Raw genomic sequence first — 72,089 nt, forward strand, 5'->3', positions numbered from 1 at the left:
GGGGATAAAGTTTAAAACGATGTACGTTGATGATTAAAATAATTTAATTAATTTAAAGAATGCTATTTTACACCTTTAAGTATGTGAAATACACCGCCAGCTCAGTCATTTCCAGCCGAGGACTGCAGTTTCGTGCTTATTAGCACTCATCAGCCCGGCATAGGAAAGTGACTGAGCTGGAGATGGAAAACCTCTTAAGGAAGCCAAGAGTGCGAAACAAACTGGTAGCTAATATAGAATTAGCAGCCCAGACGAGTGACCGAAGCTATGGTTCGGTTCAACTCGAAGATTGAACGCAAGGCAAGGTATATTCAGTAAATTACCGCCCATTAGCCAGGGCTAAAGCAGAAATACGTGAAATACACCGCCAGCTCAGTCATTTCCAGCCGAGGACTGCATAAGCACGAAACTGCAGTCCTCGGCTGGAAATGACTGAGCTGACGGTGTATTTCACGTATTTCTGCTTTAGCCCTGGCTAATGGGCGGTAATTCACTGAATATACCTTTAAGTATGCTTAATTTTGTACTACAAATTGAATTTGTGGAATGTTGATATGAAATTTTTAAATAATTTAAGTCTATTTGAGAAATGGATGGGGACACGCCAAAAGTGTGACTTTCTGGTTAGTTATAAACTTTTTTGTAGAAAAAGCTAAATGAGTTATTGTTTTAACAATAGTAGAATAACATCATATAAGTAATTTCTAACTATTAAAAAAATGAAAACACATTCTGAGGTTAAAAAATTTTGTGCTACTGGGACATAATGTTGATAGGGTTTTGGAGTCTCACCCAACTTTTTAATTGAGTCTTTAAATAAAATAACTTTCGTGCTCTGGGCCCGTGTCCCATGTGTCCATGCCAGTATCTGGGCTTGGCAGTGTCAGGGACGTAGCTAAGGGGGGGTTTTGGGGACAAAACCCCCCCGAAAAGTTAGTCTCAAAAAAAAAAGAGAAAAAGAAGAGAGAAGAGAAAGAAAAAAAAAAAAGAAGAAAAGGGAAAAATTCCAAGCGATTATATATATATATATATATATATTATATGTATATATATATATTATATATGTATATATATATATTATATATGTGTATATATATATATATACACATATACACATATACACATATATATATATATACACATATATTATATATGTGTATATATATACAGTGGCTCCCAAAAGTGTTCGTACACCTACGACATTCAATGAAATAGGCCCTTATTCATTGGTTAGAATTAATATTTCGGAACAGGTATTTGATTATAAGATCTATGATCCATTTTTAACAAAACTACATGAAAATTTTTAATAAAACATTAAAATTTAATTTTTTAAAAATCAAAAACTAAAAAGTGCCGTAAATTTTATCTCACAAAAGTCTTCGTACACTTTGGAAAAATGTCAACAAATTAGTAAATAATCTAACTTTTTACTAAATTATTATTTAGTAGAATATCATGCAGTAACAACAACACCTTTTAAACGTCTGGGAATAGATTTCATTGTTTTTTCTTTCTTTTTTTGAGCAATTTCTGAGTAAGTGTTCAGCCGCACTACGAGTCTTACTATTTCTAGTTCGCTTTTCGTTTCAATGGTGTATTTTTGTAATCTATCCACCAGATATCTCCTAATATGTTCCATTAAGTTTAAATCTAGCGATCGAGGAGATATTTCTAAGCTTAAGGACAAATTTTGAGGCATCAAACGCGAACATGTGCTTCTTATCGTTACCTTGATAAAAAACAAAGTTGTTTCCGATTACCAACTTTTGGCTAATAGTTTAAAATTGTTTTTTAAAATATTTAAATGAACAGCATAATTCATTATTTCACCAAAAAATTCTAAATTTCAAAGTCCTGATGCTGAGATGCACCCTCACACAAAAAGACCTTCACCGTCCTGATTAACTGATCCAACTAAGTTCTTAAGATTAAATTCCTCATTTTTTTCTTCAATTTACAATTATACAACAATTTAACCCAAAATGTTGAATTTATTGTCATCTATTATTTAGACGTTGTTCCAAAACGTTTTGAGCTTATTTATCATTAATTTTACGACGGAAAGCGTAAGCTTACTGTTTTTCGCACGAACAAGAAAATTTCTGCGGGAAGAGGTCCCATTTAATCCAGCTAATCAGAAACCTTGGCGAACAATTTTAGGTAAAAATTAAACGTAAAATGTTTTATTCAATTCTGCAGAAACTTTTTCAGTTCTGAAATGTGTATTTTTCATGATTTTTTTAACTGTAAGCCTCCGATCATGCTTTGTTAACTTTGCCAGTTGACCTTTTCTTACCTTGTTTTCGATCCGATTCTTGTCTTAAAAACATTTTCTCAAGCACTCCACTATAGAATGGTATAAATTAACCAATTTAGAGACATTTCAAACCAATTTACGACTACTATGAGGTAAAAAAATCAAATTTCGTATCGCTTTTGTTGTTTTCTACGCATACCTACCGTTTTAAAATAATAAGCAGAATATTAGGGAATAAATACACAAAAATTGAAGGCAAATGACTTTATAATATCATTACAATGCAAAAATAATAAAAAAAAACCACATATGATAATTTTAATTATGAGTTTATTCCAAAATATTTCAGTGTACGATGACTTTTGTGGCGTATCTTTTCTCTGTCTCTTCGTTTTTTGACAAATTTCAAAAATAAAATCTGGCAATATTTTGAAAAAAACTACTGGGTTTTATTCAAAATGGCATAGGAATGGTGTGAAAAAAAATTGGACTTCATATTCGAATTCAGTTTTGTGTTATTTTGGTTTTACTACAAAATCTCAAGGTGTACGAACACTTTTGGGAGCCACTGTATATCGTGTGCCTATATTAGAAATATATCTTTTCTGTGACATCACGGTTTGAGAAAATCTGCGTTCAAAAGCAAGCCTTTCCATATTTTTCTGTAATTTTGTACAAGTTTTTTTGTAAAATTTTCAATACTCATATTGAAATATAACAATGCAAAGTGTATTTTGTGCATAAAAACTGTGTTATAACAAAATATGTTATTGTTTTTATAACCAATTAAATAAATTGTAACTTCAGGATAAAACTTTTAGCACTGAATTATAACGAAAGTTGAGGAGGGGGGAGGGAATGACAATGACTGTGAAAAAAGGAGAGAGGGTTTATATAAAAAGTTTGGAAACCATTGCCCTCATTAGAGTAACGATAATTAGTTCTGACTCGTTCATCATTTTGCCCCGACTTCAAACTTTACTTTTGAAAAAAAAGTTTTTTTGCTGTGAGAACAATTTAATTTTTTAACCATTATTAATGATTTTAAAATTACATGGATTTCAGTTTAAGTTTTTAACCTCAATTCTGTTTTGGAATAGGTTCTATTTTTTCAAAAGTATTTTATTGGAAAATATAATCTTTACTAATAATAAAGCAGAAAGTCTCTCTGTCCGGAGGATGTCTGTAGGATGTCTGTAGGATGTCCGTAGGATGTCTGTGACGAGCATAGCGCCTAAACCGTTCGGCCGATTTTCATGAAATTTGGCACAAAGTTAGTATGTAGCATGGGGGTGTGCACCTCGAAGCGATTTTTCGAAAATTCGATGTGGTTCTTTTTTTATTCAAATTTTAAGAAAAAAAAAACTATCATAAATTACGAAATTATCACAACGTGGAATCGTAACATGGGCACAAGCCAATTGGCGAGATACGAAATTATCATAACGTGGAACTGTAACGTCGGTACAAGCCAATTGGCGAGAAAATTCACCATATTATTTGTAAATATACAAGCGAACCAAAAGACCTTTAATTTTTCTATTACGGGCGAAGCCGTGCGGGTGCCACTAGTTATGAATAAAAAAATACTGTTTAATTTCATAATTTCACACCTCATCAAAACTAAAGCATGAAATCGAGAGACAGTCTTTCGATCTCTCTGTCCGTCTTTCTTAAGCTGAGGGGTGTGGGGGGGGAGCAGAGTGTATTGGAGGGGCAAGAAGGAGTTTTTCAGGGGCAACCAAGAATCAATGCATTTATTTTTTCGTCAAAAATAATTTTTAAAAATAGTTTTTTTTGAGCAATCACGATTGCTTATTGTTCTCATTTGACTGTTTTGAATTCCTATTCATTTTATTTTCCCACCAGCACCTTCTGCCAGCACCACCGCTGCGTCGACCGGCCTCACGATGCTGCTCCTCTTGCGAAAACCGTCTCCAGGTTGTGTCCATATCCTACGCACACACGCATACACACGCCTACACGCACATACACAATGCCTGCGTACAGACACAAACACACACTCCTACACACACACACTCATGCCTCCGCACAGACACAAACACACACACACACACACGAACGCCTACACACACGCGCGCGTACACACACAGCACTGCATACACAACATGCACACACATGCATATATACACGCAAACGCACCCACACACATGCGCCTACACAAACACACACGCGCATTCATACACACACACGCTCGTGATTGCGAAAAATATAATTTGAATTCAAGATAACAAAAATTCAAATCATTATTATTAATTTTTTAATTTTCAATTTAAAGAGATTGGAATTCGAAAATATAAAGGACTTGACATCGCTGCTTCATTTTTTACGTAAAAGTGTTTCTTCAAAAACGAAAGGCCATTAAACCAGCACAGACATCAAAATCACTCCAGCTTGGCTTGCCGCAACACAACTGTAACTACTCCGCGCTCATGACCGTAACCTTCAAGTTTATTTAGTAAACAAACACAAAGCTGGAAGCGGGTTCTCTTGTTTGACAAATATCTATGGTTTGACATAGTTTATTAAATATGATTAAATCGAAGCCTTTTGTGAAGAAACCCAAAAGAGGAGCACCTAACAGAATTGTTGGAGAGCACTATCTTAGAGATGATATTTTGTGTGGTAGCGTTGCTTGTTCTGAATGTCCCGAATTGAGCACGTGTTTGGAACCTCAGCCGGAAAGTTTATGTGAGTTGTACCAGAATGACCACTACATTATTCCCGACACTAATGTCCTCATTCATCAAGTAAGTTTATGTTCAGTTTGAATAGTAAATTTATTGTCGTTTGCTCTTTCGAATCACGCAAAATAGTATTAATGTTTTGAAAGGCATACGGATAAGCGGTTCATTTTAAAGTTTTATCTTGGGGTGTATTTAACAAGTCTATTAATCTTTTATTTCTTATACATATTTATTTATTTATACATATAAATAAACTAGGAAAAATTAGGTTTTGATTTTGAAGTTGTCCTCTAATTTTATCGCAAATGATCAAGCACAATCTCCTATGGGAAAGTAAAGGACAGAATGAAGATCTGCAGAAATGAGTTTCTGAGATATTTGAAGAGATGCTTTTTGGACTCCATACTAATCATAACCTGGAATATGACATTTCTTTCATGCTTTGTTCTCAGTGTAAACAAAATAAGCGAGCTTGTACAACAAGACTAAAGTACAATCGATGAGGGTAGTTCTCAAAAGGTGGGAGCAAACACAGACTTCAACTTTGAAGCTTCAACACCAAATAACTTTCATTTTAATTAACTCTAAAATTTTTGAGGTAAATTATAATGCTGAATAGAGACAAGAATTGACATAAATTATGGAAAAAAAGCTCTTTAAATGTCCTTAAAAAATATTTTCTTTGCTAAATGGCACAATTTTGGACATACCAAAACGTTAACTGAGCAAATGTACCATTAAAATTTTTTTTTTTTTAAATTATTTCCATACGTTTCAAAAAAAAATTAAAGGCATGAATCTTACACTGAATAATTTTTTGTTAATATTTTACACAAATAACAAAAGTAAAGACAGATTATTTATTTTGTAAACGATTTTAGAAAAAAGTAAGTTTGAAATTTGATGCATGTCCAAAAGTTACGATCTTTACAATGCTATTATTTGAGAACTAAGTAAGGCTCGACCCGATGGCATTTTTTGGCCGATGGGCCGATGCCGATTGTTGGCCGAATGTTCAAAGGTGGCCGATGGCCAATTGTTTTCCTCCAAATGGCCGATTGCCGATGGCCGATGCCGTTGGCCGATGGCAAAAAAAAAAACAGAAATAAATTGATAAAATTGTCAGGGATTTAAAGGATCATTGATTCATTTCACTTTACTTCCTTTCTACAAATAAGAAATTGTAATAAAAAAATTAAAAAAAAAAAACAGATTTCGACCTAAATTATTATTTTACGATCCCCAATTTACTTCACAACTTTTTTCGGCGCATCCGTACATGCATATGTACCTAAGAACATATAGATGACTTAAATATTCATTTTGAACACCTCCTTAGTTAATTATCGCAAATTCTCTTGTGATGTCTTCAGGCGCGTAAACATGCGTCACTCAAAAAACGTTATGAAATAGTACGTTGAAAACTCTTACGTACGTAGTATGATCTAAAAGTTCGAGGACACGTTGTATAAAACCTTACCCTGGATAGTACACATTACCGAAGTACATCTATCTACAAAATAGTCACCTTGAACCACTATGCACTTCTGCCAACGTTCGTATAGCTTTTTGAAGGATTCCTGGAAGACATTTATCGCAACCTCCTGTGAGGTCTCTTGCGCTGCTGCTTTAATTTCATCGTGGGGAAGAAGGCGACTTTCATGTTGAGGATAAACGGTTCGATTGGTCAATACTCTGATATGATAAATAAATAACAGAACGTTTCGTCGGACTTAGCTCCATGTGACTTCAGGGGTCGATCCAGGTTTTATTTTTTGGGTCCCCATTTTGTGAAAAAGCAAAATATTTTTGTGAATTTTCTTTATTTTTGTGAAAAAGCAAAATATTTTTGTGAATTTTTTTTATTTTTGTAAAAAAGAACTTCTTGTGATTTTTTTCTTGGAAAAGATTATATAAAAGCATTTTTAGCTGTCGTATCGTTATAGAAAAGCCCTAGACAGGTTTCAGGGGTGATTGCAAGTTCTTGAAGAATACCTGAAAGCTGCCTAGAGAAAATGCGCTGGGGGAGGGGGGGAGTAAGACCCTTAACATTTTATTCGTAATTTGACACACATTACATTTATTGTTTTTTACAAATATACATATGCAAGGCACACTTTCTTAAGGTGAAAGTCTCACAACAGATTTATTGTTTGCCCCTCTCAAATACTTTTAGATCAATGAAAATTGCACATGCTGCTGAACGTAATGTTAACTCCCAATAAATACAATATGAACAGACTCAAAGATATCACATATTTCTTAACACAGAAGAATGTATGTGTTTGAAAAACTTAAAAGTAATTAAAACCCAAAATAATACTGCACCAGCATTCAGCATTTAATTTTTTGACATTTGACGTTCTTACAGAGTAGGTATTTCGTTTAAAACTTTGCAATTTAATGATGTTAATAAATATATAAAGAAATTTTATTTGTTTGCCACTTAACAAGGTACAGTCAACATCAAAAATGCGAAAAATTCATTTACCATGGCGCATGTAAGGAAATCAAGATCTTCGAAATAAATAAAAATATAAAAACAGCATATAAAAGAATTTTATTTTTAGTAAAGTTATTTTAGAATTGGATTTCGAAACTCAACACAAACTAATAATAAATATATATTGCGTAATCAAAGTAAAATTTAGGATTTTCCTGAAAACAACGGAATTTTGGTATTTTCAAAGATAAATGTTTTGAACTGAAATGTGGGATAAATACGTGGCATTCTTACCACAAGTTAACAAATGTTTTTTCATTTCATTGTCATCTAAATTTACCCCCAAAAATCTAACTAGAGATTCAAAATTCTCAAAAATGGCCCATTGCTTCATGATTATAAGTACAAAATTTGAATAAACTTACCAATCAATTTTCTGTTATTATTATTTTTTATTTTTTTTTTTTGCTTTATATCCAGTCTCTTCACTTTCAGATTTTTTTGAGAATTCCTTCTTTTGCACCAGATTTTTGTATATTGACAGCCGCTCTGTGATTTTTGCTGCACTCATGTTTTTTTAAAACTCTATAGGGTGACAGCTTTTCTTGATATCAACTCCAATATTTACTCAAGGTTTGTTCAAATCACTAACATTCATGAAAGATGAACATATTTTGCACAAAAAACCCTTAGTTAAATAACTATAGTAAAGCCAGCTATACACCTTTTCATAATTTGCAATGTACTTTTTATTTATTGCATGCTTCTTATTTCCATTTGTACTCTCAAATACAATGCTTGAATCATTATTTGATGGCTCAATCTCAATATCATCATCAGTTGAAGTTGCTCCAGATTCACTTCCAGTATTTTCTGCTCAAAAATCGTTATACTTTCGCGAACTGCCTCACTGTCATTTGATGTACTATCTTTTACCGCATTTCCCGAGCCCTCCAAAACGGGAACATTTGCGTTACTGTTACTGCATGATGAAGTGGTGGTAGCGATTTTATCGGGGTTGTTAATTGCTGACTTGAAGAAATTCACAATATTTTGGGACCGAACGTTCGAAGAGCGAAATTTTTTAACATAATACGCACAATTTCGGGAGGTACCTCCCGTTGCAGGACGTCCTCGTTTCATATTTTAATTTCTTGAAGAATAATTTTCAACGAACAAGCAATCTCTCCAAACTGAGATTATTGCGACTGCTATTTCCAGCGCTCCATTATCCGCTAAAATTATCCATTATCCGCTCCCCACACATTATAATCGAATAGAATATCAATTTATTCTTTGATGCGCCTAAAAAATGTCCTCTTAAACACGCGAAGGCGCGAACAAGCTAACTACGAAAAATATCGTCTGCGCTCCTGGATCGCAGATGATCTGTTACAAAAGAAAAATTAATACTGAGAAAGAAAACGAACTGGAATAATATACAATTACCACATTTTTTTAATTTATCGTCTGCAGATTACGCGATTCCCGCCACTTTTTAATAAAATCCCACTCAATAAAACTTCCTTTGCGCGCTGTTCCCGTTGCTCACCATTAGCGGACATGCGTTAAAAAATTCCGAAATTGCTCATCTGGAAGTTTCATATTTATTTTAAGAAGACAGCAAGATTAAATAGAATGACCGACGATATTTTTCAGCTGGCATTGTATTTTATCAATAAAAGAAGGAATCTAGGAATTCAACTACAAAAAAAAAAAAAAAAAAACGTTATTCTTTTGGTTTACTGTATGCTGTACGCTCAAACTAGCGTGACTTTGGAAGATGCATTTTAAACCAGCAATTCTCCGTAGACACCGGTCCGCGAGAAAATTTGACCGGTCATCGAAGAATTATACCCGTTTCCAATAAAATAAAATTTCCTTATTTTAATTTTATTCCTAATTTTATACAATATTTTATGCATTAATATATCCATTACTTTGCATACGTTTTGTGGTTTCTTTATATGATTTATTCGCTTATGAAAATTTACACAAATTAGCTGCGCTTATTTTTACATTTAAAGTGTGTAAGTTATTAAAAAAAATCTTACAATTAACTTTTGTAAGTTTATTTTAAGTAGAAAGGTTTTCTTTCTGGCATTTGTTTAAAAAAAAAAAGACAAAACAGATTAGTTTATTTTAGTGAAAAAAATAAAATAAAAATTTCTACCGGTCCGTGAAATTTTTTGACGAAGTTCTACCGGTTCTTATTCAAAAAAAGATCAAGAAACGCTGCTTTAAACTAAAGAATATGAGAAAAAGTGGGTACCCCTGGCCTAATCACACCTTTTTTTTTTTCATTAAATGCAATCGTGTCAAGTGAGCTTTCGAGAACGGACAGTATCAACTACAAACTACAGGGAATTTCGCCAATCGGTTGTTCGGCATTTCCCGCGTAGTCACTCATACTCTAACAGGATTTAATTGCCATACAATACGATTTGCATCAGCATGCGCCAGTATTCAATGCGAATTTCTATGCAATTGATTAAAAAAGGAAAATATATGATTTTCGAGTGTTCTTTTTAACCTTCGTTCGGGAATAATTTTTAGAAATTTTGCTCGTCCGTTCTGTAAGATAACCCCCCAACTATGAACCTTAAACTTTTTCAAAATAAACTGAAGGAAATAGGAACAAATTGAAAAAACAGGAGAATATTTTCAAAAAAATTAAAAAAAAAAAAGAAAGGAAAAAAACTAGAAGATCTGCAACTGGTAAGGTTTCAATTTGCAACTACTTTTGAGAATTAAAAGTGCATAATTTAGCAAAATAATATGGATAAAGGAAGGATGCGTGCAACTAAGACACAATTGAAAGTTACAATGATTCAAAGGAATATTTAATTCAGAAGTATTTGGTCATTGAAGCAAATCAAACCAACAGAATATAGGCGATTAATTTGCCGTGGCGTGAAATGAGTCAGTCTTCATTTCGCACTCGTGGAAAAGCAGAAAATCATCGAATCAATTCTTTATCACGTGCTCATTATTTTTCTTGGATTTTCGCTAGCCACCAATCATAAGCGTCCCTCTCTCGCCCCCCCCCCCCCCTCTGACGCTCTCAAGCAAAAACACCTCACGCAGCAGGCAAGAAGATAAGATGGGGGAAGGTGGAAAAGGGGTAGGCTTCCGCGTAGATGCGTACACATTTGCGGTTAAAAAATATTGTGAAAAGGCTGCCTTTTTATAAATTTTTGTGAAGGGGCTGCTTTTACGACGCGGAATTTTGTGAATGGGGCCGCTTTTGCGATGGGGAATTTTGTGAATGGGGCCGCTTTTGCGACGCAGAATTTTGTGAAAGGGGTCGCTTTTGCCATGCGGAATTTTGTGAAGGGGCCGCAAAGCGGCCCCAATTTCGCGCTGGATCGACCCCTGGACTTTTACCTGTTCCCAGCAAAAGAACATTTGCATGGACGCCGCTTTCATGCTGTATGATGGAAGACAAAGAATAACAGCCAAAAAAAAAAAAAAAGAAAGAAAGAAAGGAAGAAAAACAAGGAGGCTGTTTAATAACCAATTGATTTGTTTTTTTTAAATTGAACATATAACTAAGATTTCAGTAATACTGTAATAATGTATGGATTTAGGTACACTAAACATAGTTAAAAAACATCAAATTATGTTGTTTAGTCATTAAAAAAAAATTAAGAACAAAACTATGAAACCGTCAACAAATTACGCAATTAAAGTGGAAAGATTGCACGTAGACATTTTTAGTCATCAAATTAAACAAACAAAAAAAGAATAGATAAATTACAATATTAAATCATAATAGGTATATTTTTATACTTATTTAAAACTTGTGAATAGAAAAGTTTGCATTTTTCATAAAAGCCATAACAGTGACGTAAGTTTTGCGGAAAAAAGAAATAGCCATGAAAAGAGCGAGGTTCTTAAAACGCAGCTACAATAAACAAACTCAATATTTACTTAATACCAAGATAATAACTGAATACATATACTACTTGATCTGATGTTTGCACACGTAATATTGAACAATTTGATTGTTTAATCTTTTATGAAGCATTACAAACAAGTTCAAATTAAATTTTTCAATTTAACAATAATTTTCTGAAATTAAAAAAATTGCATAATAGAAAATCCTTGAAACTTATCTATAACATATTATTAAAAATATGATGAAAACAAAACTTACTCATTGATTTTATATAAATACATCAAAATAGTTACTTACAACAGAAAAAAAAATCGATCGCTATTAATGATGCAAAAAAAATGGCGCATTACGAAATATAGGTGAAACAAGTATAAGAAATACGCAAAATGTCATTTTTTGACCAAAATAAATATTCGCTAAATATTTAAGAAATGCTTGAAACGACGGGGGTGGTTTAGGGGGGTCACCCTCTGATTTTGGAGTAACTCACAACATTATACTTCGCTCAAAATTTTGGCCTCATTTTTTTGGTACAGAACCGCTACCATCAACGCCTCGGAAGAGTTGCTGAATATGCTTCAGCACTTCCGAAGAAAAAATTCAAAAGTCCCTTTGAGTTCCGAATTATGTCACCATTCAAAACGTCTTTAATCAATTTCTTACATTAATGTTCTAAATTCTTCCCAAATAATAGAAAAAGCTTGAAAAAAAAAAATCTCTAATTTTATGAATGGTGTTAGTTTTAAACAACTCAGAAATACAACTAGAGTTTAATTTCAGAAATTGAGGGAGTGGGAGGAGGGGCACGCAAGTTCTCGAAATGCAAAAAATAGTCATAAAAAATAGAGTTCAAAATAATCATAAATGTTAAGCAGAAAAACTCTTTTTGAAACTTGCATCCGAGTTTTTTTTTTGACGTGCAGTGGGGGATTTAAAATATAGCACATTTTGCAATTGCGCGAGAGGCCCCGTAACCATAGGGGCACCGTAGGAGTTGCAAAAATGCTTATGATAAATGTTTTACAACTTCCGTGATAGAGAAATAGGGCCCCAAAATGTATTTCGACGGGCTTCAAACTTGTAGCTCCGCCGAAGCGATACAGAAAAGACTGCATTACTGTGATTCATATTACAAATATCGAAAAATTAAAAAAATTACCGTCGGTTCAACGGGAATCTAATAAAATGAAAAAAAAAAAGCGATTTCACCATCTCATATTTGTTTCCATAGTCTCCAATTTGGCAATATATCACTAAATGATTGTCAGTCTGAGACGCTATATTAATTTTGCATTGAAATAAGTAATTAATAGCCACAAAAAATAAGTAAATAGGCTTTTTAGAACACCCGATCGAAAACAAAAAGGGAAGTGCACAACTGAAACCTACACACACCCCATCCCACATGCGAAAATTTAGCCTTCTACAGCTTACCATTTTTGAGTTATGACTTACGAGAGATACATAAGTACATCCAGCCGCAAGAAACAACGAAATAATTAACTTGTTTGGTACTGAGTGCTGTAATTAAAAACTCTTTCAGGGGTGACTAAAATAGAAATTCATACTGAAATTTATGTAAACAATTTTATATGAAAACAATAACTCCCTTTACTTTATATTAAAAATTAAAACAACATAGGTCCTTTTTTTTTCAAAAACATCGGCCAATTCCATCGGCTTTTCGATGTTTTTTAAGGCCGATGGGCCGATGTTTCCTGCAAGTTAGCATCGGCCGCCGATGCCGATGGCTAAATTATTGAACCATCGGCACCGATGCATCGGCCTGGCCGATGCATCGGTCGAGTCCTAGAACTAAGTATATGATGTTTTTGTTTTAAAGGTATTTATCAATCCTCAGAATCAGTTTTTAATTGTTTAAAAGTGTTTTCATAAACTTTTATGCAGTATCTTAGAAGAAAAATAATTTTTCTTAAACATACATGTGAGATGTCCAAATGGCGTTCACGATCTTGACGCCGATAATTCTGTCCGTTTATTTATAATTTTTTTATAATCCACTGTCTTCTAACATCAATAAAAAAGATTATTATGATGTTATCTTCTTTAATCCATAGGTATTTTGCATAATTAATACGTTACACATTGAACAATACATAAATTACAGTAGAAACATGGCTATTTATGATCGAACGAAATCCATTTTGCGCGAAAATCGCCAAGTAAACCTCCGTTGGCGACAACACAGTATACGATAAGTTAAAGGTTACCAGAGGGGGATTCCAGTTTGACAAATGTAGTTAATCGTCAGCTGCACCAGTTTTGGCGACTTTATCACCTGCACTAGCAAAATTTTTTTTTCCCGCCGCTTTTATTATTTTAGAATTTTTTTGAGCAATCACAATTGCTTATTGTTCTCATTTGACCGTTTTTGATGTTCCGTGCCTTTTTCAACTTGGATCAGAAGCCTTTGCAACACCACCGCCCACCATCCTCTGCAGGCGTCGTGTCGCGGCTGCTCCGGTCCTGAGCTATCCGCTTCTCCTGGTCGGAGGCGTCCATGTCCTACACACACGCACGTTCTCACACTCACACACATACACGCCTACGTGCATACACACAGGTCTACGCACACACACAAGCCTACACACTTACCACACACAACTATGCACACGTAACCGCCCAGGAGGAGAGGCAAGCTTGGGGAGGGGGAGGGACAGGAGCTGTTTCTAGAAAAAATAACTCCAACGAGTAGGTTCCTGTCTCAGTTCGTGATTGCGAAAAACATAATTTGAATTCAAAATTTCAGAATTCAAATTATTATTATTATTTTTTCTCTTCTTTCTTTTGGAAACATAATTTAACAATCTCAAAATGGAAGTACGAATTTCTTTTTTCAATAATTTTTTTTTAGACATCGTTTTAATTCTTATGACATTAGAAAATATATTCATTATTAAAACTGATGTCACTTTTTACATTCTTTCTTAAAGCATATTTTGTTTATTTTTCCTTTAAAAATATGTATGTCGTATTTATTTGTCTCTATTTTTATTCCTTATTTGTCCCAAAAAATCAAACTACAAGTTTGTATAATTATTTCCACGAAGCTTTTTTCTACCTTTCATCAACTTCTTAAAAAATCATTCCAAAACTTTATTATATGTAAAGAGCAGTATGTATAGCCATTCAAGTACTTTATTACTATCCTCTTTATCATTAAATTGCAAAATTCAAAAAGTAGTAAATAAAATTTTCATTGGAAAAGTTTAAAATCAGATTAACAGTTGTCAAAAATGGTGAAACTTACATTATGATGATGTCCAAAATCTGTTACCTACAGGACAACAATGTCCAAAATCTGTTACCTACAGACTGCTAATTTAATTTGCTAATTAGCAATTTTTACAAATACCTGCTGTCTTTTCATGTTCATATATTGTGTTCTAGGTATGCATACTATAGAATAAAAGCAAAATTGATATCAAATTCGAAAATTTTTGAAATTGCTCAAAGTTAACTTTTTTGTTCCCACCTTTTGAGAACTGCCCATGACAAGAATGCAGAAAAATGAAAAATTTGCTGATACTGCCCTGTACCTTCCCACAAAAGAATTGCTGATCAATTATTTTTGTAATAGGAAGAGGTAACTGATTAGCATACTAAAGCATATTGTCATTTTTCTTTCAGATTGATGTTCTCACTGAACCTGTTTTTAAAAATGTAATTATATTACAAACTGTCATGGAAGAAATGCTTCATAGGAATTCTCCTGCATATAATCGCCTTAGAGAAGTACTTTCGAATTCTGATCGTCATTTTTATGCATTCATAAACGAGCATCACAGGTGAAATTTCTTTCTTCTTAAAAATGTGTTGACTTTAAATGTCAGCTAGCGCTAATACACATGCCTTGGCGACTTGTTTACTTTCGTTATAGAAAATAACTTTTAAATGATGCTGTCATGTTTGCTCCCTTTTACTGATTCTATATTTTAATAGAACTTTTACTGTTTGTTAATGAATCAGTATATACTTATTGACTTGGTTATTTAACCTTTTAATGTTTTAGTTAGTTTATAGATTATTTTTATTAAAACTTCCACATTATTTAATAACAATTTTTTTTTTTTTTTTTTTTTTTGCCGCCTATTATTTTGCTTTTCAATGGCTTGATTTGCTTGTTTGATGTTTTTTTTTTCATCTTAACATTGTTTGCTTTCTTATTTTGTTTAAAAATGCATTTAAAAGACAAAATATGTATCGTATCTCCAAACAATCAGTTTTTTTTTTTTTGGACTTGGTGGCAACGAATAAAATGAAAAATAATTAAAAATGCCTAAGAGACGTACCTATAAATTGATAATGGAAAAGTACCTATAATTCTACATAATTTGAAGAAAAATTTACAAAATGTGCTTTCTTTTGAAACTTTACATGCTCATGTGCACAAACAGTAGCTAGGCGATGCCGTTCCTAATGCAATTTGTTGCATTGTAAGATTGTAGGTGCCTACATCTGATGATAAACTGAGCTCAAAACTTTCAAGTGGTTATGGGTATTCGCTGATAGTGGTGTGCCACATATAAGAATGGATTCAAAATGCTCTAAGGTAGTTTATTGTTTGTATTTTGTTATTGCTCAATAAATTAGCAAAACAAGCCAAAAACCATGCAACATTCAGTAATAATACAATGTAAGAACTAGATTTAATCACTTGTACGAGAGTGGTTCGGAAAGTAAGTTGCTTTGGTATATAAAAACATTAGTAACATTTACAGCCTTTTTGTTATATACATTTGAAAGAGAAACTATTTTTCAACATAGTTGCCATTTACATTTAGGCATTTGTCATACACAAGTACAAGCTTTTCAATTCCCATTGTATAGAACTCTGCTGCCTGCGTATGTGGTATTGCAGTTTCTCAGTCACGATTTCCCACACAAACGGTTCTTGATACCCTCGGAAAATGCTGTGAAAGGTTAATGATTGTGAACATTCAATTTATCCATTACCTGATTGTTGATTTGTTCAATGAGGTCAACCTTAGCAACAGATGGTCGGTCACTTCACTTTTCATTGTGAGCATTAGTTCGCCCTTCATGGAACAATTATTGCAATTTTTTAACTGCGGTGTAACTCATAATGTTTTCTCCATATACAAAACACAGTTCGCAATGAATTTCTATTGGTTTCATTTCCTTAATCAGAAAAAATCGAATGAACTACACATTTCGCAGTCAGCGGAAGAGCTGATGACAAGGGCCATCTTGTCACTATTCTAACACTATTGAAATGGTGGCATGACCTTTACCTGGGCACTGTCAGATGCCAACTGTACATAGCTGCACAGTGCCCCCTAAATTGCGTCTCTATCTCAAACCTACTCGGCAGCTAGATTCCTCTGCAACTTACTTTCCGAACCGCCCTGGTAGTATTTTAAAAAAATAGCTTTGTTGTTTCCCTTCAATAATATTTCATACAACAATTCCACTGTAGCGTGCATGACGTCTAATAGTATCTTTTCTTTTTAATGTCTTTTTCATTAGCTCACATCAAAAAATCAGCAGTGACATAGCTAAAAAGGGGTGGTCCCCCCCCCTGAGCAGCACTTTTTGGGGGGCGGCAATTTCACTTTTAATGCGAAAAAATTCAACTCATTTTTCCAATAAAGAAATAGTGCTTTTGACCTATTACTGGAGGCAAAGAAAAAAAAAAGTCTTTGAATTGCAAGGTTTAGGTATGACTGTGATAATAAAATTACTCTAATTCAAAACATATGTTTTTCTTGTGGATGTCTCAGCACTATTGTTTGTTTTTTCTCTTCCTTCGTCTGAAGCTACAGACTGAGGGAGGTGGTAGTGTAAAACAGTCAAGGGAGAATTTTTTTTTTTTACTGTTAAAGTTTACAATTGCAGAAAGAACTATAAATTTCATAACCTTTCATTGTATGATACAACTACCACTTTATTTTAAGAAAGTTCCTCAGAAACCACCTTATTATAAAAAATAATAAATAAATTTTTAAAAAACACTATATTTTTAAAGGAAAGTGCCAACAACAGTAAGAAGAGAGAGGTTTCAAATGGTGGAAGATTTGCTAATTTTCAGGATAGCATTATCTGTTTCAACAATTGCTTTGACATAATGAATTTTATGTTCATTTCATAAAAGCACGCTTTCAAAACTCAGATAAGAATTGCTTGTATTACTGTTTTATTTCAACAAATTCCTTTAAACAATGAGTTTCACATTTAGTCATTTATTTTAAGGTTTTTAATCAGTAAAATGGTGTCTAGGCAGAGCCTTTCACATATACTTCAAAGGTAATGATTTTTGTTGCACAACTTTTTCTTCTCATGAATCACAGTATGGTTCATCGAATGTAAAGGGCCTCTTATCTTATGGTCCTCTCTCAGTGAAAAAGAGAATCACCCAAGCTTAGTAATATATCAGTATTGGATCTGGGAAAGGGGAGGGGGTAAGTCTTGCTTGTACCATGGGCGGCAACTTCCGAGATTGTCAAAATTAAGTTATTTGTTCAAGCACGGATCCAAAAGGGAGTTAAGTTACAACTCCCTTTGAGAAACCAAAGAGACCCTAAATTTGCATTTCTAAAACTAAAAACTAGGAAAATTTCCCTGACCTTTACGCCTCTTTCTACTGTCACAAAGCTTAAAATGCATTTTCAGGACTTCGAAAAATTTTGATTTTGAAAAATGTCGGAGGAGAGCCACTTACCCATCCCTTTCTCCCTTAACTTTTCCAAAGACGGCATAAAAGTTGATATATCGTATTGAGAGCAACGTTTTCAAACACCCTCCCCCTTTGCTGTCCAACGTTGCCAAATATAGCTTTGAAATGTGTTTTTAAGCAGGAGAATTCTGACAGCTTAAGATTGCGTTGTTAAACAAACAATGTCACATTTTTCGGGAATAGCAGCCGAGCCTTCCTATTCCTGCAAGGTCACCAAACAGCCCAGAAGTGCAGTTTTAGGCCTACATTCTCAAAATATTTCCAAGGAATAACGGCCACCCCATTCCTTCTTATCTCATCTTTTAGCCTAATATTCAGTTTTTAAAACTTCAATACCAACAAATTCCTGAGGACAGTCGAACCCTGACTCTTCATATAATGTGATTAAAGAAAGTCTAAAATATGATTTTATGACATCAACTTCGAACTTCAAAATCCCCGTATCATCCAATATCTCCAAAAATAACTTAAAGTTGAGTTTTTGAAACTTCAATTTGAGAAAAACTCTAAGGAAGAGATCCCAAATGTCCACCAAATCACCTAACGTCATCACAGTTGGCTTCAAATTTCATTTATAGAAATTTCGGAGGGAAGCCCGCAAAGCCTTTTTTTTTCAGTGATGAAGAACTTAATTAAAATAACAACAGTTTGGAAAAAAAATTTGGGAGTATTAAATTGTTTTTAGTTGTTTAATGCTGTAATTTTGTGTTAGTTATGATAATATTTTTGTCGCAGAGATACATTCACAAAACGTCAACCTGGAGAAACACCAAATGATCGAAATGACAGAGCCATACGAAATGCCACTAAATGGTATCAGAAGCATTTAAAACTATCAGCTGCAGCTAAACATATTGAAGTACTGTTACTTACAAATGACAGAGAAAATCTGAGAAAAGCCGAAGAAGAAGGAATTAGTGCATTCACTTGTAAGTACAAAATGTTCATAAACAATTCGTAACATTTTTGAAACTTATAAAAATTTTTGGAAAAGAAAATTGATTTTAGTATAGAAAGAAGTGAAGAAACTAATGTATTTTTTAAACTAGACTTTTTAGAAAGATTAAATTACTTTCATTAAAAAGAAATGAAATGAAATCTAATTTCTTTTTTAAAAGAAAAAGAAAGGAGAATGAGAAAATCTCATAAAAAATTGATTATAGTAATTGGTTGAAAAAAGATGCCTTTAAAATCAATGGTATTTCGAAAATCATCCTTGAAAATATTTTAAAAAAATAAGTTACTTGCAGTATTGCAAAATGATAAAATAAAAATTAAAATGTTTTAAGTCATGTTTTGTAAAACTGCATTGATATGATAAGCTTTTTCTTTTGCATTTAATTTTTATTAACTGAAAGTAAGCTGAAAATTATGGGTGTTTCTAAGAATTGTTTTTGTGGTTTAATAGTTGCACAAGAATGAGAAAAAAAAAAGGGTGGAAAATTAATTAATGCTTGTTTTACTTTTTAAAGTATAAGATTTCAAACGTTTGATAATACTGCTGAAAGCTTATGGTCTCAATCTCAAGTGATTCTATAAAAAAATTTGTGTTACTGTGCAACAAAGTAATGTTATGTGTGTGTGATTTTCCAAAATTTTAAAAGTATATTTTTCTAAAAGAGCCTGCTTGAAAACATAATATCTGATCATTTAAAAAATTATTTGACTAAGTTTAATATTTTTAAAAAATTACTTTAAATGGTGCGCTTTCATTGTTTGCGCTTCTACCGATGACATCACAGATGATGAAATGCCATTCAATGTTGCCATTCACAGAGCATAATATTTAATTCGCATCTTTACTCCCGTGTACTGGCAACGATAGGGTTGATAGCAAACGAAGAGCGCAATAGTTGATTCGCTTGTTGATTATCATAACGTGGAAATGCAGTAACATATGCCTCAAAGTGCATCATTTGTGACGTCATAAAGCCCATGCCTTGTTTAAAGAATCGGACAGTTTAAAAAATTAATTCAAAAATAACTGTTGGGGAAATTGAAAGTATTATTTGGGTCCATGTTCTTTATTTTGCTCATTCTATCTATCTATTTCAATGACTAAAAGTAGTACTTTTGACTGAAGGAAACCACCCCATTGTTATAACCTTCCTATATTATTTTTTTTACAGTAGCTCATTATTATAGTACGCTTCTCCAAACAGAGGAGAAAAAAAATGATTTGTCCGAAAATGTCATAAAATTGAGGTCTTTAAAAATAATGATTCATAAAGCAAATGATATAAGCACCTATATATATATATATATATATATATATATATATATATATATGAAAAAAATTTCTCGGAATTCAGCAAGTGACGCCCCCTAGTTTTGTGACACTTTAATAAAAATTAAAGTGTGCAAAATTTGAACTCGATCGGTCAATAATAACACGTGCCCCTAGGATGTTGAACTTGAACACTTTTGGTAATTTTCCCATAAATCTTCGTATCCCATAAATCGAGTTTTTACTTCAGATCCAGTTCATCGTTTCTCCTAAGTTAGCAAAATATTTTTACAGTGAGTGGACGATGCTTGTCCGTTCAATTTAGGTAACGTTTAAACTGATACAGAGAACATCTTATTTAAAATAATTCTTCTTTTATTTACATTATGTACAAATGCCGCTTCTTGGCTAGCAAACAACTGAAGAGAATATAATGGAATCATTGAGTGAATATAATGCTTTAAATTAAGGTTGTTCATACAAAATCATAGTCCTTGTACGTTATAAAGAGTAAATGAAACTGTTACTTTCTGGTGGTTCCAGTCCGTGGTATGAAGAATACTGTTGAGGTTGACTTTTCCTGAACTAAAGTAGAAGGGCCGGTTATGCTCCAGCGACCTATGGATTATGCGCAAACAGCGGCTTGTAGGAAATACCTCGAAACAGTCCACTCGAATACTGCTTGATCTATGAACGAACTGAAGACGACCACACATAGCGCAACTCGCGCTTTTATCCAGTTCACAGCGCATGACGTTGAATCTCCTAATTTGCATTTCAGGGCGGAGACTCTCCATGCTCCCCCGCGTTGGATGACAATCCAAAATTAAATTCTTCATATGGCAAGGCCACTATTTTCGTAATTGATCGTTTGTAGACAGCAGATGAGGTTTTCACATCGACGACTCTCACTAAACCATCATCTCCAGGGTAGACTTTAGTTATCCGGGTGAGGCACCAATGCAGAGGCGGCCGGTTGTCTTCTTTCAGCAGCACCAGTTGACCACTTTGACGTTTGAAGTCGCCTTACGCCACTTGCATCTCTCTTGCATCTCTGTTAGGAACTCTTGAGACCATCTGTTCCAGAACCTGTTTCGAATACATTGCACTACTTTCTATCTACAAGAAAAAGCAGAATTAGTTTCAGCAGAATATTGTTTAGGAAAAGACAGAAGGGGTGCACCTATTAAAAAGTGCCCTGGTGTAAGAGGCTGTAAGTTCATCGGGTCAGCAGACAAGGGGGTTAAAGGCCTGCTATTCAAACATGCTTCTATTTGAATCAATAAGGTTGAAAGTTCTTCGAAATTAAGAATAGCAGAATTAGATGCCTTGATTAAATGCTTTTTCATAGTCTTAATGTTAGATTCCCATAATCCCCCAAAGTGAGGAGTAATAGGAGGGATGAAATGCCAGTTTATGTTTTCTTCTGTGGCATAGTTTTGAACATCTTCTGAAGAACAAATAAGAGCTTGATCCTGTAAATAATTTCTTGCGCCTTTGAAATTAGTCGGGTTGTCACTAAAAATATCAGAAGGCTTTCCTCTTCGGCCAATGAATCTGCGAAGGCAAGCCAAAAAAGCTCCCGTGCTTAAATCCGATACAACTTCTAGATGTATTGCTTTAGTTGTAAAACACACAAATAATGCAATATAGCTTTTCAAAGTTACTTTTGACCGCTTAAAATTTGGTTTTGTAATTACTGGACCAGCAAAATCTAATCCACATTTTGAGAAGGCTTAAGCAGGAATTACCCTTTCTTTGGGTAAGTTTCCCATTAGCTGCTTTGAGTTTAAAGAATTAGCTTTTAAGCATACGATACACTTTCGAATAATATTTCGAACAGCATTCCGACCTGATATAATCCAAAAATTTTCTCGAATCAAGAATAGAGTTGTTTGAACACCTGCATGCATAGCTTTTTGATGAAAGTACTCGATTAAAAGTTTTGAAAAATGATGATTTCTTGGAAGCAAAATTTGATGTTTTTGATCTTCACGCAAATTTGAATGTTTCAGTCTGCCCCCAACTCTTAGAATTAAATTTTCATCAAGAAAAGGACTGAGTGGTATAAATTTGTGTGTTGAAAGTAGTGATTGGTTGTTTTTCAATTTACGTATTTCTAATTTGAATTCTTCATCTTGTACAATTTTAATCACCTGAGAAATAGCATCCAATTTTTCTTCAGATGTTAAAAACCCAAACTTGCGCTTTTCTGCAATAGTTTTAGAGTTCTTTATGAACCTCAAACACCAAGCCGTAATTCGAATTAGTTTAACATAACTTGAATAATTTTGAATGAATGGACTTGACTCTACTTTCAAAGAACCTAGTATGCTATCCGATTCTTCTTGTTCTTGATCCGATTCTTTAACGGGGTGAAACAACGCGCTTGAATTAATGCTAAAATTTGGGTCAGAAAGCCAAACTGGACCTTTCCACCAAAGTTTATGTTCTTTTAACTTAGATGGCAGAATCCCTCTGCTGGCGCAATCCCCTGGGTTATCTTCACTTCTTACGTGAAACCAATTTTCAACCAGGGTTAGTTTTTGAATTTCTGATACTCGATTTGCGACAAATACTTTCCATCTACGCAATTCCGATTTTATCCAGTCTAAAACGATTTGCGAGTCTATATAAAAGTAATCGAAATCTGTTACAATCAAAAGTCGATTCTTAATGCTTTTGTACAAACGACTCAATAATACTGCAGAACAAAGTTCTAATCTTGGTAAAGTAATTTTCTTTAAAGGAGCAACTCTAGTTTTCGCTACTAGAAAACTGACTTTAATTTCACCGTTTTCCAAACAGAAGCGTAAATAAATTACTGCCGAGTAAGCTTTTTGAGACGCATCACAAAATGCATGAATTTCAACGGATTTTGAAATTGAACATTTATCTTTCAAACTTTGCGGGATTTGAATTTCTTTCAAATGTATAAGTTCCGATGCGAATTTTTGAATCCGATTCATTGCAACAGTCTATCATTTCATGCAGAAATTTTGAAGACATTTTACCCAACTTAATGTTGAATATCTTTGTGCATAAGGAATATGCGAGTTCTCGCTTATTATCATAGCGGTTTGAAAGTGTTTCCCATGCATGAGCGTAATTTGCTTCAACAACAGGAAAACCTTTAATTAATCTATGTGCATTTCCCGATACAGCAGCATTTAAATATTGCAATTTTTGACAATTGTTTAATGCTTTGTTTAAACCTATAGCTGAGGTAAAAACTTGCTTAAAACTTATCCAGTTTTGAATATCCCCGTCAAATGTGGGCAAATTGAATTTCGGCAGTTTTAAATTAGGTTTGGGTTCTACCGTTTGACTAACTGTTCGATTAGCACTTTCTTCCGTTGGTTTAAGATCTGAAAGTATTCTTTGAATTTGACTTTTAATGCTATGAATTGATTTCTTAGCTTTACTAAAATTCTCGTAATCATCGGTCTCTTCATCGGTTTCAACTACCATTACTTCTAATATTACATTGTTTAAAATATCGTCCATGTCTTCTAATTCCGACAATAAATTTTTGTATAGAAAGATATCTGTATTTGGTTTAGCAATAAATTCATTTAGCATTGATTCGAATCTATACACATCTTTTAAATGTAACTTAAACTTAGCTTGAGCTACTTGCAGTTTTTTGGCCATATTAAAAGATTAAAGCAGTTTTAATACTTGAATTTTCAAAAAATCAGTTTGCTACTAACCAAGAAGGGCCTCCGGCTCGACGGACCATATGATAGACGATGCTTGTCCGTTCAATTTAGGTAACGTTTAAACTGATACAGAGAACATCTTATTTAAAATAATTCTTCTTTTATTTACATTATGTACAAATGCCGCTTCTTGGCTAGCAAACAACTGAAGAGAATACAATGGAATCATTGAGTGAATATAATGCTTTAAATTAAGGTTGTTCATACAAAATCATAGTCCTTGGACGTTATAAAGAGTAAATGAAAGTGTTACTTTCCGGTGGTTCCAGTCTGTGGTATGAAGAATACTGTTGAGGTTGACTTTTCCCGAACTAAAGTAGAAGGGCCGGTTATGCTCCAGCGACCTATGGATTATGCGCAAACAGCAGCTTGTAGGAAATACCTCGAAACAGTCCACTCGAATACTGCTTGATCTATGAACGAACTGAAGACGACCACACATAGCGCAACTCGCGCTTTTATCCAGTTCACAGCGTATGACGTTGAATCTCCTAATTTGCATTTCAGGGCGGAGACTCTCCAGTGAGGTAGCATTAAAATTGTTCTTTTTAATGACTTTATATCATATAAGCATTTTACATTGAATAAGAATGTAATAATGCTTTAGAAACTTTACCTTAATCGTACGCTTTTCTCAATGTGTCTCGATCGTGTGTATTTTTTTCTGTAGTTTTTGTAAAATTAATTGCTTTTTTAACACATATTTGGTAAATTGTTTGTGAAATTCTTCGACTAATTGCTCCATATTCAGTTGTATGATTCACAACTTTCAGCATTTTAACAATCTCTCTTCCCTTTAAATAGCTTCCTTCATTTTGCCATAAATCAGGATCAAGTAGGAAAACATTTTTTTGGTATTTGTAACTTATCAAACAGTTTTATTGACTTGTAATTGAATCTATAAAGATTAAAATCTTTATTAAGAAAGTATTTCAAATCATCTACTGTTATATGAAATTTTTTATACAATCATCAGACATGTCTTCCTTATCAGCAAGCATTTTTTGGAGTAGTCTTTTCGTATCTTCAAAGTAAATTCCTTCTTCCAATACATTAAAAAGCAACTAGTTCATCCCCTAAATACCACAAGTGATTTATGAATTTTTCCCATCACTGCTTCTGCTGCATGTTTGTTATCATTTCGTACGCTGCTAGTTTTTTTGGCGCATTATATTATTTAAAGGAGCTTTGATTGAGTTGCTGCGAAAAACTATATCTTCATACAGCATTTAACTGTAAAAACAGCAATTAAGGGCTTTCTCCTCATGTAAAGTCAATTTAAATTGTTTCCTAAATGTATAAATTTTCAAACAATAAATTCCTTTTGCCACCCATCTGACTCAGGGATAAGCTCCAGGTTGCCAAAAACATATCCCTCTAGGAGGGTCTTGATCAGGAAATATTATTACAAGTTATGCAAAGTCTCTGTAATCTTAAAGGGAAAGTTCTTTCTCAATATTCACTTTTTACAAACAACAATATATCCTCGACTTCGTCTTTAAGAATGTAAGTGGTGTGTGTACCTGATTGAAATTTTATAAGTTTTGAATAATGGAGATATTTCCACAAAATACTTAATAATGGAATATCAGGTCTAGAACTAAGAAAGGCAAGAACTTTTTTAAAGACACACTCTGCAGTACGATTTCAAGTGCATCATGAGGGCAATCCAAGTGTAATGTTTCACCGTTCAGTGTTTGCTCTAAAAAATGCATGCACAATTTATGCGGCCGGTATTGCAAGCCGTTGTATCAAACACTACAGCTTGAACAGTTAGAAATAAAGAGCAATCATCTAAAATATAATATACAACTCAAGAAATATATCAAGAATTTCGAGTAACTGTTCAACATTGGGACCTGAAGCTATCACGGTAAGCCTATCAACGTTCTTTTTGCAGTTACATCTACGGATGTAGCTTTGTATCCCAGTGAATAAGTACAAAATCTGAATTTAAATTCATGAAATTTGATTTTTCCTCTAGAAAATTTCTCTTGCTCTCTTAAGGGATGTATGATTGATCACAAGGTCATTTGGATTTAAATTCACTACATCTACATAGGCTATTAATAAATGAACAGCATCTTTATCCCTATATGGTATTTGTCTAACAGTGATGAAAGGCGAGAAGATATCAATTGTCAAGCTTTTTTACGTTGTAGTAGACCAGATGTAGAAAAAAGGTTACAGGTTGGGATTTACATATAACGGCCTACGTTTTGAAATAGAAGAAAATTAATTTAAAGTATAGATTTTTACGTTCCGATCTGGAATGGTTTAAAATTTATATTTTAGACATGGAAAATATAGTATCGAGGGTTTTTCGAAAGTTATATTTAAAAAATTAAAAATTGCATAAATATTTAAGTATATTTATAACTAAAGAACAGAAAATTAAAATGTAATTGTCATTTCTTATATTTATAGCATTGAAACCTAGTGATCCTATTTGACACACCTATTACATAAGCAGAAAATTTTGTAAATCTACACCGCCAAAGCCTGGAGAAGGCAATCTGTTATTGTCAAAGATTATTCATTAACAGCCTAGGCCATTCATTAATCCATCTTGTGTCCATCTTGGTGGAAAGAAATGTTCCCCTGCCGCTTGGTTTAGAACGAGCTCAGAAGTGATAGACATAGTATGTCAATCTAAGTGAAGGTTTATTATCATTTTGTATGTTAGATAACATTTTACATATTTGCAGTTTTCATATCATTGTTCCTTAACGAACGCTAGAATCCGTGACGTAACTAGTCTTGGAATAGAGAACGGCACGTGTAGTGGGCGTTGCCCATGACGTGACTAATTTAACGTCGATTCTTCTTGAACATGTGACGTCACGTACACACGCTTCGGGCTTGGCCACTGAAGATCACGATCAGGTAGCATTGAAGTGAAGATATGCTAATGAGAGTCTGAATATAAGCAAAGCTGTTATCAGTTGATCTCTCTCTCACTTCTTGCACAGCCTAGACGTGTTGGCTCATGTCAGGCAAGCCAACTTGCTGTCTGTTCAGCAAGCTTAGGCTGTTAGCCTTTTTTTTGTTTAATTGAAGTAGTATGACGTTTGCCCATTGAAGACTTCGTTCCTCATGAACGATAGTCGGGTCAATTGATAATACTTATTAGTCTAGGTCAACGGGGTGTTTGCAATAATGATATACTTATCCTTATTTACTTTTTGTCAAAGCCATATACTTTGTTTTTTTATCTTTTAATAAATTAATTGATGTTTAATGAGCTATTAGTCTTCAATTATACTGTTTCACGAACTCCAATTTCACTCTGCTAAATATATTACGTTGTTTGGGCAAGAGTTAGTTTCAATCATACCTTCCCATCCAACAGAAGAGCGGTTTAGCTGACCCAAGGTCATTGGTGCGCATGTACCCTCTGTAACATGTAAAGTTTTACGGAATGAAAGTGAGAGAAGGTCAGTCTGGAAGTAGCAGCGTATACTGAGGTTCCAAATTACTGTAAATATGAAACATAAGAATATTGTAGGTAAAAATGAGAAAATGCGCAATTTTTTCTTTGAAACTCAAAAAAGATGGCCCTAGGGGCCCGTGTTAATGTTCATCGATTGACTTAAAATTTTGCAAGGATCATTTATTTGTATAATAGAACAAATTGAGGGGGCGTCGCGTAAAATATCAACAACAAGAATTTAAATGAATAGACTTTGTCTTTGTTTTTTGCTCAGGGACTGAAAAAAAAAGAGGGAAAGATATTTCATGAATAATACTGCTTCAGTCTTTTAATGTGAAGTAAAGATTAATTCTTAAATTTAAAGTTATAAATTCGAACTAGCAATATAATGAGGGTATTACATGTTATTTTTATGTGTAACAAAAGTTACCTAATTTATGCTTTTCATTGTACTCATACATCAAACTTATAATTTCTGATACAATTGAAAAACACCTGTATGCTATAAATTTTCTGCTACTGGAACAGAATAAAGGAAAAAAACAAGCTTATTGCTAACTTTTTTTACTCTAAAGCTAGTAACTGAAGTTAAATTTATTTTAAATCACAATCAGGGATCATTTTCATTGCTTTAATGCATTTCAAAGTTTTAATTTTTTTTCTTCAAATATTTCATGTTTGATTTACTTTTAGTTGCAGATTATGTGAAAAGTATGAAAAAATATCCCACACTTATAGATAAACTATCTCAAATTAATGTGCATTCAAAAAATGATGGGGTAAGTTTTTCTTTTTATAATTTAGAATTTCGTGATTTCTTTATCATGTTTAAATTGTTAGCTTTAAGACAGTAAAAAACCTACTGATATAAATGTTGTTATTAGCTATTATATTTTTATCGAAAAACAGCTGTTTGTTAGCTGCAATTGGTTGACTTATTGTTTTACCTTTCACAAACTGTTACGTAGCTTTGATTTTGTATTTTTCCTCTTACTGGTGCAATATTTTACTTCATAGAATTTCAGAAAGGAAAAATTTGCTGGGGCTGGTCTCTATAACCACAACCATGACTGTATAGGTTGTAGTTGCCTCTGAAGAATCATGACTGTGTAAAGTACTAAATACAAAGGAAAACAACTGTTAAAAGTTTTTGGGTAATGAAGAAGATTTTGGCTTACAAAAAGAACCCCACTGCTTGAAAGAACTTAATCATCATATTTATTTTATTGAGTCATTGATTACCATTCGAGGAGAGCTACAAAAATAACAAATGGTTGGCAGAATAACGGTTTGAATGTTATTTCTCGGTTTGAAATGCAAGGCATACTCTCAAGTAGTATAGTAATGAAAAACTTTTATCCCTGAAACTTTTCATAACCCCCTCGGTATAAATGTAATGTATGACCGGAAAGTTTTAATCTTTGATCATTTGTTTTATTCTTTTGGTTATTTGCTTTATTTACTTGAGTTTAACACTGCTTATATTTACCTATCAATTTTTGGTACTTTTTTTCTTTTTCAAATTTACATTTATGGCTTAAATAGCACATTAAGTAAATTTTAAAACTTTTAACAAAAGGACTATATTAAAAAAAACAAATAACCAACATTTTGTAGCTGGTAAGAGCTTTTACCGGATGTCTTTGCATCCGAAAGCTCTTTATTTTGGATTGGAAAAGGTGTTGCTCGAAACCCCATAACACGTGCCTGCAGTAATCTAATTTTGTGCTACAAAACATTGTTTTTTTTTTTTTTTACTTCTCTGCACAAAGGTATTTATTTATTTATTAGACCATATTAGTAAAATTGTTAAATAAAACTGAAAAGCCATAGAATGGCATGATTTGAGAAACCTTCACTTATATCTGAATCTATGATGTTTTTTTTTTCTTTTTTTTTGTGCATGTGTGTGCTTATTATTCGATAAAATGAGCAAAAATTTCACCACCCCTTATTATTTGCTTACTCTATGCCCTCCTTATTATTTGATTTTTTCATTTGCAGTATTTTGTGTTTCTCTTGCTGTTACCAACTAGTTTACATCACAGAAAAATCCATATTTCATTTTAAATTTAATATTCATGGCATTTAAAAGTATAATGTAATCATTCTGATGTGAGATATTTTGCCAGCAAATCATCTGTATACCTCTAATAGAATCTCCTGTTGCTGTTTTTTCTTCAAAGGTTGACAAGCTATTTAATTCAAAATTATTTTGAGCAATAAAAGTTGTATAATGTGTGACAATAAAATATGCATAAGATAAGTCATGAATGTTTCTTTTATGCTTTTTAATTTAGGAAGAATTCCTTAATTCCAAAGAAGGCTACATTTATCCAGAACATTTAAAACTTTCTGTAATTCAAGAAGGCTTAAAAACAGGAAAAATTACTCAAGGAAAATTTCAAGCTAGCAGAGAAAATTATTTGGAAGGATTTGTTTTTGTTGGAGGGGAAGACGAATCTGACCCAAAAACTGTAAGTGCTTGTTTCCTTTATGAATAATTCTTCTTTGAAACATACATCTTAACAATATATTATTGAAAAGCTACGATGGAACTTTATTCTTCCTCTCTCCCTCCTCCTTCTACTGGTAGATGAATGCCAACAATGTTTTTTAAGATATTTATTTATGTACATGCAATTTTATATCTAGACATTTTAAATTATGCTAAAGTTTGCTTTACACAACTGCTAGCAGTCAAATAATGATTGTGCTTATTTTTTAATACAGTGTTGTCAGTTTGGTCGCCAGACCTCTTCCCGTCAATGAAACTTACAAAACTTATCCTACTCCAGTATTGAACCGGGACTCTTGATTTTGACTCGGCTGACAGGGCATCTCGCTAGCTCTGGTAAAACTTCTCCCTAGCAACCACTTGCTGTTCCAAGAAAAATCGGTTTTTAAGAGGGAAGGTTGCTGATAGGGTTTCCAATACTGAATCCCACAGGATTTTGCTCTGAATCCTGCGGTATTCCCAATTCTGCAAATTTTTTTCCATTGAAGCGTTTTCCAGCTTTTTTCGCTGATAAAACAGTTATTTTCACAAGTTTCATCTGAGGTTTGAATCTTCTTCTTTGTATATCTGCAAGAAGAGTAAGAAAAACTTTGTGTCGCATATGACAAACGATGGATTTACCATTTAAGAGCACAATAAGAATTGAGTATATTTTTCTGAGATGAATAGGTATTCTCATTTGAGGTTTAAGTTTTAATACATTCAGCAATTGAAAAAATAGGGAAAACTTGATAAGCATTTTCAAAAACCATTGCTAAAATTTAAAATTCAGTAAATTACGCTTAAGAAAAATTAGAGGAAGTGTATTACATGTACCAAAACCCGCTGGAGTAGCCTGAATGCAATGTTGGAGCACTTCTGTAAGCTCCAGTAATGCACTCAAAACCTTTAAGTTACAAAAAGTGCCCTCCAAAGAAGAAAGCAATCAAAAATCTTACATTATTTATGTATTCGGCACGACTTTGAAAGAAATGACAGAAACTTGTATGACGCACAGGATGACTCACATGACAGTGCAGTAAGTTAACCCATTTTCGGCCAAAGGTGCGTACACGCACCATTTCAGTAAAGAATTTTTAATTAACGCTGTTTCGTATATTTTTTACAAATTTAATTTTTGTGCTATTTTAAAAGGTTTTGAAGACATCCATAAAATAATAGTAATTCATTTGGAGCAAGCACTTTCTTTAGAGAGAATTTCAAAATATGCTTGTTTTTTACCTTGAAACGTCAACTGTCAAATTCGACTTTTTGAAATTGTATAATTAATCCACTTGAGATTAATCACACGTTTTTATAATGGGTTAAAGTTGTAAATTCTATAGATAAAATAAAAATAAAAATAATGTCATAAAAAATCTCATAAATCGTTATTCAAATTTAATGGTGCATAAACACACCATTGGCCAAATGATTGAACAATAAGCAAAAAATTGGAAACCTAGTTTTTATGCAATTAATCATACGGTTTTTTTTTTCTTTTTTTTTTTTCTTTCTTTCTTTTTTTTCTTTTTTTTTCGCAAATTGTTGTTATTTCATTTAAATTTGTCTAATAGATATGTCCTAATGAATTTCACGATTTCCAATTTTCCGCAACCGACTTGAAAATATTTTTAGGCATATTAATTCTTTCTGGATACCATTCTCTTCCCCAAGTAGATATGTACTGGTCTTTAGATGAGGATAAAGGACTGCCAATAATTCCGAAAAGCACAAGTCGAATCAGATTTAAAAACATAAAACAAAATATCCATTTATCTTATAACTCTTGTCTTGATAAAACAGACAAGTTTACTAAATTCAGCCCATTTTTCCTGCATATATAAAAAAAAAGTATCTACAATTTGGAATCTTTTCTCAAAATTTGTCAATTGACGAAGAGATGGTGCCTTATTTTGGAAGGCATTCATCAAAAATGTTCATAAAAGGGAAAGCCAATAAGGTTTGGATTCAAACTTTGGTGTTTGTGCTCATCAGACGGATACCTTTTCCACTTTCATTCCGTATGGAGGTGCTGAGACTAGCAGTAATCAACAAAAAAATGCCATTAGGAACCAGTGTTGTTATGAAATTACTTAACGTTGTTCCAAAACCTGAAATGCACAAAATATATTTTGATAACTTTTTTTCTCCCTGCAGTTTATTCGAAATTTTGAAAGAAAAGGTTTTTTTTTTTTTTTTTGCATCTGGAACAGCTCACGAAAATCGCATTGCTGAATGGGTATTGGATGACTCCAAAAATGTGAAGAAAAAAAACCCTCGGGGTTCCTATGATTTTGTATTCAACAAGGACCAATAATGGGACCGTTTTGCCAATTGTAAATGCCAAACCTATAGCCGCAGTGAACCAAAGGAAATTTCTATTTTACAACCGAACTTTATTTTGGATTACAATAAGTATATGGGAGGTGTTGACCTGCATGACAATGCTATAGCAAATTACCAGATCAGAATTCAAAGCAAAAAATGGTGGTGGCCATTATTTACAAATATTATTGATAGTGTGATAATGAATTCATGCAAGCTACATAAAATTGCTAAAAACACAAAAAAATGCCACTTACAGACTTTAGGTCATATGTAGCGATTGTCTTATTAAAATCTGAATTCAAGGACAATCTATTTGGTGAAAATATGGTACAAATAACACATTCAAACAAGGGTCGTCCATCATCCACAGCTCTATCAAAAGAAATACGGACTGATAGAATCGCATATACCATAAATGAACACGAAAAAAAGCCCACAGACCATGTAAAGTGCGCAAAAACCACACAATTTATTTGTGACATCCAAATTGCTTCGGAAATTTTCATTAAAAATGTAAAAATTCGACTAAGAATAATATTGTTCCACTGAAATATTTGTTCATTGATTTGGACAATGGTGCGTTTATGCACCATTTTAATTTTTAAATTAAATATTATTTTTTATGCAGGAAACTTTTTTTGTGTCTTAATGGATGCATTTTAAACCCAATTTTAAGAAAATATTACCACACTTTATAACATTTCTATGCTCGGCCTGAAATGGGTTAAGCAGCTCATGTTATTGAATTCCTCTTTAAAGTGAAAGGTAAAATTAGTTTTTCCAACACTTTTACTGTGACCGCGACTTTTGGAGGTGGTGAAATCATGTAGTATACACCCCTTGTTGTTATGAATCAAATTTAGGTATATTGACCAATGTTGGGGAGCAACAAGGGTATCATCAATGCAAGTTAAATTGGATACAGCAAAACACATATCCAACAGACATCAGTTTTGTTTGAAATTTGCTACTCTTGAGCAAAACCCCAGCGTAAGAAAAGAAAAATCTATTTCAGAAGGTAATGAAGTTAATGCGGATCTTTTTCTAAATGTCCACAATTATTTGATTTTAGTAAAACCAACTGCAGTGGAGCCAGAGCAAGTGTTTTCATCAAGAGCATTATTTTTAAAGCAAAAATCCTTTATTATCCCGTATGAGGGGCACACTTTTTGCTTACCAAACGATATTTGCTAATTATGATCTGACTGTGTAGTGCTTTACAATTGTTGCACGCAATTCAAGAAGACTATTAATTCAAGTAATAAAAGCAGCCTTTCCTAAAAAGCACAACTTTTTCTATTTGACATAAAAATTTAATTTTTTAGAAGAATAAAAGTCAATCTCGCTGGATCCCGGGGTCACTCGGGATTGGCTCTTTACAATCCTGAAATTCCGCAGGGCTGAATTCGGCGAGGGATTAGAAACTCTAGTTGCTGAGTGATGGCTCAATGTGAAATTGCCTGCACATTTTAATCCGAATTTAATAAACTATTATCGGTATTAAATGTTCAGAACACTTGTTTATGCTTTTATTTACTGACTGTTTTTACTTATAATAATGAAAACATATTTTGTAAAGCAATGTTTATATGTTCAGGAACTTTATTTCTGAGAAGCTTTTTTGTTCTTTTGAAATCTTTTATGCCATATAAAGTAAAAAGACCCCCTCTTTCTTTTTCTCTCAAATTTGACATACATTTTTGGGTTTTTGGACTTTTTACACCGGTGTTTGCGGATATTTGTAGTACTTTAGGTTTTAGTTTTGCTATTTTTGTTTTGTGATTCCTTGCTTATTTCATTGCTCTAAAAAGTGGTTCCCTTCAACGTGAACAACATGGTTTCTTGTGCAGTTTTCTTTTTAGATGTGCTGTACTATCTTCTATTTTCTTACTTAATGTTCTTCTTGTATTTCTTATATATTATTTGCTTCATTATTCCTTTACTTATTTATTAATTTTATGTTTTGATAGATTTTTATTCAGGGTCGGAAAAATTTAAATCGAGCAGTTCATGGAGATGTTGTTGCCATCAAAATACTTCCTGAAGAAGAATGGACTTGTCCATCATCGCTTGTTCTTGAAGATAAGACAACAAATCCAGAAGAAGTAGAAGATCCTGAAAACGTAAAAATTTGTGTAACTTTGTCCTATTATCTTATATGTTTTTTAAAAAACTTTTCATCTGGTCTACCTAGCAGACATTAAAAATAGTAAAAAATGTTAAAATACATGAGTTGATTATACTTTTATGATTATTCAAAAAAAAAAAAGCATTAAAAGTGCTGAAATGTTTCAAAAGTTGAGTTTTGTTTTACTGATTTTCTTTCCTGAATTAGGATTTTTTAAAATTATTATTATAATTATTTATTATTTTTTTTAATGGTGTGATGAACACTTTTTTCATAATTCTTTCTTACTTCCTGTCTAAGCTTAGGTGCCATGTACTAGCATTGGATGGAATTTGGGGTTTATCCAGGAGGGGAGGGGGAGGTATATGGAGATATTCCTTCTAGTGATGCAGAAATTTTTCTTTTTAGACCATAGAAAAAGACCAAAGTTTAACTTACTTCCTTCTGGAATTATTTTCTGGCTATGACACTGATAGAATTTAACCTGTTGCTGTAGACTTAGTCTGTTTTTTTTACCTCTCCTCTTAAAGATTTTTTATCTTTTGGTAATGTTAACTTGAAGTTTAGGAGCATATTCACCAACCCCTATATTTTGAACTGACGTAAAGTAACCGAAAATGTTTGGATACATGCCAGGAAGATTTTCAAGAGAATTGTATTTCATGCACATGCAAAAGAATTTAAGCTTTAAATATGTTTCTTAAAATTACATAGGCCTATGTACCTTCATAAATTTCAAATAAAATAATTACAAAATTGAAATCATTACAAATTTATGGCACTAAAAAGTTTTTAAACTAAAAGTTATTTATTATTAATGTTTTCTTATTTAATTTTATTATTATAGTTTCTTTTTAAAATGTATTTATCTATACATGTTTTTTTATCGCTTAAGGAACATGTATTGAAGAAGAAAAAACACAAAACAGTCATATCTGGGGCAGTAGTTGGAATCATTAAAAGAAATTGGAGGTCATACTGTGGCATCTTGCAACCTCCAAGTATTAAGGGAGTATGTATCCAGTACTTGTTTAGTTGTTTTCAATGTGCTCTAAAAATGCAGTATTTTTACAAATCATTCCTGAATTTATCCTTCACACAAAGAACAAACTAAGCAAACGATGTTCAGCATTTTTTTTTTTTTTTTAATATGCAAACTTTCTATATTTTACCTCATGAAAAAAAAACTTGATAACACCAATGTATATTTCATGTGTATTTTATAATTATCTTTGTATTATATAAAGCCTCAAGAAGGATAAGAAATAATGAAATACCTTTGTGATGTAAAGTAAAGATTATATTGCAATGTATAAAAGCACCAATTAACAGGGAACTATTGACATATGTTTCAGGGTTAAAAGGACAATCCAAGAAAGCTTTTATCATATGTTTTTTTTTTATTTATAAGCTTACTTCTTTTAAATTGAAAGAGGCTTTCCTTGTAACCCAGAAACACGTGTCCGAAGTTCCCTGCAGATTTGTGCATCAAAAGGTTATAATATTATCTTTTACCTCAAGAAGGATATTTTCTCTCTTTACTTGTTGTTTTCAATAATTAAATAAGTTTATATTTGTGGTATTTTTAAAGTTGAAATGTTGCTTTACTTTTCAGCAATCAATAATCAATTTTCTATTTGTGCCCTCTGAGCGCAGAATTCCAAAAATTCGAATTCAAACAAGACAAGCCGAAAAACTGCTCTCACAGCGTATTATTGTATGGATTGATAACTGGAGAAGAGATTCAAAATATCCTGAAGTTAGTAGATTTTTTTAAACTTTTAAGTAACTATTAACATTAGTTAACCGTACACTATACAGAGTGATCCAAAAGTTGCACTACTGTTGACCCCTTCCCAACTGCCATAATATAAGCTGGATTGTAAAGAACGCCATCTAAGACTCTTTAGCGGTGCATTGTTGTGTTGACTTCTTTGACAGTGTCAAATATAAGAACACATTAAGAATGATTACTTCATTTTTGATAGTGTATTCTTTCATATCACTATCAAATTCAAACGGATTTTTTTCCCCTTGCACCAAAGGTTTAAGAAAACAGTAAGTACGAAAACAAATGTTCTTTACTGGCAACATTGGGAATTTCTTCCTGTATAGAAATCATAATAGTATACTGCTGATATTTGTCAGAAAGTTATTCCATTAATTTACTTCAGAGTTTGTATCATTTTTTTTTTCTAAATTTGGATTGTGTGGTTTTTAAATCACCCTGTATGATCTAAGCTAACTACAACTAGTACAACTAAAATGTGCTGTTTGTATATTTAAATATTTTTACCATTTAACTTTAATCAGTTTCTTTTTTCTTTTTTTTTTTATTAGGGGCATTATGTCAAAAGTCTTGGAGAGATTGGAGAAAAGGATACTGAAAATCAAGTTCTTCTTGTAGAGCATGATATCCCCCATCAGCCATTTTCAAAAGCAGTCCTAGAGTGTCTTCCAAAAGTGCCATGGATTATAACAGAACAGGTGAATTAATCTTTTTCGGGTGACCTTGAAATGAATTTTATATTTGAAAATTAAGAAGGTGTAAGCCTTTTATTTATTTATTTATTTTTTCTTTTAGCACTATAATTACAATTTGGCAAGGTTTTATCAAATTTCAAAATCCTTATTCTTTTGGCAATATAGGAAAGGTGTTTTTCAAAATTTTGTTACATAATCCCCCCCCCTCCCACACATACACACATAAAAGTATTTACATAACATCCTTTTAAAGAATTGGATTTCCTCGTGCAGCTAAAGTTTTAATATTACAAGTTTGCTGTTAGTACAGCTGTAACAATAATCTTTAAAAAGCTTGGCACATGGTGCCCCAGCAACCACAACACCTACCAATTTTAATTGGTTTTATCAGGTTAAATGAGACAGCAAGATGTTGCAAAAGGGTCATTGAGAATTCCACAATTTCAGCGTCATACTGAAGGGGAGGAATCGGCAATACCCTGCACCCAAGGTAAATGTTAGTGACCAACCCCAGAACTCATGGATTCAGATTTTGCAAGCATGTACTTGATGAGTATTTGGTGGTGTCAGGCTTTGAACTCAAAACCCTCCAATTCAGAGTCTAGAGTATTTTATTTGCAGCAACATTTTATTTGTGAATAATTAAATTTGTCATGTTACAAAAATGTCATGTTTCTAAATGCTACATCATTCATGTTTGCCCTTTAAATGCTTTCCAAATGCTATCAATTTATCTCTATTATTTTACTTGACTTTTATGATTTGTAAAAGTTTTTAATGTACCTCTCCATTAAATGGTTGACAGGATGTCGCTGTGAGGAAAGATTTACGTCATATTGCAATTTGCAGTGTAGATCCACCTGGCTGTACTGATATCGACGATGCTCTTCATTGCAGAAAGTTGGAAAATGGCAATTTGGAAGTAAGTTAAAATCTTGTAAAAAACAAACTGGTGGAAATGCATTACAACAAAATTTCTCCCTGTATATAATTTTAAAATTGTATAGTTAGAAAAATATGTACCATTAGATTTTTCTATGCAACACAAAATTCACACCCACCCACACAAAATTCACAAAAACACATACTTTTATTTAAAAATTAATTTCCAATAAAGGTTGTATGAAGTAAATCAGGTTTGTATTGAACAATTGAGACAGTGATAAGCAAAGTGGCAAAATTAAAAGCCGGTCGCACACACAGACAGACATTTTTCAAAAATGGTATAAATGGATTCTGCACACCTCAAAACGTTCAAATCTGTTGAAATTCGAAAATTTCATAAAACCAATACTTTCTTCTATATCGTTCCTTCAGAGCAACAGAAGGATATCTTAGTTTTTTTTCCAGAGTTAGATGTCTTACTGTTATTCTGAGACGACGATATATTAGATATAAAAGAAAGTAAAAATTGGAGATAATCAGTACAAATGGTAGGAGAACCTCTTCTCTGTTTTAGGGCAAGAAATGGTACTAGTACTTCTGGTGGATGCTGCTGTACAGCATGATTTAGAAAAGAAATTCAGTGAAAGCCTACCTTGGATCTGAACTTTAAACATGTTTTACTTGAAATTTAAAATAGTCCACTTACATCCCTTTGCTTCTCAATGCCTCAATTAGTTTGTCTATCTGTTTATTTTAATAATTGGACTTTTATTTCATCTTTTTTTGATGTCACTTTTTTTTATTTTATGAAATGTTGTTTTTGTTTAATTTTCTTTTTTTTTTAAATCCTTAATTGATTTTATTTGGTTTTCCAATGCCTTCTATTGGTCACTTGGAAATCCTAGTTAGTGAAGACGCAGGCAATCAAGGAAGCAAACTACACAAATCAAACTTAAATGACACACATTGAATGTTATTGCATCTGCACACTTCAATAGGAAAATTGAATTATTTCGTGCCATTGTACTTTGTAAATAAAAAAACCCTTCAACATCCTATTTTATATCTTTTCTAAACATTTCAGCTTTTAATACTTGTATGCATTGAGCATTAACCTCGTCTTATTTCTAATTATGTCTCATTAGGTTGGTGTTCACATTGCAGATGTTTCTCATTTTATCAGACCAGGAACTGCAATTGATATTGAGGCTGCAATGCGTGGAACCACAGTATATTTAGTAGATAAGGTTAGTACGATTTCAGTTTTAACCAGTTCTGAAATCAATCTCAAACTACCTTTGAACTTATCTTTTTTTTTTTTTTTTTTTTCACTTTTCTGGCAATTAGTTTTGATGAGCATGTATTTATTGAAATATTTCTTTTCAGAGAATTGATATGGTTCCAGAACTACTAAGTTCTAACTTATGTTCTCTAAGAGGCAATGAAGAAAGGTAAAACCGAAGCCAAACAATGCTCTTATTTTCAAATTTTATAATAGTTCATTTTCTTGTTACTGTGTAGAAATGTATAACTTTTGCTCTTTTAGCAGTACATCAATATTCATAACTATGTCTGAAATTATAATTTTTTACAAAATCAGTTCAAATTCAGAGTAAAAGAAATTAATTACTATAAAAAGGCACATTCTTGAGTTCTTATGGTTGAGTTCTATTGGTCAGTTATTTTGTATTATTTGTACCTGTTAAGTAACTAATATGAAAAGTTTGGATCTACTATATAGTAGGGTCCCTCTTCAAATTTGTTGTAAGTACGCTTTAAAGCTCCTCATGTGCTACAGATTAAATAATCAGACTATAGTATGTGTACTACATTAATAGCATTGTATGGAGAGGAACCTCAGTTGCTATTTCAACTCTAAAATGTGCATTAAAAATTTATTTTGAAAATAAGTTATGCATCTGCTTTTATTTTACTTTTTTAAATTATTATATATATATATATATATATATATATATATATATATATATATATATATATATATATATATATATATATATATATTTTTTTTTTTTTTTTTTTTTTTTTTTTTTTTTTTTCACTTTAATGCCTTAGGTTTGCATTTACTGTTATTTGGGAAATGACATCGGAAGCAAAAATTCTACGGACGTCTTTCTTTAAATCAATTATAAAATCAAAAGTAAGTACAATAAGATATTTTGTTTGTTGTGAGTTATGTTCTGTATTCAGTAATTCATGAATGTAAAACTAGGAAAAAAAACTTTTAGTGTATTCTTGTGCCTTTTATAAGGTTAGGATAGTACTTAACTTTTGATTGATGAAAAAGAATAAAAGATATTTATCCTGTCTTAGAAGTAAAGCATTTCACTTTGTTTATTTTTTTAAAAACTTTTTGTGTTCAACATTGTAACCAAACATAACCGCTACAGTCATTTAGGATAACCTTGAGCTACAAATTCTATATTTTAAACTGCACTATTCATATTTTAATAGATTGTTTTATTTGTTGTTATATAGTAAAAGAAAAGTTCTTAAAGTACTGTATGGTTATCCAAAATGCAGAAATAGATTGCAAAATAAATTATTTTATTGAACGCACTGAAACTTAGAAGCATAAAAACTAATTTCATGAATAATGAAAAATTCCCCCTTTGTACTTTGCAGCATCACTGGAATTCTATCATTTTACAAGATTAATACTCTGCTTTGGGCACAACCTTGCATTGGTTCGACTACAGAATGTTACATGATTAAGAAAATCATTGTGTGTAAATTTTGTTGAAGTATTCACAGGATTTCTTTATTAAATTCAAAGGTGGTGCTGTTTTGTTCAAAAGCCTTGATTTAGTCAAGATTAGGTTTTAGGGTACAAGTGCTTCTATCAATGTTATGTTGTGTTAAGAAAGTTCCATATGGTTTCTTTCCTTTTTCCTACAAGTCAAAAATATTTTTTAATTTTCTTCCATGATTAAAATGACTCATCTAGATCCAAAAACACACACATTAGGGTTTTCTCACTCTCTTATTTAGTTTCTTTTTAAGCGGAAAAAAAATCAAGTAAAATTTTAACTCAATGATGGAAAAATTGGTAATGCTTATTATTAAAATATTGAACATAAAATGTCAATTCATTTAATGCCAATCTTTTTTCTGACTTTTCTCTTACAGGCTGCTTTGACGTATGCAGAAGCCCAAATGAGAATTGACGACAAATCTATGAATGATGAGATTACAGTTAGCCTTCGACTTCTTAACAGCCTTGCTAAGATATTGAAAAAACAGAGAGTTGACAATGGGTAATGTTGGGTTTTAACTTTTGATGCAGTTTGCATTTTTTACTTAATTGTGAATGATGCTTCCTTCTGTTGTGTTATATACTAAGTTTTAATTTAACATTTTCTCCAGAGCTCTTACTCTTGCATCAACAGAAATTAGATTTGCAATGGACTCAGAAACTCATGATCCAATTGACGTTGAAAAGAAAGAACTAAAGTGAGTTTTAAAGCATTTTGTTTTAATCTTTAAACATGTTAATTAAAACTATCTGCTGATTATTTCAGACAATATATAAGTTGAATAAAATGGAAATAATCTTCTAAATATGAACTTTTTTATTTCAGCAGAGAAACGGAAAGTAACTAGAAAGACCTATAAATAATACATTTGTCATTAATTAAAAACAGAATTTTCCATTTTTTAAAAGTTCTTCATGTTTTGAAAGTCAAAAGTATCCCTTTAAATATTAATATCCAAAGTTAACCAATCATTGCTAATCAATTAACTTATTTCAGTATTTTATTTATTCTTTCAGAGAGACAAATTCAATGGTGGAAGAATTTATGTTGTTAGCCAATATTTCCACTGCTAAAAGAATTCTTGAAGAATTTCCTGACTGTGCTTTACTTCGTCGGCATCCTGCTCCTGCTATATCGAATTTTGAATCACTTATTAAAGCAGCTGCCTCGAAAGTAAATATATTTCTTATGTAATATTTTTCAGTAACTCTTGCATAAAAAGGTATTGCATATCTTCATGCAAGAGTAGTTTAATCCTTTTCAACTTTTCAAAGACTTCCAATCTACTTCCGGCAATCAAATGATTTTTTAAATGCAAGTTTCCTTTTGTTCTGTTATTACAGAAATAGACCATGAAATCGAGTTTCATTAAATTTTTGCAGAAAATTTAAAATCAGCCTCTTAAACATTTAAAGTTATTCTTTTAGTGTTTGGTAATAATTCTTTGAACTCTGCTATTGTTTTTCATTTGCATTTACAATTTTAAAACTACAGTAGGCCCACTTAATGTGGTCACTTTGGGACAAAGGTAGTTTGATAACAATAACCGATTGATAACAATATCCGAATATAATCCAGTACGCTCAAAATAATGATTTTTTTTTCAATTAAGAAGCATTGATTTTCACAGCTGCAAAGTAACATTACAAAGACTCAATTGAACGCAGTTTTAAACTATGAATTACTAAATTAGCAGAATGGAATAGCTTTTTTTCCATCCACTAAAGCATCTGTCCGATGCTATAGAATTGGTCTTTTTTGTCCATTTTAAAAGCAGGGTCTTTTGCTTTTTGTCGCATTAACGGACCATTTACTTGCACATCCTTTTCCCTGACATTCGCACACCACAGTTTCAAAGCAGATTAAACTTCACCATCTTTTCCAGCACGGTTTCGCTTTTTGTTTAGATTTTCATTTGGCTTCACTCCATTTTCAATCTTGTCACACATCAGCTCTTTTGCAGCATTTCCGTGACTCATCATGGTGAACTTGTTAAAGTGTTTTGAAATGTCATTTTTTCCCTTGACATTGCGCTTTTTCTGAATCTTTGAAATGTTTGACCTTTTAGAGTGAAGTTTTCAGTGTAAGCAGGGAGAAAAATCTTCAGATTTACTGGTAAAAAGGGAACTTGTTTTCCTGGAAGCTACTTGTCAGGATTTGCCTTTGTATTTCTGTTGATTGAGGAGAAAAAAAGGGGAAAAAATTGAAATTTTATGGAAAGGTGATAACAATAAACAAAGGCACTGATTACAATATCCGATTTTTTTAACACATGGTAATATAGAAGTGTTCTGGGACGTAGTAATTTTGATAATATTAAGTGAAGGATAAAATTAACCATGAGCACATTAAGCGGCGCCTACTGTAATTGATTCAAACTAAATTAGGCACACTAAAATCAGGCTGCCCTGTTGTCTGCTACATGCAAAAATGACTTGTAGCTGATAAATATACATTTTTTCTTTTTTAATTGAATTTGGAAACTCTATACATATCGTATGTGGTTTAACTCAAAACCAGTGAACCTTATGAATGTTTTGGCCAGGATTATTACAAATACATAAGCATGTAAGAGAGTAACCAAAATATTCGTAAGATACTTTTGTTTGTCAATGACTAACACATGAAAAGAGTTATGCTTATTATACCTTGTGTATCAATCATTGATAACACGCTGTTTTTCTATGTCACTAATTTGTTTCTTTTGTCTGACAACGTTCCTTTGTAATATTCTGGCCTAATAGTTAATAGCTATTGAGTTAATTTTCTTTTTATAAATGTATTGTGTTTGATTGTACAATAGTTATAATACTAAAAGATATTTTTGCTTGCAGTTACTGTTCTATATTTTGTTTATATCTTGTTTTAGGGCTTCAATATTGAAGTGGAGTCTGGAAAAGCATTAGCAGAATCTCTAGATGCTGCAGTGTTGGGAGACAATCTTTACTTTAACACCATGTTGAGAATGGTGGCTACGAGATGTATGGCGCAAGCCCTATATTTTAGCAGTGGAATGTTGCCTCAGTCTGATTATTTTCATTATGGTTTGGCTGTTCCCATTTACACACATTTCACTTCACCAATTAGAAGGTATGTTTGCTTTATTAGAAAACATGAACTTATCATAAAATATTTTTAAATTAAAAAAATAAATAATTAATTAATTAATTAAAAACTCTTGGAGTTATCATTATATAGTTTTTAACTGTTGCCAACTTTTTACTGCTCTTTACCAGTCAGTCCAATTTTTTTACGCAGTTCTGCCTCGGCAAAACTCGTCTATTTTCATTTAACATGTGATTATTCTGTTGAACACCTTGAATTTCGTTCACCTTTATGTTTAACTCTACTTATGTTTCATATTCTGTAGCAGAGGACATGTGCACTCGCCATTTTCCCACACCCATTTGTAAATATCAATCCTGTTGTATCCAGGTCCACTTGAAAAGATTTGAATTAATTTTTACCAGTTGTAATTCACTGTTTATGAAATTTTTTTAAAACCAAACATAAGCATCTTTGGTTTATGAAGATTTTAGAAAATAAAATTAGTTTGAAGAATTAGTTAAGGACATTTGGTGATAGAATATTTCATGGTGATAGAAGATCTAAATTAGGAAACTTTGCTGGAGTAAAATGTTGCAAAAGTTATCAAATGTTGCAAGTTGCTTGAGTTCAGAAATTTTCCCATTATTTTAAGCCTTTCTTAAAATATAGGCGAACATATCAATTGGTTTGATCAGTAACTATTTTATCCTTATAAACACTTCTCACTCGTGCTTAAACATTACTCTATTTTTTTATGTATTATTAATTTGAGCAGTTGTTCAATCGGATGAGATATTTTTGTGCACATAAAAGTTATAGTGATGCCTATTTCAAAAAGTTGGCAAGAGGACTTTTGTGAACTTGCGGAACTCATAGAAGTAGTAAAAAGAATTTTAAGGTATTTTTAGAGAAAAATTAAGTTTAAAAACTTAAAGTAAAACATTATTATCTTAATTATTTATTTTGTAAAGAATAGTTGTAATTTAATTTTTCATTTTTGAAATATGTAGCTGCAAAAATATTAGTACCATTCTAATAGTTATAAATATTCATAACTTTCAACCAAAGTCTTTGTAATTTTGCTGTTATTAATTTTCTACATTTTTCATTTGAGACACAGGTTTTCCAGTTTATCATTTCAGTTTAAAAAAATCTTTCACAGACTTTTGCGAGATAAAAATGCATGCAAGCATGAATTATATGCTAAAATTAAAGAAATATAGTTTTAAAAACAATATACAGTGCTGGCCAAATTATTAGACTAAGATTGTTTTAAAAGCAAATTCTTTATTGGTTACATAACTATAGACACATTAACGAATAGTGAAATAATTATCTAATATTTAGTATGCATTCCCTTGTTCTTGATGAGCATTTTAAGTCTCTTTGGCATACTTACCACAAGATTTACACCATTTCTTAACTTTTTAAAAAAGGAGGTAAAAAATTGTTTATACTCACTATTATATATAATCACATGCTCACTAATTACTTAAAACTAACTTTAAATATAACAGAACACACTAATAAAAAGAACTAGTGAACTGTTTAAGCTGATTCGCTGATTGAGGTTATTTTCCTGGTAGGTAGATAAACAAAGAACATAAACAAAGCAGACAGTGTTGCCACCTGCAAACGTTAAATTATGCTAAAATAAAGTAATAATCAGTGTACAGTATGTACTGTACTTTAGCAGTAAAATAAAAAGTATTTTAGTACAAATAGTGTACAAAAAACAAAAAAAAACTCTTTAGTCTAATAATTTGGTCAGCACTAATTTAACATGCAGTTGTTCTCTTTTTATATATGTTTAGTTTTGTTTGTTTTTACTTTTGTATGCATTAATTTATGTTTTCTTCACATTGTAATTGTCACATTTAGGTATTCTGATGTAATAGTTCATCGCTTATTAGCAGTTGCCATTGGAGCAGATGTTACATACCCAGACCTTGTTGATAAGAAAAAAACGCAGGTATGTTCCCTAATCTTTAAAAACCTTTGTGCAATCTAAAACTTTTCCTGAAATGGTAAAAATAATTTACCTTTTAAAATTCATAGTTTTTTTTTAGTAGGAATGATTGCTCCATAACAAACTCAAATTAAAAAAATCTCTGCACATTGTGAAAAAGAAATTTCACTATGTCCATGGTCAGGGCTCGTGAAATATGCTTACCTGATTGTGATTGGTGACTAATATATTTTGCCTGGTTACTGTGATCTTTTCAAAGGTGACTGAATTTTTTTTAAAAATACCTTTACAAGAAAATTGATCCCAGAACGTCGTAACATCAATAATGTTTTACTCTGATCCATTTTACACAGAATTTATATTCTATAGTAGATAACTTGCAAGCAGGTAATTTTGTTATGCCCACTCGAAAATTTAAAAAAAAAATCTGTTCACTTTTAATAGTGGCATGTAAGTCTTGTAAATGGCATCATCTTTAATTGTCCAGCAATATTTGATGGTCTTCAGAGCATATTGGTTTTTACATGCCAAATAACTATGCTGGTATTAAATTGTGCAGATATGGAAAACATTGTAGAGCTGGCAGAAGCTGTAATTAAAGCCCATGGAACAATATGACTTTGTGGACATACACATGATACCAACCAACAAAAGTCTTGTAAAATTCTCTGAGTTATAAATTAAACAGGAAAAATAATTGTATAATGTTTCAGTGTTCTTGAAAGCCACTTATTTTCTTTAGGTTTTTGGTCATTAAAGTGCTCAAACTACAGATTTTAACTTCTATCTTGCATGTGCAATTCAGTTTGAAAATTTGCAAAAAGAACTTTGATAAAATGTAAACCAAAAACAATGTTTTCTACCTTGTTTTCCCTCAATCATTCTTTTTCCTTTTAGGAACTTTGTAACAACTTAAACTATCGCCATAAACAAGCACAGTACTGTGGAAGAGCATCAGTGAATCTTTACACTCATGTAAGTTTTAAATTTATATTAGAATATTTTACATTGGAGTAACATTTTCGTTAAGTGTAGCTGTATTATTTTATTATTGTTGATTCCATTCTGAAATGTTTGTTATGTTCTTTAACACACTGTGTTTTAGCCCGTGTTTAAAAGATAAATCAAAATATGATCAAAAAAAAAAAAATCATAAAGTTAAGATATCTCTTTTTATAGTGCAATAGTTTTTCTCTCTAAAAAAAAAGAATGTTGTATGTGTTTTATTGTAAAACAGTTTGAAAAAACGAAGATTAAACAGTTTGTCTCATGAAAATATATTTTAAAACTTTAATAATTCTACTCTTTAATTCTTTCCAATATTTTGAAGAAAATATAAGATTAATAGAGTAACGTACAGCAATTATCCCTCTACTACGATAATATTTCATAGTCCCAGTGAACTTGCATAGGAATTAATGTTATCCTCCTCTCAATATTGCGATTTTCTCTACAACAATAAACTCCTGTAAAACGATTTTTTTCAGCCCCCCCCCCCCTCCTATATTGCGATACTTTGGTTTTTAAATAATGAAAAATATTCTATTTTATCAACTTTTGCCCTTTTTTTTCGTTTTTCTGACAAGAGAAGACTTACTGCTTATTGTGTACTTATTCCTTTTCACCACAGTAAAAATGATTGAAAATGGTGATAATACACAGGGTTGTAGTACAAGAAATCAAAAATTCTTTTTAATTCTATAATATAATTGAACTTACTCCTAAGACAGGAGATTTACATGGAACCCGGGGGCAAACTTGTGACGTACCTTGATTATTTAAATAATTAAATTTAGTTCAAGGATGTTATTTTACACCTTTAAGTACCGTATATACTCGCGTATAAGTCGAGAAATTTTGTCCAAAAAATGAGATCAAAGGAAGGGGGGTCAACTTATATGCGGGTCAAATTTTCCGAAAATTTTTTCCCGATCAACGAGAGCTGGGAAGCTACGAGAAATGCCGATGTGCGGTTACAGGTAGTTGCTGATAAGTTGATCGTGTGAAAAAGTAAACTTATTCAAAAATAATAAATTAAAAAACCTAAATAATACACATAAATAAAGATAATTTTATTCCTCTTTATTAAGGATGAAATCAGCGATTAACAAATATCGTGAAACGTATGAAAATACTTATCGTCAACAGTCACGCCATTCAAATAATTAACTGCTATACTTTTTGTTTTAAGAGTGGCAACATACTTGCTTAATCATATCTTTTCAAAGCATATGCGTGCGCACTTCTGCCTCCTGGTTTTGATATCATTGACGATTCTGCAGCGGCTGATGTATACGATGACGCGGTGATGACGGAAGCGGACTTTAATGAACTTTTTTTTGCGTCCGACTCGGAATCCGAGTTCGAAGGCTTTTAGAAATGTTTTCCTATTTAATTCCTAAATAAATGTGTTCATTATTTTGAAATTTCTTTGAAAATAACTCTCGATGTTTTTGGAAAGTATGGGGGTCGACTTATACGCGGGTTTTAGATTTTTTCTGGATTTTTTCTCTGAAAAAGAGGGGGTCGACTTATACGCGAGATCGACCTATACGCGAGTATATACGGTATGCTTAATTTAGTGCTACACGTTAAATTTGTGGAATGTTGATGTAACAATTTAAAATAATTTAAGTATATTTGAGAAACAAGTTGGGACATGCTAAAAGAGTGACTTTCTGGCTATTAAAAAATTTTTAGGGCAAAATAAATGAGTTATTGCTTTAATAGGAATGGAATAACATCGGGAAAACTCATTTCTAACTATTAAAAAAAATCTAGGCCACACAATCCTTGTGTTAGGCTCCTGGGACATAATATTGTTAGGATTTTAGAGAACCATCTAAATACATTTATACCTAGATAGTGCATATAGATTATACTATGATATTAAAATTTAAAAAAAAAGTCCCTATTGTATTTTCAATATATGTAGGCCCTCGATATAACAATATATCCCTCTATAACAATATATTTCTTTGGTCCCCAAAATATCGTTGTAGCGAGGTTTTACTGTACAATGATTTTATATCATTTATCCTACCTCTTCAGCATTTAATTTTTCAGTCAGAATCGAAATGGTGAAGTAACTGCATGTAACATTTGCTGATATAGAGTATGCATTGCTTTAAATCTTTTTGAAAAAAATCTAATATTTTTAGTTAAATAATTATAGATTCTAGTAGAAATCACTCTTAAAATTATGTTTGTTCTCTTGTACTAAGTGAATATAGTGTTTTAAGTTAGTATTTGGTGTTGTATTTACAATTGTTACTTTTATGCATTTGAATAATAATTTTAAATCACTGCAACTTTTCAATGTAATTTTCCTCCTGTAGATATTCTTCAAAGACAAAGTTGTTGAAGAAGAAGGATACATACTATTCATTCGTGAAAATGCTCTACAAATACTTCTGCCTCGTTTTGGTCTTGAATGCACCCTTTATTTGAGCTCGTTGAATAAGGAGAATGATCAAGTTGCTTTTGAATATGATCCTGAAGTAATTATACATTTTGAATGTATTTGATTTTGTTCAAGGGAAAATTTTAATTAAAAACAATATTAATAGTAATAATAATAATTTTAAATGTAAAAAAAATCTCTGAAATATAAAAAATCATTTTGAAAAGTTAATTGAATTATATTAATTTTAATAAAATTAAAAATAAACTACATCAGCATGATGCCACAAATGATGTTATATTTTGAGGAGAGTTCGTGAAATTGCGATGATGGGAAGGGAGAGGTAACAAGAAGTGTAGCATCACCTGAAGTTTTTTTTTTTTAAACAATATGTCTATGTAATATAATGTGAGATGTAATGAGGGAAAGGGGGATGGGATCTAATATAATGAAAAATCATTTATGGACAGTACCATACCAACATTGCTTCTTAGTGGATAGTTTTTTCTTTTTTTCTTTTTGGAAAAAGGTTTTGTCAAAATTCATATACAGTGAAGCACCGTTTATATGTTTTTGAAGGGACCGTATGAAAAATGCACATAAATGAAAAAACGTATAACAGGTCTATGTTAAGTGTATTAGATTCTGCAGGGATCAATTTAAAAAATGTGTAATTGATAAAAAGTATAAAAGAGGAAACGTATAAACGATGCTTCACTATATTAACATAAGACTTTTTGATAAAGGAGCAGATAATAGGTGTTTTAGTTTTTATAGTCTTGTAATTCTTAATATTTAAAAGATTAGAGAGCAGTACACATAGAAAAATTTATTAATGTTTTTTTTTTCTTTGAGTTAGTCACCTAATTTTATTTTTTTTTTCTGCTATTGAGAAGATGTTTAATTTGAAATGGTTCTTTTCTACATTTACTTTTAGTGATAGCTCTTGCGTTTCTTGAATACGGAAAAGTGTTAGGCTTCAGTTTTGTTGTGTTCTTTTAACATTCATGAACTAAAATAGTTTTCTTTCCCTTCAATGTTATCATTACTAAATTTCAAATGCAATATATTAACATTGATATCTTAAAAATATTCCTTTTATGAAAACAAACTCTTCTGAGTTTGAATTTTCTATGCTTTTTAAGAAAATGTAGCTATTATATACATATTCATTTGAAAAATTCTATTTTTCCAGAAAAACCGAGAAAAAAAAACACTTCAAAAGTTTCAAAATTTTCTCATCTTTATGTCTAGGTCTTTGTTTCAATAAAAAAACATTAAAAAAAAGGTGATCCATATGAACCTCAACAACATTCAAACTTAAAAATTCCATGCAATGCAGTTGAATTTCAATCACTGGACGACTTCCAGTCATTATTAAAAGCTGTGTGTATCAAAAGTATTCTAAAATTTCATTTTGCCTTAAAAAAGTTCATATAATTGATTTGAAAAAGACATTTTGAAATTCATAACTTGATTAATGAAATATATTTTATGATTATAAATATTGCTTAAACTTTTCTGAAATGCATATCTTAATTAATAAAATATATGCAATGATTATAAATATCATTACTGAAACAATAATTATAAGTTGTAGTAATGCTATTGTGCTGCTTTTTTTTTTTTTTTTAATTTTATTTATTTAATGTTCAAAATTTTACATGTTAATCTTTAATTTTCTTTAACGCTACAGGAGCCTTCTCAAACAGCTAGTGGAATAAAACTAACACAGTTTGATCCTGTTACAATACAACTACACATAGATAAAAGTAATGTACAACATCAGAAAACAGTACTCAAACTTGTCAAACCTTATGTAAGTATTTTTTCTTCTTAGATTGGAATTCAATGCTTTTCAAATTTCAACAAGAAATTTCTGATACAAATGAGGAATATATAGTTTGTGTAGTGAAGAATATATAGTATAGTTAATTATATTTCTGCAAAATATATCGTTATAATAAATGGATTATTTTAGAAAGAGCATAAGTCCAATTAAAATGAATAGGACTTATACCTTTCTTAAAACTTTCGATTCAAATGTAATTAATGGTTTATAATCCTTTTTTTTTTTACAATTCATCGTAATTCCATACCTTAAATAGTTTTATTAACTTTTTATTAATTTTTGAAACTTGCTAATGTAATGTACTCTTTTCTCCCATATTTGCATTACATATAAGGTTTATTTATTTATTTTTAACATGAAATATTTTCATTGCAGATTCCTGGATTCAGTGTCCGGTCTTTAAGTGCTGAGCCACCTTCCAAAAAATGTAAAACTGTAAATACATCATAATGTCAATTAAATTATTTTATCTAAACTGCCTTTTAAATGCCTCAAATTTACAAAGCACGAAATACTTGTTTGAGATTCTTTTCAGCAACCAAAATGTCTTAACAAATGCAACACTTATTTATATTCTCCTGCAATTCAAAAGGCCAGTAGCGTAACCAGAGGTTGACAGGGGTGGTTCTCGCCAGGGGGCGGCATTTCGACTGATAAAAAAAATATTTTTTAAAGAGTTTTTTTTTTAAATATAAAATTTGAAAAATGCTTTAAAAAAATTTAAAAAAAAAACTTGCAAGAAAAAAAAGCTAGAGGGGGTCTTTAATCTACTGAGAAGAAACATTGGCCATCATTGAAAAAAATTCTAAAAAAGAAAATTAGAAAAAAAAATTACAATGCCGTCTAGTATTTGTGTGTCGAATCAATTGTTCCGAAAAAAAAATGAGGAGGTCACAATGACTTCTAATGTGGGCGATCCTGGGGGAGGGGGAAGCAATTTCTTTAGTTCGCCAGGGGCGCTGGACCCCATAGTTATGCTACTGCAAAAGAACCTATAGTTTGATTTACCATATTGGAAGAAAGAATAACGGATCATCTATAAATGATGTCATAATTTGAGGGGGGTAAAAAGAAGTTTTAATAACTATATGCTAATGAGAAACAGCATTACATGTGGCAAGTTCCCATCTCCCTTGTGACAAGGATAAAGAGATAAGGCAAAGTGTAATACTTTTTTTTTAATTTCCAATGCAGCAGGCAGCAGCCATTATCCTTATGTTAGGTGAGGTACTTAGGGGATGGGGGGGGGGTGTTAAACTTGCGCAAAAAGAGTGTAAGATTTATAGACAGTCCACAAAGAGATATTCTTCCACAATTACTTAAAGTTCTAAAGGGAGATAAAAGAAAATAAGTTCTTTGTTAAAACTCATTTCCTAATGTCACTCAAAATTTCTAGTTCTAATTAGGCTATGTCTTCAAAGCAGAACAAGTCATAACTATAGTGCAGTTTTACTTTTGAAATCATGAACTATTAATTATTGATTAGCACTACAATTTTTATATAATTGGTGGGGAAAAAATGAACAGATTTGCCAGGAAAAAAAATAATTAAATACAATTGCAAAGATCCATAAAATTTATTTTTGTTAAAATACAAATTTATCAAATATCATGAAATATACATTGCTTTCAAAACCTTAGAAAATTTATTACATTTCAAAATCATATAATTATCACAAAATGAAGATTTTATGCAAACACAAATTGGCATTTTTTACAGCTAGTCCAAATTTTTATAGCTGCATCGACTAGATTCATTGGTACCAAGAAAATACTCATATGAGGATTTGAATGAACAAAATGAGTAAGTTCATTTAAACAATATGAGTATTCAATATATATTTCAATACTTTACAAAATGAGAAAATCAAAATTTTTCAATTGATTTGAAAGTTTGAAAAAAATAAGTTTTTTAAAAAATGGTGGAATTAAAGTAAAATAGTGTTCCTTTTTGTTCCGAATTTTATCCTTAATTGGAAGGGGATAAATGTTTCCTATAATGTTACACTAAATGTAAATGATGCATTAATGTAAAAATTTTATTTCCTAGCATAAAGACTCTTATAAAAAATGAAACATAAATGTATTGAAGTTGGACTTAAATTATGGAGCATTTTGCATCACAACTACAGCTGTGATTAATTTTACTATGAAAAGGTACTTTCGAGTTTAGAGCTTTCAAGTTACATAAGCAAGGATGCAAGACCTTCCGTCTCAAGACAGATTTCCGTCTTGAACAAGATTTCCGAGACGAAGGTCAGGACGGAAAGAAATTCGATGACTTTCCTTCAGTTTTACTAAAAAAAGAAAAATCTAGTGTTTGAAAAATATGCGTTAATTACTGAATCTTTCCATAATCACGAATTTACATCGACATTCTCTCAATTTTCTGCCATGGGCTTGTTTTATTTGCAATGTGCTTTTGGACTCACGCCATTTGACTTCTTTAGGTAGCTCTGTTTTTTCTAACTCACTGCATTTGCAGACCGTAGAGTTGCTTGCTATTCTCGCTAATTTTTTGAATTGATGGCCTTTCATTTTTAATTTTCACTTGCTATTTTCGACCATCCTTTCTTTTTTTTTCCCCTCGCAAACTTATGCATAAATGAAAATCATGTGCGCTCTTAAGAGTTGAATCTGAATCACCGGTCGAGTGTGACTGCTGGCGGGATGAAATGTTTACGCCATATCAAAGGGTGTCCACATACCACGTAAAATGGGAACTATCAGGGATTCTGAAGATTCTTAATGAAAATGGGAATTTTGGAAAGAATCGGAGGCAAATTTCAAGCTGGTTTGAAACACCGATGTGCAACTGTTCCTGCATGTTTGGCATGTTTCTAGTAAAATATTCTAAGACTTGAAGAATCACTGAACTCCAATGACTTTCAATCTAAAACTTGCTAGAATGGAAATTGGGGGGGGGGAGAGAGAGAGAGAAAGGAAACGAGAAAAATAGCGGCAGCACGAGTTTGCGAAAAAACGCTGCTCTTGCAAAGAGTGTGAGTCCGAAAATTAATCCATGATACTGAAGTCTTAACACATTTATATTTTGGAGAATCTAAGAGGGGGAGGGGGGCCACTCAAGGACTCCAGAATAATGAGAGATGGTTTCGGTGTTCCAACCTAAAAATGTTTTGTAATTGATGCATTAATAACTATTTGAGGCTATACTAAAATGACTTAAAAGAAAGGTATTTGGCACACTCTCCCGAAAAATGTTTGTACTTGAAGTCTTAAAATTTTTTTAGGCTGTCTTTGGCAATGTCAAGAGGGGGGGGGTCTCTTTAGGCAAACTTCCGAAACTGGAGTCTTAAAAGCGCAACTTTAGACCACCTTTATGAACATAGAGGGTGGGATTCGGGGTCCCCCTCCCCTTTCAAAGATGAAACATTCAGAATTTTGTTTTAGGGGATTTAAGAAGAGAGAATTCGAAGGCTTCCTCTAGATAAATTTTAGAAATTAAATTCTAAAAACTTCGGTGAAGTAGAGGGGGAACCACAAATTTAAGTCAAATTTAGTGAGCTTAGGGGAAAGAATTCGGGGGGAGGTCTCTCTCCCCCGAAAATTTTAGGGAATTCAGGGATCTTTCTCGAAACATTTTCGAAATTGAAGTCTTAAAACTTTGGGTTGTCTTTGGCAATAAGGGGAGGGGAGTTGCTCTTTTAATAGAAAAATAAATCTTAAACACAAACTTACAATGCCTTTAGTGTGCCTGCTTCACACAAGGAGAAAGAGGTATTCCGCCGCCCAGTCCTGAGTAGCGAGACAGAACAGCATGTCAATACCAGCAACAACAAATTATTTTTCCTTTTAATAACAAGAAAAAGTTTTTTTCAAAATTCAGTACAGTTGAGACAAACATTTTTTATGAAATATTAAAGAAGTTCTGCAATTGATGGTTGGAGTAAATTGCTCCTTGTACAAACACATTCATAAATTCCTCCTAAAATTAATTTTTACAAGAGGGCACGTCAAGGAAATCGAGAAAATAAAAACATGGTTCATATAAACTCACGAAAGTATGATTCATCACACCATCTGTTGATGAAAATATCATTTTGTAATACTTCGCTACTTTTATATTCATTGATATTCTATAAATTCATACTTTTTAAGCCAAATTTTTAATTTAATAGATTGATTGTCTTATCAAAAAGAAATTTATATTTAAAATAACAGTAAATATCTAATTACAGTAAAATCCCTCAAATGCGGACACTAACGGGACAAAATTTTTTTTGTCCGCAGGACAGGGTTTTAATAATGTTATTTGCATTGGAACTCGGGAATTAAATATTATCCGCATAAGAGAGGTGTCCGCCTTTGAGGGGTGTCTGTTAGGAGGGGTTTTACTGTAGTTAAATTGAAAACTCTTTAATCAAAAACTATTTATTATTTTAGCTAATAATGAAAATACCAGTATTCTACCTCTGCAAATACCAGTATTACAAAATTGCAAAATAGCTCCAAATATCCGTATTCCATATACCAGTATTGCAATCACTAACTATAAGTAAAACTCTATTTCAAAGGCAGAGTAGTTATAATTAGTTAAAGTTTTCTACACCACTTTTCCTGACAATGGGGTTGTTTCCTTTTCTTCTTCATCAGCACAACAGCCTGGTGCAGGCCAAGGCTTTCTCCGTCTGCTTCCTCCAGGCGGTACGACACGTTGCCAGGTTTCTCCACCTGTTCACTCCCAAAATTTTAAGGTCCTTCTCAACACTATCCAGCCACCTTGTTGCTGGTCTTCCCCTTCTCCTTGTACCCTCAATCCTTGAAAAAGTTAGCTTTTTAACCGGGTCCAGATCTGCACGCCTAAATACATGCCCCAGCCATCTGATTCTATTGGCTTTAATTACTCTTAAGATGTTGGGTTGTCGGTATTTACGGTATACTTCAAAGTTATATAAACTTCTCCAAGTGTCATTTTCTTTTACTGCTCCAAAAATTGCCCGAAGGATCTTTCTTTCAAAAATGAGAAGTCCATTTTCCTCTGTTTTATTAATTGCCCATGTCTCACTACCGTATAAAATGATCGGTCTTATGAGGGTTTTGTATAGGCTTATTTTTGTATTAATGGAAAGGAGCTTAGATTTTAATTGGCTCTTTAAGCCAAAGTAGCATCTATTTGCCATCAAAATTCGATTTCCGATTTCAACTTTAAACTCATTCTTACTGGTAATAAATGCACCCAAGTATTTAAACTGGGTGACTCCTTCAAAAGTATAGTTTCCAATATTACTACCAATATTACTACTTAGTTTCCAAGTACTACTTTTAGTCACTGAAATTGATAAAATAAGCAAAAAATATGGACTCAGAAAATACTTTCATTTTCATAACAGTTATTTTTCAATTAATTTTTTTAAATGTCTGATTCTTCAAACAAGGCGTGGTCTTAATAACGTCACAAGTGATGCACTATGGGCATCTTTCTACCGCATTTCCACGTTATGATAATCAAGAAGCGAATTACAATTGCGTTCTACTCTTGCTATCAACCGTATCGTTGCCAATACACGTGAGTAAAGATGCGAATTAAATATTTTGGACCGTGAATGGCATTCCATCATTTGTGATGTCATAGGCAGAAGCATAAAACGATGAAAGAGCACCGATTTAAGTATTTTTTTCAACATCAAACTTAAAGAAATTATTTAAAAAATGGTCAGATTCCATGTTTTTAAGCATGTTCTTTCAGAAAAATATACTTTTAAAATTTTGGAAATGACCCCATTGAGAGGACACAACTTTTACACTGCATCAAAAATTCATAAAAAACTGTAATTTCAATTTCAGTTGCAAAAATGAATTGCAGATGTTACTTCAATAAAAGTTTCATATTGTAATGACAAAGTCCGTTTTCGTACCTAAAAATACATTGGATCTAAAATTTGATTTTAAATCTTTTTGCTGTTTATACGGAAAGTACTGATTTAAAGCTTTACTGACATCTAGTTTATCAAATTTTAAGAGACTAAATCTAATCAAAAAGAAGAAAAGTTATGCAGAACCCTTGAGAGATCTTGATGGAACCCTGGGGTTCCGTGGAACACAATTTAAGAAACGCTGATGTAGTGAATACCAAATTATTAAACAGTAGAAAGTGGTATAGTAAGGAAAAAATCAAACTGTGCTTCATGATTAAACTAGGGGCTCCCAAAAGTGTTTGTTTGGGGGGGGGGATCTTAAAATATCGAATGAACTGCAGAATTTTATCAAATCATAAAATACAAACATATGGACAGTCCTAAATTTTACGGACATGGCACTCCATGCTTAACACTATATCTACAGTATTATTACATTTAAAACTTGTATAAAAAAATTATTTTGACATTGACTTCTTATTGTAATAGACAAAATATGATACATATTGCCAAATGCAAGATATCATCACATGTAGCCTGGTTGTAGTAATGCGTAAGTATTGAAATACTTAATAACTTGGGGGGAGGGGGGCAACCAAATAAAGTTTTCCCGGTGTCTTCAAAAGTCATAGACAGGGCCCTGCTAATGTGTGGAGGAATAAAGCTTTTTTTTTTTTTTTTTGAATCAATGTTGCAAATTTTTGGGAGGTCAAAGTGACCCCCTATCAGAATGCTAATGAATTTTAGCTAATTCTCTTTTTATTTACTTATTTCTCAAGCATTCAGTGGGATTCAAATCAGTTAAGGAAATCTGTTCATTAAAAAGATTTAGATTTTTAAGAAAAGAATGAAAGCAAAAAGGAAATAGTTTAAACAAAAATAGTAAAAAAACCATATAATTCAAAAAGGTGAATTCATGTTTTAAACTTAAATTTCAAAAATTACTTTTTTATGTATTTGTTCATTTTAACTGTGTATGATTTGGATTTTTTTTTTTTTTTTTTTTCACAAGAGTAGGATCTCCTCAATCCAGTGGGGCAGCCACGGGAGGGGTTAAAACCCCTGCCAGAACACAAGCACATTCATTTCCTCCGTTAAAATCAAGGGAAAAAAGCAGAGTATTTGAGCTTTTCCAAGCGGAATAGGTTTCAACAAAATATCTTACTGCTTTTAATGATTAGGAAGCAGTCAGAAATTACTTTTCAATTCTTAAATATAAAAGTTATATTTCATGATGAGCACCGCACATCCCCGCTAGTATAAGATAGCTAAAATGGTGTCAATAAAGCTCTACAGGGTATCATGGTCCTTCAACACTTCCATCACTGCACAAATCCTTTTTAGGGAAATCTAGAGAGAGGAAGAAGACAGAGAGAGCCTACCGCACCAGATTTTCTGAGGTTCTTTACCAATTCTCTTTGAAAGATCGAAACTTTATTAGCTATTGATATTCATAAAGACATGAATGTATTTGAGGAGGAGGTTTTAAATGATCTCGCAAAAAAACAATGAATATAAGAATAATGTAAAAGTAATGAAAAATATTCTGTGCTTTTTCCCATTTTCTTCATTTCATAGTGATATCAATACGCATTATGAAATGTTTTTAAGCAAGTACTTTGAATTTATAATTACTAATCAATGGAAACTCTTTGATATTGAATAATTACGCGTCGTAAATGAATTTGAAAGAAAGCAACCATTTTTTGATTTTGAAAATCCCTCCCAGAAAATTTTTCTGGCTGCGTGACTGCCTCAATCCAGATAAAATTTTTTGCCTTTTAAAAAATTTATGTTCACACAGATCATTTTTAATTTGGCAAAAACGCCACTATAAGTACACTTAATATTCGTTTTTTTTTTTTGATTAAATGTACATCTATTGCGTAGGTTGTACAATAGATTATGGTAATATAACAAACAGCACTGCAGCTGAAATATAATGATAAAGTGTTAGATTGAACTAGTTTTATTCAAATGACACATATATTTGAACTGGAGCACAGTGTATCAATTCTTGGTTAAGAAATTATTGAAAAATTGTTTTGATACTTTTTACAATTTCTATTTTTTTAATTATGTGTTAAAAACAATTTTATGTAACTTTGTTGCAAAATATAGTTTTTTTGTCCTAATGAATGTTAAGTCTCCTTACTGTAAAAACCAGTTTATAAGTCAAGAAATGTAGTACAAAAAAATTAGACTAAAAGTTAGGGGGTCAACTTATTAGCAAGGCAGATTTTCCAAAAATTTACTACAAATAATTCTTGGAAAAAAAAAAGTAGAAAATGAAGATTTTCCCAATTTTAATCCACTCTTAAACAGACACCAATGAAATAAATACTTATGCATTCTGCTATAATTTTACATGGTCTGACCGAGAAATGAAGACTAAATAATTACAGTAAAAGACAAGCTACGTGAAAAGTGTGGGAATTCTCGCACTATATAATACTCTTTGATTTTTTTTAAACAGTGCAATATGGCTACAGCCCAAAACTTATTGATATTAAATCAAAATAAAACAACAAGTAACAAAACTCTTAACAGCAAAATCGTACCCTTGACAAAAATTGCAATCTTAGAAATGAACCCTTTTTGTCCAAAAGAAAAAAAAAGCAAACTTCTTTAACATCAGAATGAATATTTAATTTTGCTTCTCATTATAGTGTTTACATTAAAAAATCATAGAAAATATTCCCATTTTTCCCAGAAAGTAGGGGTGCAACTTATACGTGGGTTTTTGATTTTTTCCTGATTTTCCTCCTAAAAGTAGGGAGGTCGACCTATACGCAAGTATGTATGGTATTTAAGGATTTGCTTTGCTTATTCCCATGCTGCGCAGATTTTGCTCAACCGGATTGCCTGTGGTACCAGTTAGCCAGGCTAAACGAGGTTACACTGTGATTTGTACCAACCCTCCAGTTGCTATGGAATTCCTGTCGTAGCTAAGTAATCTCCAAATTAGAAAATGGCAAATGTTTACAATGATTGAATTTATGTTATTATACTTAATATATTTAATAATAATTAAGGAATAAGAAGCAGAGAAATGTTGTTCCAGGTGCCATCACCTCTTGCGATGAACCAGAATGCAATCATGCAGATATAAATTAAAATCATATTACTTTCATGAAAGCAAATTTTTCATAAAAGATAAGACAATTAATTAGTCATAGTCCTCGTCTTTCATATTTTCAACTGCCATCAATAACTCAGGGCTCAGACCAAGTATAGAAACATCGAAATCAATGTCTCTTTCATGATTAACCACTTGAAGACAAAGTCGTTTATGATTATGCTCAACTGACCACATATATGGTAAAAATTTTGGCTGCATTGTATCCAAGAAGTGCTGTCGCCACATTTTCTCAAATTCAAGCAAACCACCATTTTTACAAAAGTACTGATATACTTTAAGGCCATGAGGAATGAATTCTTCGTTTAAATCAAAGGCATCAATATTATTTGCCTTATCTAAAAGTTCTGCTGACATGGCATCAACTTCATAATGATCTAGTATTACTTTTTCTAACTCGCTTTTTCGAGCATCCGGAATTTTATCACCAGAAAGTAAAAGAGCTTTAGCAGCCGATTTCACCTTGGACAGTTCAGGATTGACTTTGAATCTATTATTTTTCATCAAAGGGGCATCACAAAGTTCTTCCAGTTTCATTCTCATTCGATGATCTAGTATGTTACTCCGTTTGTGACAAATAACACAAAGTAAAAGTACATCATGTGATAAATTCTTTTTCATCAAGTTAGGAAAATATTTTCTATATTCGGATGGGACTACTAATTTGCGATGAAAATTGTCAGTTCTTCCACAAACAACGCAGCAGTTATCCTTTTGTTGAGTATAAAATATGTTGTCCAACTTAGGTCTACCCGATGGTTCAAAAGTTAACCTAACAGTAAATGGATCTTCTAATTTAATAACTTCACCAAGACCTTTTTCTACATACCATTCAGCTTTGCCTTTGTCACAGCTGCATAATAATTCACCATCAGGAGCAACTAACTGACAATTATCGTACATGGGTTTTTGTCGGGGTTTACTATATCTAAACTCTTTGTAGGATTTGGTCTTGTTTTGGGGAGTGTTCTTCTGTGCAGCACTTTGATTTGTATTTGTTTGTTTGAAAGGTACATCACAATATAAGCTTATTTCACTTTGCAACCAACTGATGCTGCTGAACCAACCATATTTTCTTCTTCGTAATTCCTGAAATATTTGAGCTGAAACGATAGCATCATCTGCAGCATATCTCAGTTGGTCTGTACTTAGTTTATCGGCATTCCAGTCGCTGCATCTCAAGCTGTAACTTTTATTTAAGTCTCTACGTAATAACACTTTACTGAGTGTTTTTAATCCCAAACCTTTCCCTGCCAATTCTGGCAAATCTTTAGCTAAATGTCGGACATCTAAAAAATTGTAAACTTCTAAACAGTAATCGTTGTATAATTTATCGATATCATCTTTCACACCAACACCTACTTTCAAGATATTTCTATCTTTCAACAAGTCTACTAAGCCAGGAGGTGTTAGCCAAACGGGAATGTGGAAGAGGCGAATTAAGACGCAATAGCCATAATTAGTAGCTAATTGTAAGAGTGAAATTGGAATTCGCCTATTATTTTCAGTTACCCATTCACAATCGATTCCAATAACAGCTGACTCCCGAAAAGTTTCCAGTATTTCAGCTTCAAAATTATTCCAATCATCGATGCTGTCAATTATGATACATTTAGATCGTTTTTTCCGTTTAAAAACACGACAAATTAAATATCTGAGAGCAACTATTCCAGTTAATGTCGCTAGAACTGCCAATTTTGTCTTACTGGCTTGAAAAATGTTCATATTCAAATACAACACTAGGTTTTTACGAAAAAAATAACATCTTAAACAACTCGAAGCCTTTTATTTTTTTCAAACACGAAAATAGAATTTAATTATTTTACAGCTTTCTCACTGCTTCGCCAGCTGATAAACAACAAACTTCTTATAAACATGTGGCTTTTAAAAATATTGTTGCCAAAGTAGGCTTTAAAATAATGCATTGTTTACTATTTGAAGTTACATTATTAAGGAGTAGTATTATAATACTGATTCTTTCTCAGCATGTTTTTGAGCAATCACGAATTGCTTATTGTTTTCATTTGACTGTTGAATGATGTCTTTTCACCCCCCCCCCCCGCGCTTTTCTCTGGAGCACCACCGTCAACCGGCCCCTCACGATGCTGCTCCTCTAGCGAACAAAAAAGTCTCCTGCGCACACGCTTGCGAACGCCCTGATCGTCGAATCAAAGCCAATGCTTTAAAGCGAAAGGATTGAATCTTAATGAATATTATGTAGTAAACACACTTTGTGCGAGGTATTTACGAGCTGGAAACATTCACCTTAATTTCATCAGCTTTGTATTTTTACTGTAATGTGTGAAGATCTATATTGATCTATATTAAATTGATTATTAGAAAAACTCAACCTGAACAATTTTTTATTTGCTTCCTGCAAAGCTGAAAGTTTCCAGTGTTTTGACGGGTTTCAAACAGTTTGATTTGTGTGATTAAAATAAAGAACCACCATTCATTACCTCATGAGAAAAAAAACTTCCCATAGCTCGAACTATCAATAACTCGAACCATTTAGCCCGTCTCTTGCTACAGAAGCAAGTTGATTAAACAAAAAAAAAAGTGATGAACAAATATGTAATAAAATATATTAAATCAAACCTGAAAATTAGGTAGCAACTGTAATAAGTGTGTGTGAACTGAAAAGCTACAACAGGAGAATTGATTGAATATGACACCAAAACTCCCTGTCATAGCCATTCTGTGTGAACACAGTGAAGAAAAGCTTCCATCTTTGAAAAAATAGCTTCAACTTGAGAATAGGAATTACAATTCACAACGTACTTGCAATCCAGTAGATTTGTGATTCTTGAAAGCAGACTTTGTATCAACTTTATTTCTGTTTAAGAGGTATTCATAAATGCTTATCATTGAAATCGCGGTAATGATCGACAAACGAAGACTCTTTTTTTTTTTCTTATTTCTGTATTTAAAGGATCAGGAAAATCAGATCCGTTGATCGACAATTTTTGAGAATAGCAAAGCCTATTATACTCATTTCATGCATTAAAATACGCAAAAGACATGATTCTACCTAGAACTGAAAGAAAACAAAATTGCCTGAACACTGTAAACATCAATCGTTAGCAATAGATTCGCCATCCATCTACTAAAGGATCGGTAAGGTCACAGCCATTGAAAGATAATTTTTAACAATAACTAAGTTTGTCTTTCTTATTTAATGCATTGAAATACGGAGAAGACATTATTCTGCTTTTTAAAGAAGCACAATGAACACCTATCTCCAGCAATGGAGATTGGCGCTTAACCGGAAATAAGACTCGCTACTTCCGGTCTACGTCAGTGGTTTGTTTGTTTATTTAGGATATTTGGTGAATACGACTTGCTGTCATAGCAACGGCGGGAGAAAACTGGTTTTAGGAAGAACTGGTTGTTGCAGGCAGTATAGAGTAGAGTCCCTATATGAAAACGTAGTTTTCAGAGTTGCGACAACAGCTACGCTCGGAAAGCGCTACCGGTTACAGGGTTAAAATAGGGTTGCCGCCGAGCTGCAAGATTGGCTCCTTGTTCGCTTTCGAGTTTAATTTAAAAAAATAGTCGCAAACGGGAGCGGAAAGAGTGGCTGAAACGGGTTCTGAAGGATGTAAGCACGCGGATTCGAAAATGCATGCTGTTCAATAAGTGAAACGCTCGATTTTGATTCAAACATTAAAAAAAGACAAAATGGCCCTGTGTTAGCAGAATTAAGAGCAGATTTTTTTTTCTTAAATCTTATTATCTTTAATACGATCAATTTTAAAGTAATCAAAAGATTCCGAGACAACGAAAATTATATAATAATTTTAATTGATTCAAAATGAATGAAAGAATAAAGACTGATTAAGAAAATTAAAATAAATAAATAAGCAACAAATAACGAACATAAAAAATTGCTTGTTTTTGCTACATTAAATTAAGCTTTATAAAGATTTTTGAACATAGAAATATTTCTTAGATTGATATCAAAAGCATTACTTATTTATTTTTTTTCTATAAAAGGAAAAATATACAATTTTCTGATTTAAATGGAACAAAGTTTAGCATTAGCTTAAAAATTCCCAAAGGAAATATACGCCTGGGATGCCCACATACGGGGGGGGGGGGTGCTGTTAGGGGTGTGGCACCCATGTATATGCAAAGGAACGTTTGAAAGAGTAATACTAGAAATATGTAGAAGCTTAAAACAAGGTATCCTATCCAGGCCAGGATCTATACATTTTAGGCCTCCTGCAACAAAATCTGTATAGCTCCTCCCCAGAGGCCATCAGTGTATATTTGTAACGTTAAATAAGTCTTAGTGCTAGGTTTTTTTCAAATTTTTTTTTAATTTCAGAGGCTGTTGAACCCCTTAAGACGTGGGGCACCCCGCACTGCGGGTATCCTATCTCGCCCCAACCCACTCCAAAAAAAAAGAGATTAAGATCCTCTGGTTTAGCGGGTACACCTAGTTAATAGATTAATTTGTATAAAGTTGAAAACTGAAATTATATTAATCAGAGGTCATTTTTATTTGAAACTAGATGCAGATAGAAATATTCAGAAATAAATTGGGAAGTTAAGGAGGGGGGGGGGGAGTGTATTTTGACACATTATATTTTTTCAACATTCTTATATGCATAAGAAACAGATGTCTCTATTATTTTATATTTATTTCTTGAAAGTACACTATCTATTATTTAAAATTTTCAACATTTTTATACCAAAACAATGCTAGAATGAAAAGTAGTTAGATGGTAGACATTTTTTTAATGAAACGAAATTAAAACAATTCAGAGCACCAAAAAAGGACTTGTACTTATTTTGAATTTTTATGACAAAGCAAAAACTAAAAATTGAAAACAATTTAGCATGAGGAAAACTCATTTATTTCATGCTAAGTTTTCAGATGAATAGCATGATCTTATTGTTGTAATCTTGTTGTTGTTGTAAACAACATATATCTCTGTTGTTCAATTTACTTTTTGGTGTTATTGTATCTATAAACTTTATTTAAAACACAAAATTTTAAGCATTTTTATCCAAAAAAGAAAACATTAGTTTAATTAAAAACTTCAGTCACTAATGGGCTAATCTTCAAAAAGTGCAACTTTGCTGTCACATGCCTTTTGCAGTTAAAACTAAGGAATAATTTATTATTTTTTAATTTCAGCAAAAATATATCCATTTAAATCTGCCGACAGTTTTTTTTTTTGTAATAAATTTTTCTCTTTTTTTTTGGTTCGCAGCATGTGAATTCTCACCTCCATGTGTTAGAATTTAATTGATTCAAAATAAAGAAAGATATAAAAAAAGGTAAGAAAATAAATAAATGAACGGAAAGACAAACGTTGTAAAGAGTTTTAAATCTAAAAATATTTCCTGTAACCATCTAAAAAGCAATATCACTAATTAAAATGGTTTTCTATTTTAAAAAAATGCTAATTAAAATTGCATGTTTAAGTTTACCCTGTACAATTTTCTCATTTAAATGTGATTAAGTTAAAGATTAAATTAAAAATTTGAAAGATAAATATGCAAAAGGAAAATTTGAAAGTTCAATACTAGAAATAGGTAGATGGTCAAAACGAGGTAACGTCCCCCCCCCCCCCCAAAAAAAAAAGAAAGAAAGAATACCAAGAACCTCTAAATATTTTAGTGGTTCAGTAGGCACTCTTGGTTAAAATATTAATTTGAATAAAGTTGAAAATTATTACTTTAATTTGATGTAGATAGAAATATTCAGAAATAAATTGAGGAGTTGAGGGGGTGTAATTTGAAACATGGCTTATTTTCAACTCATATGAATAAGAAACAAATGTATCTATTGTTATTTATTTATTTCTCTGCATCACATCATGCATCTATTACTTACATTTTGAACAATATTTTCAAATCAAAACAATATTATAAAGAAAAGAAAGTAGACAGTTTCTTAATGAAACAAAGAAAAAAAATCATTCCCAGCACCAGTAGAGGACTTGTACTTATTTTCAATGTTTGTGGAAAAGCAATGTTTACATTTAATTTTGACAGAGATTTTAAATACAACTTAGCATGAAGAAAACTCATTCATTCCATACTAACAGTTCAGGTCATTACCACATAAAGATTGCAACAAAAGTCTCTAATGTTCAATTTATTTTTCGTTGTTGTTACATCTGTAAACTTTATTTCAAACATAGAATTTCTAACATTTTTACACAAAAAAAAAAAAAAAAAAAAAAAAAGAGAAAAGAAAGACATTTTTCTCAATGAGGCAATTAAAATCAAATTCAGGGTACCAAAACAGAATTTGTTGTTTTTATAGATTTTGGGGCAAACTATTATTGTCAATAACTGCTTAAGTAACAAAATAAGTAAAGATTAATCTTTGTGTTTTCTGAAATGCAACGTAACTTTAAAATATTCACATGTTCAAAATGTGGTTATTATTATCAAATTTTTAAAAATTCTTTACTCCAAAGTATCATTTCCTAAAAATAATAACTATGGACAAAACGCAAGTTTAATCAAAAATTTCAGTCACTAATAAGCATAAAGAAAATAAATTTTGTTATAGGCTTTGCTCCCATCTACTCAATTAGGGAGCTTCGATTAGACAGGGCAAAATATACTGATGTTTGTAATTTATTTTCTTTTATACTATTTGTAAAGTGAATGTTTGTGGAAAAAAAAAAAAAAAAAAAAAAAAAAAAAAAAAAAAACCTTGATTGAAATAAATTGAATTTTTTGTTCAGATATTTTCATATAGATTGCAATTCCATTCATTACCCTGTATCATGGATGGATGAACATGACCTATATTCCAACATCCTGAAAAATGCTTCCAGAATTTAGTCAGAAACAGAGAAGGTGCATTGACAGTCGGAAGTGGACTAAGATAACAGTTGCTACCTATCCCTTCCAAAATTGGAGTTATTTGCAGTTATTCAAATCCTGTCCTGTAGTTTAAGTGGGGAGAAAAATCTCTTCTTGAAAGGGGGGGGGGATTTCTGGATAACTACACAAAGAGAATAAGCATCAATGAACTGTTCATTTAATGCTGAAATAAACAAACCTAAATATATCTTTCATAATTTTATGTATACCTAAATTATTTAGCCTTGCATTGAATACCGAAAAATTTATTAAAAATCTAAATTGAAAACAATATTTTTACATGACAAACAAGCATAAACCTTACAAGCATTTGTTTTACAAAACAAATTCAAAACTCTAAATTTAGAGAATCAAAACAGAATTCCAGCTATTTCTCAATTTCTGTTGCAAAATTATTGTTTGTTTTACCTCTTTACATTTCAATATTATTACACAAATGAGTGATAATAAATATGATACTAAGCGTGACAAATCAGAAATACAGCACTGTTTGTATGAAGAAGATCAAAATGTCATTTAATTACACTATTTAGCATTTAAACACAGAATTTTTGTTGGTTTGTATGTCATTGTTGAAAGTCCAAAAGCCATTTCGGCAACAAATTTCCTGAAGTCATCAGCATAATAAGAAGCATAAGAAACATGAATGGCATATTATGTATGGAAGTTTATTATTTTTTAAACAACTTCATTAGTTTTGATAAAGCTGTCAAGCTAAGAAAACTTGGAAAATGATTTCTGGACATCCTTGTAAACTAAATATTGGAGATCATTCTATTATACAATTCTTTAAGCGAACAGTACAATACTATCATGAGTTTTCTAGAACATCTGCATCAGGGCTATAAATTCAGCTAGTAGTTGAGCTTTCTTCAAGTTGCAGAATATCTGGAAGAAACTTAAAAAACATTAAGGGCAAATAAATTTAAAAGCAGAAGTAAAACTCTTCAAATGTGCTAAATCATCAATACAGCTGAACACAATTGGCAGGAATGTTTTTTTAAACTAGTTCATAAAATTATAAATGGAAAATAAATAAACACACTTTAATCGAAATAGAGCTGTATTTCAACTACTTTGCATTAAGTGTGTTGTAAAATTTAATTTCAAATAATAGGATGTGTTTTAAAAACACTTGAAAAAGTAAAACACATATTACAGGGGAATATTTTACCTAATTTATCAATCTCTTTTGACTAGCATAGATTGTTTTTCATTTAATTATGTACATATTTGTTACTGTGCATCATCTTTGCTCTTAAGAAGAGAAATCATCAGTTTATGATGACTAAAATAAGTAATGAACGTTCGTGATTCTAAATTTTTTAGGAACCGTGAGAAAACTTGCTTGTTATTTCTGCACCTCACTTAGGAATATCCACAACAAAATTGTAGGGGGAGGTGGAGTACGTTGGACAGTGGGGGATGTTTTACGGGGTCCAATTATTTGAATAATATTAATATTTTTTATTTTATTTTTTGACCAACAAATAGCTTCTATGGTCCTACAAATCCTATAATGAAATCACATGGTACAGTTATATTGAACAAATTTTATTCCAGAAAGTGTTATTTCAGCAGTCCTGAGTACTTTTCAGAAAACTATGAATTAATTTTTTTAATGGTTTTAGTCAAGATTGTGGGGAAAAAATTGAACTCCTGTCTTAAACTTTTACGTGAATGCCACTACCTCATCAAAGCGCTTACTTGTGATTGTGATTGAAAAAATGTGAGTGCATACTAAAGAAATTAATTATAAACTGTTTTTGTTTGTTTTTAATATATGAATTTAAGTGAAGTAAAAATATAGAGAATGCAATATACTGATGCTTGAATTTAAATTCTTTAAAATAAAGCCACATTTTTTAGTAAATTCATTTATCTATACCTGACATTTCAGCTGGCCACATGAATCAGTTTTGAAAGCCGTATGTTGGGCACCACTGTTTTAGAGCATTTGAAAATTTGAATTCCCCTTTATTTCAATGTTCTATTTCCTGACAAAAGTATTGATTTTCTAAAGACTTCAACAAATTAAGATAAGCTCTGATAAATTGAATATTTATTTATTTATGTATTTATTTTTATGAGTAGTTGAAATGAACTCGGATGCAATTGAATTACTTTTTGAGTGGGTGAGGCAAAATCACGAACATGTAATAAATGAATATAAATAATGAAAGAAAAATTACTTTTAAAGTTGATGCATTATAATAATAATATAAGAAAATAAATAACTCTGATTTAAGGAAGCAGTTACTAAACACTTTATTTTGCATTGGTTGAAAACATCGGATAAATATCAAAATATCCAATATACAGTCGACTTCTGCTACAAAGCGATCCGACTTACGCGCAATGGCTATAACGCGATTTTTTCAATAGTAAAGAATTTTTGAGCTAGCATGAATTCCTCGCCCGCAACATGAAAATTTTCAGAAAGGAACCACGGCGAGTAAGTTGTTTTCATGAACGGACCATCATCCCTTTAGAATCACTGAGAGCAGAAGTACCCACACTGTACTAGTCTTTTATCGTTTATATAAATAACTACTTCTCATTTTCCATTATTTTTTTTTCATTCTAAATGCGAATGTTAACAAAATATAACGACACCTAGGAGCGCTGCTTTATCTAAAGTTGGTAAAGATAGAAAGAAAAAGAGAACGTTTCTGACAATTAAAGAAAAGGTAAAGCTTCTTGAAAAACTTAAGCTGAACCAAAAAATGCTTCGAAGGTTAGCACAACAATTAGGTATAACGGTATGAGTGAATCTTCCATACGTACAATTAAAAGTCAAGAAACGGAAATCCATAAAAGTTCACCCAGTAATAGTATCCACGCAAAATGAAAAAATTATGAAAATGGAAACTGTTTTTTATTGTAAATTAAAGAAACCAGGAAAAAGGATAATGCCATAGATGGAAACTTTATAAAAGAACCAATGAAGCAACTATATTTAAAAATATATTAGAATAACTGCAGCATAAATCATTATTTTCACTTTTTTTAAGTTACAAATATCATTACTGAATCAACTGTACAGTACAACTATAGGGCATTTGTTCTCCTTACTACATGCCGTACGTACAGTACTGGTTTATGTCTTTCTTTCCCATTGATCATTGTTTTTGTGCATCATAGCAGTATTTTATGTTGAATAAAACGGCTTTTTTTTAAATACAAATGAAAATTCAGTTCTTTATGTAAGAAACAGTAAGGTATGGTTAAGAAAAGATTTTTAACTGTTTAAGGTTGTGTTTACACATGTCTAAAATGATTGGTTGTGTTTATAAAAGTTTTTACACATACCTTTTTCCACAAGGCGAAATTTCGACTTACGCGAGGGGTCTTGGAATGCATCCCTTGCATAAGTCGGGACTCGACTGTATATCAAAATATCGGATATTTTCGAACCCTGATCTTTACAGATAATCTCAAAACCCCACGATGACAGCCTTTATTTTAAAATGCAATTCCACACTAGTTAAAATTTAACTCCACATTAATCTGGATAGGATTATTATCCGGATAGGAAATCATTTTCCCACCAAATATCGAAATTTTTACAAACTTGATGTGGGGTGAGAGCTTCACTTTATTTTTCTGCTGAACTAGAAGAGTAGAATTTTTCTAAAGTTTGATTCCAAGAAACAGGTTTGCGTCATAATGACACACGATAGACATGAAACATTTTAACTATTCATCAAACACTTTTGAACAGATTGTGTTTCTTATTCATATTTTTACATAAAATGATATACATGTGTCCATTGATAATGGTCATCTTCTTCTTTCTTAAGAAGAGATTGGATCTGTTTACGATAACTAAAGTAAGTAATTACAAGTGTACATATTGATCTCCGCGCTGCCTGAACGCAGTACATGCAACCATACAAAATGAGAAAGGAAGCAAGAAGATTGTAATGTCTCACTTTTCTCCAATACCTGAAGGCAAGCAAGCCACTGCTTTCCTTCTAACCGACATTGCTTATCCCCACCACTTTTCGTCACACAAAAAAGGTTGGATCATAACTTCAAAGCCCTTGCATAAAAAGTTTCACTTAAAAAATCTTTGATTCAGCATTTTATCATAAAAGTATTGATATTTCAACCCGCAAAACTTTAAATGTACCTAATTTCTGACAAACAAGAGCTGTGGCCGTGGCTGGGAGGATATTTACAATCTCAAAAACCCATGATAACGGTCCTGATCTCAAAGGTAATTCAACACTTGTTAAAACTTAATTTTGTATCAATCATGGCCATAATTTTTTAAAAATCATTTTCTCATTTTAAAAATAGAAATTTTTACTAACCTGAAGCAGGGTGACAGCATGCACTTTATTCTTCAGGTGATAAAGAAAGAGTAGCATGAAAAGGAAATAACTAGGCAACCTAAAAATTAGTAAACCCTAATTAGAGCATAATAAAAAGTACCAACACACTACTTGAAACGAACTTAGAACATCTCAGTTTTCTGTTTATGATGGAACACACAGCGAGTGACATGCTTGTTGAATAAAAAAGAGTAAATTACCAAAATAACCAAAACTGCCTACAGTTCATTAAAATTTTAATAAAATAGTACATTTTAAATTGGCTCGCTCAACCTAAAGAATCGATAAAAACTGCCGTGTGTCAAGCAAGTGTTCTACTTCATATCCACCTCAAACGCTTTGCCAAATTCATGTGGGTGACATTAATTTCATAATCGAATTGACATTTTTTTAAACAAATTTTAACTAATAAACATTTAGCAGAATATCATAACAAAAAGTTTCCATAAATCAAAATGTTATTAAAAGATACTGCCAGCAAGCACTGAAAGTCCTATAATTTATAAGCATTTTATTTCCTATGCATCTCCTTTCAAAAAACAAAAATTTGACACTGTAAATACTTACGTTGCATAAAGTGAAGATTGCTTGAAGGAACATGAAAAACGATACATTAGTCAATTTTTGTCTAAGAAATGATCAGGAAAAACAAAAACCTTAACAGTAAAAAATAAGTTAAAATGGGTTTTAATATCAAGTCACATTCATTTAAAATAAAAATTTCCGCAGCATAAAGCATTTATAATACAAATCACAAGTTAAGATCTTTTCACATCACAAGTGTATGTTTTGTTTACTTCCACTCGTCGCCAAGCACGAAATTGATCGCGCCAAACCGAATACAGAGATCTATCGTTAAAAAAAAATTTAATTTACACAATTTAAACATTTGCCTTGTCTTAAAGTGTTATTTTTCAATAACGTTGTGATTGGAATCATAGATTTAACAGAAAAAATAACAATAAAAGGCCCAAATAAAGTGTCAGGATGAAATTTTAGCACACCGGAACACATGTTCTTGATATAATTACGCGATAGTTAAAGAAATAGGAATGGACTCACTCAAGTAAAGCTACACACGTATAATTTGAACATT

General features: G+C 31.9%; 2 protein-coding genes across 2 annotated transcripts; one reads left to right on the forward strand and one right to left on the reverse strand.

Moving 5' to 3' along the window:
* The first annotated feature begins 4,761 nt into the window (after nucleotides 1-4,761).
* On the forward strand, nucleotides 4,762-51,258 carry LOC129225563 (exosome complex exonuclease RRP44-like). The gene is made up of 22 exons (XM_054860011.1): nucleotides 4,762-5,031; nucleotides 14,964-15,121; nucleotides 18,766-18,959; nucleotides 28,106-28,191; nucleotides 29,713-29,889; nucleotides 34,211-34,363; nucleotides 35,264-35,380; nucleotides 35,984-36,127; nucleotides 36,709-36,855; nucleotides 37,658-37,774; nucleotides 38,883-38,984; nucleotides 39,124-39,188; nucleotides 39,811-39,895; nucleotides 40,885-41,012; nucleotides 41,122-41,208; nucleotides 41,528-41,684; nucleotides 43,381-43,601; nucleotides 45,441-45,531; nucleotides 46,426-46,503; nucleotides 48,867-49,028; nucleotides 50,628-50,750; nucleotides 51,159-51,258. The coding sequence occupies exons 1-22, from the start codon at nucleotides 4,813-4,815 to the stop codon at nucleotides 51,231-51,233; spliced, it is 2,886 nt and encodes a 961-aa protein (XP_054715986.1). The 5' UTR covers nucleotides 4,762-4,812; the 3' UTR covers nucleotides 51,234-51,258.
* A 7,574-nt stretch (nucleotides 51,259-58,832) lies between these two features.
* LOC129225571 (exonuclease 3'-5' domain-containing protein 2-like) lies at nucleotides 58,833-61,568 on the reverse strand. Its single transcript, XM_054860023.1, has one exon. It carries the CDS (start codon nucleotides 61,521-61,523, stop codon nucleotides 59,829-59,831), a length of 1,695 nt encoding a protein of 564 aa, XP_054715998.1. The 5' UTR covers nucleotides 61,524-61,568; the 3' UTR covers nucleotides 58,833-59,828.
* Between the last annotated feature and the right edge of the window lie 10,521 nt (nucleotides 61,569-72,089).

This window comes from Uloborus diversus, chromosome 1 (assembly GCF_026930045.1).
Source record: "Uloborus diversus isolate 005 chromosome 1, Udiv.v.3.1, whole genome shotgun sequence".
In the NCBI taxonomy this organism is placed as follows: Eukaryota; Metazoa; Arthropoda; class Arachnida; order Araneae; family Uloboridae; genus Uloborus; species Uloborus diversus.

Excerpts from the sequence above, each read along its gene's own strand:
- LOC129225571 (XM_054860023.1), bottom strand. The coding sequence starts at position 61,523 with ATGAACATTTTTCAAGCCAGTAAGACAAAATTGGCAGTTCTAGCGACA.
- LOC129225563 (XM_054860011.1), top strand. The coding sequence starts at position 4,813 with ATGATTAAATCGAAGCCTTTTGTGAAGAAACCCAAAAGAGGAGCACCT. Across the intron at positions 5,032-14,963 it reads CTAATGTCCTCATTCATCAA|ATTGATGTTCTCACTGAACC; the intron begins GTAAGTTTATGT and ends TTTTTCTTTCAG. Across the intron at positions 36,128-36,708 it reads GAGATTCAAAATATCCTGAA|GGGCATTATGTCAAAAGTCT; the intron begins GTTAGTAGATTT and ends TTTTTTTATTAG.